At 36.4% G+C, this 72,089-nt stretch overlaps 4 protein-coding genes across 8 annotated transcripts in view; all 4 read right to left on the bottom strand.

Annotated features, from left to right (window-relative positions):
- Nucleotides 1-1,946, bottom strand: part of LOC132604018 (uncharacterized) — a 15,909-nt gene extending 13,963 nt beyond the window's left edge. Inside the window, exons 1-2 of the mRNA XM_060317328.1 lie at nt 1,689-1,946; nt 984-1,176 (exon numbers count right to left, since the gene is read on the bottom strand). Of these exons, the coding sequence (XP_060173311.1) occupies nt 984-1,176; nt 1,689-1,756 (261 nt within the window). The 5' untranslated portion in view covers nt 1,757-1,946. The remainder of the gene's footprint in view (nt 1-983; nt 1,177-1,688) is intronic.
- An 11,328-nt stretch (nt 1,947-13,274) lies between these two features.
- LOC132604019 (NADPH--cytochrome P450 reductase-like) lies at nt 13,275-34,373 on the bottom strand. Of its 5 annotated transcripts, XM_060317331.1 has the most exons (18): nt 34,079-34,373; nt 32,103-32,162; nt 31,975-32,031; nt 31,807-31,864; nt 31,655-31,738; nt 31,542-31,578; nt 31,083-31,152; nt 29,103-29,328; nt 28,801-29,011; nt 28,590-28,663; nt 21,696-21,834; nt 16,661-16,717; nt 15,424-15,507; nt 15,137-15,288; nt 14,911-15,007; nt 14,618-14,740; nt 14,427-14,540; nt 13,275-13,798 (listed from the first exon to the last, which is right to left on the bottom strand). In XM_060317331.1, exons 12-18 carry the CDS (start codon nt 16,706-16,708, stop codon nt 13,718-13,720), a joined length of 699 nt encoding a protein of 232 aa, XP_060173314.1. In that variant the 5' UTR covers nt 16,709-16,717; nt 21,696-21,834; nt 28,590-28,663; nt 28,801-29,011; nt 29,103-29,328; nt 31,083-31,152; nt 31,542-31,578; nt 31,655-31,738; nt 31,807-31,864; nt 31,975-32,031; nt 32,103-32,162; nt 34,079-34,373; the 3' UTR covers nt 13,275-13,717. The 5 variants fall into 5 exon arrangements, with proteins under 5 accessions (XP_060173314.1, XP_060173313.1, XP_060173316.1 ...); XM_060317330.1 differs by lacking the exon at nt 21,696-21,834 and having other exon boundaries at nt 34,079-34,372; XM_060317333.1 differs by lacking the exons at nt 15,424-15,507; nt 28,801-29,011; nt 29,103-29,328; ... (5 more) ...; nt 32,103-32,162; nt 34,079-34,373 and having other exon boundaries at nt 28,590-28,729.
- LOC132601839 (NADPH--cytochrome P450 reductase-like) lies at nt 28,670-34,290 on the bottom strand. Its single transcript, XM_060314899.1, has 12 exons — nt 34,186-34,290; nt 33,350-33,414; nt 32,500-32,539; nt 32,103-32,162; nt 32,006-32,031; nt 31,807-31,864; nt 31,655-31,738; nt 31,083-31,255; nt 30,884-30,944; nt 30,324-30,484; nt 29,103-29,328; nt 28,670-28,768 (listed from the first exon to the last, which is right to left on the bottom strand). Exons 1-12 carry the CDS (start codon nt 34,288-34,290, stop codon nt 28,670-28,672), a joined length of 1,158 nt encoding a protein of 385 aa, XP_060170882.1.
- Nucleotides 34,374-36,710: 2,337 nt separating the features above from the next.
- LOC132604020 (protein ECERIFERUM 2) lies at nt 36,711-43,136 on the bottom strand. Its single transcript, XM_060317334.1, has 2 exons — nt 42,620-43,136; nt 36,711-37,740 (listed from the first exon to the last, which is right to left on the bottom strand). Exons 1-2 carry the CDS (start codon nt 43,058-43,060, stop codon nt 36,865-36,867), a joined length of 1,317 nt encoding a protein of 438 aa, XP_060173317.1. The 5' UTR covers nt 43,061-43,136; the 3' UTR covers nt 36,711-36,864.
- Nucleotides 43,137-72,089: the final 28,953 nt, after the last annotated feature.

Raw genomic sequence — 72,089 nt, forward strand, 5'->3', positions numbered from 1 at the left:
AGTTTCATTCGAATTTGAATTAGTTTAACAGTAGAATCTAAGTCTCTGTGGGATCGATATCTGGACTTAACAGTCTATATTACTTGTACGACCACGTATACTTGTGTGTGCGTTTGGGAGCAACAGTATACCAATCGGAACAAAGGGTGAAGCTTCAAAATGAATACATCCATTAAACTTCATTCACACATACACAAAGATGCAAGCAGCATAAATTTCTAATAAGATACAAAACTTAGAAGCCACACAACTAAGAAAGGAATAGAAGGATAGATACCAAGCTGGGAATGCTCTATACAAGACATTTTCACCAGTTCTAAAGTTCGGCAAGGTACAAGCTAAAACGCAATTCTATACTATAGACTGAAAAACTAGCAACATATGATGAACGCATACTCCACTGAAACACACATGACATTTCCCAATTTTATCAAAATTAATTTAGACTACGCACAAGCACAACAATAACTCTCTCCCCAGACCCCACTTAAGGGATTAAACTGGGAACATTACTTAGTAAAGCTTAGTGCTTTTTATTTTTGCTTAACTTTTGGATCATCCACGAAGTCCCCTAGTAATAGATGATTGTCTTTTGTCAACAACAACAGCATACTCAGTGTAATCCCACAAGTGGGGTAAGGGGAGGGTAGGATGTACCAGACCTTCACCCTACTTTTGTGGGGTAGAGAGGTTGTTTCTGATAGACCTCGGCTCAAAAGAGATGATTGTCTTTTGACAAGAACCATATTTTCATGTAGGTTCTCTACTTTCAATATACTAATATATACGGGTTTTCCCCTACTATCTCAAAATTTTTACTATCACTGAAAAAGATTATTATACAAACCTACAACTGCTGAGCTAGTTCATCTCAAACAACCTAATTCAGCTATGTGAATCAGTTATATCCATCCTCTCTATTGAAACTTTTCATTCCACATATAATGTGTAGAAAAAGACTAACTTTTTGGCGATTGACTTACCAAAGGTTGAGCCCCATCATCTAATTTATCAAGCAAACCATGTCGATAAGCCAAATGCCGCCATAACATTTGATACTCTCTTGCATTGTTAATCCCAGTAGTAGACTTCCTCACCAATTCATCCCAATCTATTTTTTCATCTGCAACTTGTACCACCTCTTGCAACACTCCTAGCACTGTCGTTGCCGGATACCTTCAATAATCACCAAAAATATCCAAAATTTTCAATAACCTAATTCACCTACAATACTCTCAAAGCTTCCCAAAAAGGGGATATTTTCAAAAATATACAACTTTTGTAAATATTTACGCCACGTAGCCCAATATAAAAAAACATTATACTCCCCCTGTTTCAACTTGTTTGTCTTACTTTTCTTTTTAGTCAATTTCAAAAAGAATGCATCTTTCCTTTTTTGGCAACTCTTTGATTCCAACTCTCCACGGGGCATGTTTAAAACCACGAGATTAAACGGCATTTTGGTACATTGTACATATCTTTAATTCAAGAGCACATGATTCAAAAGTCTTTTTTACTTCCTTACACTCCGTGCCCAGACAAATAAATTGAAACGGAGAGAGTACAAAATCACACGTGGGGGAAAAGCATTATATCAAATATGTTGAAAATCAGGTGGTTATACACAAAGTATAAAATATTTTCAAAAATAGACAGAGCGTGTAAAACAAAAAACAAAACAAAGAGACCTTTGCAAGAGAATGGATATATCGTCTTCACTGACAAAACACTTCTGTTTCTTCGATTTCTCCAACATTCTGGATCCCTTTTCCTTAATACTTTCAACTTCTGTGGGTAAAATCACATGTTCGATAGAAAATACAAAAACGATGAACAACACGATGTCGTTTTTGAGGTTATTGTCTGACCGTTAGAGTGCGTTACTGCGTTGTTGGACTCTTTTTTCGCTAAAGAAACGGAGAGAGTGAGTCCCAGTCAAACGGAACTAATAGCTTCTTCTTCTTTATTTTATTAAAATGAAAATATTTTTGTTAGACATATTTCTTTTAAAAAAAAAATTGATTAAAAAGTAATCTCTCTGTTCATTTTCGCTTCTCGAGAGTCAAACTGTATAAACTTTAACCAAAAATTTTAAAAATATTTTCATCATATTATTTTAAGAAGAATTGTAACTTATTATTTTTTGATAAAATTTTAGTTTTAAAATATTGAATTAACCTAATTTAATTTAGCTTCAAAAATTAAATAAATTGTCTCGAGAAGCGAAACATGACAAGTAAAAGTTTTAGGTAACACAAGTCTTAAGCATGTGTAAGATGACAAATTCCAAAAATTTTATAGCCACATAAATTACATTCATATTTAAGATCATATGTTTCAAAAAAATTATCTCTTTCTTAAATTCAACGGAGAGAGTACTTAATTAATAACGTAATGTATAAACTCAAAATTACTATTTGCGTTGTAGGAAGATTGGTAGCATTCGAATAAAAATGAATGATTTGTGCAAATTGGATCATTTGGGGTCGTTATTTCACCTTTGACCCCTCTTATAAATTGTGCAAAAATAGTTTATGGGTCAGAAGTTAGAGTTCAATTCCTGGCAGATCGTCGGAAGACTTTTTTTGTCGCAATTCATGGCGCATCACCAAGAGTTTAGTATAAAATGTCCTAGTAGATTACTGAGAGTTTCTAATGGATGGGTTTGCCACAAGTTCTGGTGAGTCAACATAAGCTAAGTACAAATTGTATCACCAATTTTGGAACAAATTTTAGACAAAATTTAGCGATTCACCACGATTATTTGATGGAACAAATTCTAGCGAATCACCAAGATTTTAGTACAAATTGTATTGTAACTTTAGAATAAATTATTTACATTTTTGGCGGATCACTAGAAGTTGCTGAGAAATTTTATATCAATACGCTTTTGCTTCAAAATTGATTCAAACTGTTGAGTTCAAAATAATCAGGGCGTCATGCGGAAACTAACAATTACAAACCTTGAACTATAATAAATCAGATGACAAAGAAAGACATACTAAAAAGGTATAATATTCAAATAGGGTTCAGTCCATTGACCTACATATGAAAAACTAATATAAAAGAAAACATAAAAACTATGAAGAGAATAATCTCCCCCATAAACAAGACTTTTTAAACGACTACATTGTGGATGTTATTCTGTGCGTGTTATGTGAGAAAGAGACGAATCTTCAATTTATAGATGTACGAAACTTTTTTCCTCCAAAATGGATTATTCAAATATAGAAGAGATCTTTTCCACCAAGGAAACCTTTTTCATCAAGAAAATCTTTTTGAAAGAAAACACAATTATGGTAAAATAAGATAGGAAATTCAGGGCAAACCCTAACATAAACCAATTCCTAATTTGATATCCAACATTTTGAAACCAATTTCAATAATTTTCAATAGTTAGATTCAACTCAAACCCTCCAAATTCAAGAGACCCACTTTATCATCTTGAACAATTCTCAACAATTATGTTTTTCAAGTTTCTTCAAACAATCCAATCCTAAACAACCATAAATAAATAACGAGTCTTCAATTTTCTATACATATGAAGAAGATAGAGGAAAAAAAGGAGTACAAGTTATAACTAACATCTATTTATAAGACTTTTTCTGGCAGGACCTTAAGTTAAACACTAACTCTTGAGAAGGAAATCCAATGAATTTTCTTCAATTAATACACCAATAACACGAGGATTAGTCTCAATGTGGACACTATGCACAAAATGAGTTTTTATGATGTTAATAAACGTGATCGTAATAACTTTTGCACAAGTGTCAACTCCTATAACTAGCAAAATCCTCATTTTGAGAGGGCCTTAATAGCTAAAAATGCATACATTTAAAATTATATTTTCAGTTGGTTTTCGAATATTCTTAAACTTGTTTATTTACAGGTAGGACCTCAATCATGCATGGGAATATAACATCATGATTGAAAAATCATCATTAGGACACTGTTTGTCTGCACGTTTTTGTAATGTTGTTTAATTTATGGACATGGAAAAATAGTTTTCCTTAATTGCAGTTAGGTACGAGGAATTTCGCTTTTGCGACTTAAAAGTGGAACCTTTGCCTAAAAAGACACGGCCTCAATCAACACACATATGACAAAACCATTAGTTAATCCATACTATTTTAAAAGCATGAATATAATGTTGATTGACTAAAATATTCTTCAAATATTGAATAACTTTTATACCATTTTAATCTAATTCTGCCATATTTCTATTGTCTATTTTGGTAAATAAAAAACTTAATCCTATTACTACTAGAACGTTAGGAATATTCTTTAGTAATTCTATTACAACTACAACTTAACTCACGTAATAAGGCCCAATCTTATTACTTTAAGACTTTAAGTTTATTAACATACCAATTTATCATATTAATTTAAGTAAATTGATCTCCTTTTCTATCCTTGACTATTTAGAATTTTCTTAATCCTATTTCTTTTACTACAATTATGGACGAATTTAGAATCAATTACTGATTACAGAAGGCAGCGAGTAGGAACTTGTGAGCAATATGTATGGCGAGTAATTATATTCAAGCATTCCATTAGATTGTTTGAGCATGACGTGCAACTGCACGTTTATAGAGACTAATTATATTCAAGCATACCATCAAATTATCTGAGAATAATGTGCAACTGCATGTTTATAGAGACCATCTATTATTTTAAAAGTATGAATATAAATGTTAGTTGACTAAAATATACTTCAAATATTAAACGACTTTTATACCCTTAATGGGCTCTAATCCTATTTCTTTTCTATAATATTAATATACAAAAATGTAAAATACTTCATTAGTTGTATAGTCCAAATCAAATTGTGGTGTATTCATTACTATATTATATAAGAGCAAATGTGAGGACTTTTGTAGTCCTCACAATAATTTTCCAATTTTTTAAAAACTTTTTAATTAATTACTTTTATGTCCTAATCTTATTTATTTAAGTCAATTTTTTAGTTTTTTGTTTTTAAAGTCTACTTTTCAAAAGCTATCGAATCTGGGTACTTTTGTAGTCCTTACAATAATTTTCAAATTTTTTTTAATTAATTACTTTTAGGTCCTAATCTTATTTATTTAAGTCAATTTTTTTGTTTTTTGTTTTTAAAGTCTACTTTTCAAAAGCTATCGAACCTCCTACCTCATTTTCCACGTTCTTTGATTTTCTGATTGGTGCTCGATATCCGCATTTGAGCCCAATTAATCCAGATAATTCGCACTGTATCGCGCCTATTCGGGGGGAGCGCTTCCTCCAAAGATTTTTTTCCATATCCATGTTCGAACCCCTAATCCCTAATTAAGAGAGGAGCAGCTCCATCCGCTGCACAAGTTAAATTATGTATTTGTCTTAAAAGTTCATTAACTATGTATAGATTATTTATTTAGAACTAAATAACTTAGAAAATTAGGATACATAAGTTATAATGTCAAATTTTGGCTCCAAATTTGATTTGAATTAAATAATTTCATAAAAATGGAAGTTAAAATATTAAAGGAGTGGAATGAGAATTTTGCTTTCATATAACTACCCACTTGTGGGACTACAATGGGCATATGGTTGTTGTTGTTGTTGTTGTACACTTGTTGTTGACACCCAATTTTGTCCCGCCTCTCCTCCAAAATACCTATTTTGCACTTCTAATATTTTTGGAAAAAAAAAAAAAATTTACTATAATTATTAGCCTCTTATCAAAACCGTCATTGCATTATTCTATCAATTATTATTATTACTATTACCGCATTTATTATTATTATTATTATTATTAATATTCTTATTATTATTTATTACTATTATTATAATTCACAATTTTATCATTTCGGCATTTTACCAGCTTACGCACACGCATCGCATTTACCTTTGCATAATTAAATAATAGTATTCATTTTACTGTGGATTTTCAAAAAATATTATTGCATGGCTATTATAACAACATATAATTTTATTACCCGAGTCCTAATAATCACACATTTTGTATTAAACAATATTTTGTCACCCTCGGTATATCGTTAATTAAAATGGGTCTTTTATTTAAATTTAGAAGCCAAACTATTACTTGCACTCAGTCTGTATTTTGATTTATCGGATCCAAAATCAAAGTCCAGTCAACTCATAAATATTTTTTACCAGCCCATATTTTGATCCCAATTTTTAGTCCAGTCCATCTTAATTCAGCCCATTCATTTAATACCCAGTCCAAAAAATAAATTGACCCAGCCCACAAATTTTCGAATCCGGCCCATCCCGTTCAAAATAAGGGAAACCCTTTTTAGGGTTTCCCATCATTTTTTTCCTTTTCCCTTCTCACCTCCGCGCCACCGTCTCCCCATCCCCTTCTCTGCCACTCCCTTTCCCTTTACCCCTAAACCCTAGCCGTCGCACACACACACCCCACTGTTTTTCTCCATCCCACGCGTCTGACACCTCCACTACACCACATTCCCTTTCCCCCACTCCCTTCTCTTCTTCATCATCATCCTCACCCCCACACACGCTCCCCCGCTCCTCTTCCTCTTCCCCGCTCCTCTTCCTTTTTCCCCGCTCCACTCTCCTTTTTCTTCAACTCAAAAGAGCCAAAACCCTATAAATGGTGGCGCGTTGAATCATTTAAGGACAGGTTTGAGGACCCGAAGAACCCCCCCCCCCCCCCCCCCCCCCCGATTTTGTAGCCTTTTTTTTTAATCACAGAATCCCTTGAAAAATTAAGGTTCTAAAGAGAGGTTTTAGAACCCCCAAAATTGCCTTGCAAAAACAAGCTCTTGAATCGCCTCAAAATCTCCATAAAAACCAGTTTCTTTAGCAAATCGTAATTTTATTTAATCGGGTCGAAATACTAGATCTCAATTTATATTCGTTTGCCTTGTTGTTGCTGTGAATCTGAGTATATCGCGAATTCGAGTCTCGCAACATCAAATTTGGTAGTGTTCGAGTGTAGATCGAAGATTCGAAGCCCCACTTCGCTGCACCCGAAGAAGGTAACTTCTTCTCCTTAAGCCATTTTGTTTACAGTCAGGTCTCCATATATGCCTACTCTGTTTGGTGTTTTAGAGGAGCTCGTTTTAGTTTTGTTTGGGTACTGATTTTATTTGCTGTTTGTTATGTGTTTGTTAATATTTGGGATCGATGGTTAAAATTAATGGTTAGTTCAGTGTTGTTATGCAGTCTTAGCATCATAAGTCTGTTTCCGTTTAGTTTAATGTAATGTCGTTTGCTTAGCTGCTTACTGCATTATTATTTTAACATAGTCCAGTTTTCAGTTTTGGTGTTAGTTTTGTCGTTGTGATTAGTCCTTAAGTATGTTATTGACTCTTATGTAAGTTTGGATGCTGTCTAGTATCCTATTTGAATGGTGTTCATGTTTAATTCATCTTAGTCATGTATCCTTACTCCATAAATTTAAATCATGTGTAATGGTCATTTTAACCTGCAAAATAGTTTGATTAGTAGTGGCTTGAGTCATTGGCACCTATGTGAAACTCCTTTACTTTTAGCTATCCCCTGTATTTGTATGATTTCCCCCTTAGTTCAGTTAATCATGAGTCTGTTTAGCTGAATATTAATGCAAGCACATTCATCTGTTGGTATAGTTAAATGTTTTTTTTTTATGTTAATATAAGTATATATGGTTAGCTTTGCTGGTTTAGAATGATGTTTGCTTTAGTTCAAGGTCAGTAAACTTCATATTCTTTATCTTCCAGTCCTGATATGTAGTCTGTTTCCATGCTTAACTTGCTGTTTAGCTCAACATATCCCTAAGGTGTGTTTAAATGCGTGTAAAATGTAGTTTTCACTGTCCTGCTTAGTTGTTTGTTGTCGACTTGCCTGCATTATATGTTAGTTCAGTTTAAGACATGTTTGGATGCTCTTGATTAATGTGTAGTTTACTTTATGCTTATAGCCATCCTGTTGGTTTAAATATATACGAATGCATTGTGTAATTTGTCCCTGTTAAGCATATATCCTGTGTTATTGAATGATCTAAAGTAGAATTCAGATATATATTAATTTGGATCTGATTACCAGTATGTGGTGGTTTTAGTTTAAGCTATTGTTTGCTTGAGTAATGGTTCTGTTAGTCTATTATTATAGTGGATGTAATGCTGTGATTGGTGTGATGAAGTATAGAAGTTGATGTTTATTATGGTAATGTGTTCTTAATCCAAGATTGTCCTTTATGTTTCAAGCATATACTCATGTACCCCTCATCCCTCAAGTGGCTAAAATCGAGCAGATCTGGCCCATTCCCTTGTTATTTTGATTTTGGTTCTTATGCCATCGTGAGTAGTTTGTTCTGGATTAGCTACTTAGTTTGTTGCTTAACGTTGCAGGTGGTAAGAAACTTGTATTCAGTTATTTAGGTTGTTTTTGTTTAGTATGTCAGTTGGTAAAAGCTATACTTAGCCCTTTTAGTTTGTTTGCTTAGTATGGTAACTGGTATGAAGTCATGTTTATTTATTGAGTCTGTTCTGCTTAGTGTTGAATCAGTATAAAAAAATTACATGCAAAGTGGCCCAGTTTGTTGCTCAATTTGAAATTGTGATCATAGTTGAAGCAGAAAGACCCTCCCGGATTGCTAAGAGATTGAATTTCCTAGCCTGCTTAAAGTTAGCCCAATGAAGTTTTTTTTTGGGATGAGTTAGTTTTACAGTGAAGTATGGTTGAATGTTTGTTTAACTTAGCATAGTCAAAATATGTTTGTGTTATCCTAGCCTAAGTCTATCCATATTCAAATATATGAGAAGTATACCACTGGAAGGATGCCCTATGAATAGCTTTGAACTCTCTGTTAATGTGACATGATAGGCTGAGTCGTCAGTAAAGTATACATGGCAGTCGGTCTGATTGTAAGCGTGCAGGGGATATTGTCAAAATATACCAAATATATTCAGAGCTCTATATGCCACGCATATACACAAGCTTGTATATTTAGTATATATATGAAGTATATCTTTTTCATAGCAAATCTGTATCTAGTTAGTTTGGACAAGTATTTGGAAGAACTTAGTTTTAAAACCACGGAGTTAGATTCCTTAGTAATGGATGCTTACTTAACGTTGCTTATATGTTCTTCTGGGAAATTAAATCATGAATTTCTGCATGATAGCTTAGAGGGGATATTCAGATAAGTTGGTTTTCCTTTTAGTTAAAGTGTCATTGTAAATTTCCTTGAAATCTTGAGAATGTCATACGCATTACGATCATTTTATATTGGTGTGAGTTCCGATCAGTGGTGAATGTGTATGTGTGAGATATACATAAATTACACACAGCATATATACAATCTGTTTTTTTTTTAATTTATATTTTCACACGTTTTAACTTTATACATCGATTAGATGCTAATCCTTTTCCTTTTTTTTGTTTTATGCATGATCATCGTATACGAGTCCCTCGGACTCGTTTTCCTCCACATTTGGTTGGGCTAAAAGCCCAACACAACTCAGCTCTCGAGTCAACTCTCTGCCCAGCCCAATCTACAGCAAAAAAAAAATAGAAAACACAAATGCTGGGCCAAAGGCCCAACAAGCAGGAACAGTGCGCGACAATGTACAAATGGGCTGAGCCCAACTGCAGCTGTGGATCACAGTGGCCCAAAACGGGCAGGCCCATTTGATATTAGTTGGCCCTTTTTATATATTTTTTTATGCCTTTAACTTGTATTATGTGACTAACTTTATATTTTGTTTTATTTTCTTAATTTAGGTGAACCTTAGCAATTTTAGTGGATTAGTCTTAGTTATGGGTAGTTAACTTAAGAGATAACTAACAATTAATTTCATAAATTATTCTCTTCTCTTCATGCTTTTATTTGAAATAATCAATTTGCAAAAATGACATGACTATATATTTTAAGTAAAAGGAGTCACATTTTATCATAAAACGTTTCAAAACGCCACTAATACGCAATTATAAGTATAATTTATAGATAACCCTCCAAGTTCGAATCAATCATGCATTTAATTAAACATAGTCAATAAAAAATAATTAAAAGAAAACTCACTGTCCTTTTGCTTTTATATTTAAAGAATAGTCTAGATTTTCTACATAGTCATATTCATATCACACTATTTTATTCAAAGTTCCAATTTGCGAAATCTTCTATTAAAACTATTACTCATATGTAAATTATCTTTTACAAGTTTTATTTTTAAAATAGTATTAGTATTTAAAATTATATCAACATATTTTTAAGTATTACTCAGCATTTCAAACCTTCTTTGCTAAATGACATTTAAAATTTTCTTTCTATATAAATTATCATATTTTCTATTCGTCTTATGCTAGCTAATATTTCTCATTTAAAACATTAGTAATATCTATAAGCATTATTTTAAATAGCATTGTTATATTTGTATCCTTTTAAAAACCTTAGTAATAATTTACAAATTATTTCCTTAAATATTATTTTCGCATTTAATCTAAATTAATTAACCTAAGTTTGGTCGGATAACCGTAAGTTAACGGATTCTAAAGGATGCCTAACCCCTTCCCTTTAGGATAATATAGAGCCCTTACCTAGAATCACACTGGTTAAGCAGACTATTAATTGAGGTTTAGTTTTTAACTTTACCTTAGTTAACATTTAGGTGTCCTAATTCACCGTTAAATCAATTAGGTGGCGACTCCTTTAAAACAAATAAATAGGAATCATCAATACGTCGTGCTCCCTGATTTTGACTCCGGGTTAAAATGGGGTGTGACACTTGTACTAACACAAATTATATTTCTTTAGTTAAAATATCTACTTTTATATCTTGAAAGCACGGGCCTCACATAACTAGTATCTATATATATATATATAAAAAAAAAACATAAATATAACATTTCCTATCTATTCCCAATCAAATTCTTGAAAACGGTAGTTTTCAGAATCAAACACCAAAGTTGGAGATTATAATTATTTTAGATTTTAATTAAAGTTTAATTGTAGTCAAGTTTTCAGTAAAATTAATTACTAAGAGTTTTAAGATTTCATTATTAAAGTCTTTTTCGTGTTCCCTTTTTTTTCTCCTTTTGATTTTTCGTTCAAACTTAATTTCTTTTATTATAAAAGCACGAATATAAATGTTGGTTGATCAAAATATCCTTCAAATATTCTTGTTTCCAAGTTTTTCTCGGTTTCTTTTTTATCTTTAAAATTTAAGATAGGAATGCCAGAAATTGCTTTTACGTAACGAAAACTCGAAAAATTGGTTCTTTTAGATTTTAATTAAATTTATTGTAGTCAAATTTTCAATATAATTAATCAGTCATTAAGAGTTTTATTCTATATGAACTTATTCAGTTAAGTAATAAAGTTTAAATAAAGAGTTTGTTGCATCCTATGTCAACGTGGTGTAGTTACAACATCATTTAAGCCATATAAATATTTATTATAACAACAGGAAATTAAAGCAGTAAATATTGAACGTCAAAATATTCCTGAAATGTTGATGGGTTTTTATGCTTTAGAAGCTAAAATATTGTCTCAAAAAATATTTAATGTTTGATAAAATCGTAATACTTGAAGCAACTGAAAGTTTATATTTGATGTGCATTTCGTACCATTTGAAGCAAGATATATTCGTGCAAAGCACGAACATATCTTAACCATAGTTAATATAGGATAGATTTTAGCTGATGAGATATTTTTTTATCAAAGTTGGAGATTGCTCTCCTAAAATCTATCCTAAATTAACTATGGTTAAGATGTTTATTGATTAATTTAATTTAGGCCTTCAAATTTTTAAATATGACAAGTGTCACTCATCCAAATGTGTACTTGAAGAAATGGAGAAAATGTTTAATGGAGAGGAGCCAAATACATTTTTTTTCAATGTTTTATGTGAAAAAAGTCTTATAACTAAAATTGTACTTGTAGTAAATGGAGGTTTGAATATCAAAAGCCGTAGTAAATGGAATATGGCATCAGTGGGAAAATTATTATGGTAAATAGCAAATAAAAAGGATGTTGTATGGGTGAAATGGGTTAATACCATTTATATGAAAAGAACTGGGGATGTTTGGAATCATGTAGTCCCACAGGACTGTAGCTGGTATTGGAAGAAGTTGAATGCACTTAAAAGGGATAATGATGAACTCGTACTATAGAGGAAAATATAAACTGACACCTAAAGGAGAATACTCAATCAGCTGCAGCTATATGGCTATGTTAGGAACCTTGACAAAGTTGAATGAAGCTGATCTCATTTGGAGTACTGTGATGCTGCCAAGACAAAGAGTGGTAGTGTGGCTTGCCTATCAGGATAGGCTGTTAACCAAAGAAAGAATGAATAGATTGAACTTCCATGTTGATGACAGTTGTTGCTGTCTTTGTGATGACCAGGCTCAAGAGACACACAACCATCTGTTTAATGAATGCAAATGGATTACTGAGGTAAGAGAGGCACTGAATACCTGGAGTTGAGTGCAGATCAAAAAAGCAAAGGCAAAGCTAGTATTGCAATGGGTAAAAAGCAGGAAATGGAAACTATTCAAGAAGGAAGTGATAGCAAGCTTATGGGGTGCAATGATATATTACACATGGCAAGCCAGAAATTGGAAGGTGTTCGGGCATACAAATGTAAATACTGGGTTTGTAGTAGCTCAAATACAAAAAGAAATTAGAGAAAGGATTGAATGGTTAAGGAATTCTAAGAAGGCTAGGAGGAGCCAACTCTTGATAGATAAACTTTGTAATTAGCTAGGTTGTTGGCTTTTTTGTTTGTTCTTGAGATCTAGCAGTCTAGGCACTCAGGCTCTAGATGCTCTTTGCTTGTGTTATTTTTGTTGGTTAATGGCAATATTTCACAGTTTATTGCCAAATACAAAACAAAAACTCTCCTAATTGGTAGGCTCTGCCATCTGATGAATTATCCTAAAGACATCTCTGACGTGAAGTCTACGCAATACCCTTTTTTGTAAAGAGAAAGCTGTAGCATATTACAGAATCTGTCATCGTTTACATTAACCGTAAGCAAAAACCCCTTTTTTCCCATAAATAAAGCCATTAAGTTGGTTACAGATAGGAATCTTTCCAAGTCCAAAATTAACTTTCTAGGTTCCACTTTACTTTTCTAATATAGTACTTTTGTACGACTATAAAGTTTAAGTGAAAAAACATGGAGAAATGAGGAGAATTAAAGATATCCTGAATTAGCATCAAATGTGTAGTAGTAAAATATTAAGCTTTCTCTGGGCAAACAACACAATAAGAAGTGGAAAACGAAAATCTTCCTCGATGCTAATTTGTTGAGTAATCACAGCAAATATAAATTAACAAATGGAGATAATGAAGTGCACCAGAATTCCCTTGATTTTTTAAAGCAGCAGGAAGACGATGTGCACAAACACATTTATCATATCTGCTTTCTTTTGTGTAGCTATTCATTCAAAAAGCCTTCTATATAGGTTACAGTATGCTTTGGAGTTGTGTTACTTGTGTTAGCCAACTAATATAACAATTTCTATGTAGACTATGAATCTCTTACAAAGGACGGTACAAATGTAAAGTTAACTTGTGTCCACTCCACTAAAACAGGAAATAGCCGACGAGTGGACGGAAATTAGACGTTGCAAAGAATCCAGACCTTGTGTATTGGCCGTTTATAGCCATTGCCTGCTCGAACTAAATCAACTGAAGGGAACTCACCAAGCGTCTACAAGTTAAAGAATAAAAAAAATAAAAAAAGGAACAAAATTGGTTGGGTGTAGACAGAATGTGCCTTAATGATCACCAGACATCCCTCAGATATCTTCCATCCATCTGAAGTTTCTTAACAATGGCCTCTGCTTTGGTTGAGTCAACCATTTCCTGGATTAGATTTGACACAAATATTATCAATCAGAACGAATCACAAATGTAACAGGAAGAATAAGACTATTGACAAATTTAAGATTCTTTTTTGGATAACTGTGGTGTCCGGATCAGCTTGCGCACACTTCAACTAATTCGACGGATACCTGCCACCTCCCACCAGCAACAAGCATCAGGTAATTTTCACCCAAGATAGGACAGATGTGAAGAAATCACCTTGTGTTTTTATCTATGTTGGTGTTTAAACCTGAGAGCTCATGGTTCTGAACCCACTTCATTGACCACTAGGTCACACCCTTGGGTGCATTTAAGTATTTGGTACAATCAACAGCCTCAAATGCACACCAGATATTCGATTTTGTTGTGAGGTTGGTAGATAACATAGACAAGTTGAGAAAGCTTGTGTTTTTGTCACCATAAAATGGACAATTGCCAACTAAGAACTACAAGAACTATACAGTAAATAGGCGCTAATTCAAGTCAAATCATCAACTATTAAATATAGATTAAAATCCTCTGCATGAGGACCAAAATATAGTGCAGATACTTGATTTACAGGTAAAGCTTCAAAAAATAACATCACGCATGCACGCACCCCAAATAAGAGAGTGAGGGGTCATAATACCTGCTCCTGGACTATGGTATGTAGTGTACGATGTACATCTCTGGCCATCCCTTTTGCATCTCCACATACATATAGATATCCTTCCTGGGAGATTAAACTCCATAACTGGGAGGCCTGCAAAAAGTTAAGAATTGCATTAACTGTACATTGAATTTGACGTATGCAGAACAAGTTATTAACAACATGCTTACTTTTTCCGTCATCTTATGTTGAACATACACCTTCTGTGACCCTTCCCTTGAAAATGCAACTATCAGCTCTGAAATTATACCTTGATCCACAAAAGTGTTAAGCTCCTCCTCATAAATGAAATCCTAAAATCAAATATCAACGTAAGGATGTCTTGTAGGCGGGATCAGACATATTGACTAGATAAATTCATAGTAAATCAGAATGTACCAATAGTACTTAGAACTGCAATCTGCTGGAAATATGCTTATGAATGGGATAAATATCGGTTGCATGCATAGGATTTGTTTAATACCTTCATCCAGGTTGAACATACTCCTTTGTGAATTCGACCAGTGGGACTTGGACCATAAACTAGAGCACAGGTCACATGAACTCTATCAGGAGCAAATCTACACAGATGACAAAGAAAAGAGGGTCATCCATCATACATCAACAAAGTTCGGTCAAGTAGTACATGCTATTGTTTTCTGGGGACGTGATAAATTCCATTTGCCAAAGTGTTGGGATGAGATATCCACCTGGGAGATGATGAGATAGAATAATAACGTGGGGGTAAACGAGGGGCGACTGCTGCAAAAAATAAACCAATAGGTGGTCTGGCCGAAGGAAATTCAGCCATCACTTCAAGAAGACTTCGTTGACTAGCAAGAACCCATTGAGAGTACTCACCCTGAATGAAAGAAAATAGAACACATATTAATGTACCGACTTATGTGTATGGATTTTTATCCAAAACCACGAAAAAGTTTCAAATAAATGGGTGGTGACTAATATGACGTGAAGAGCATTTTCAAAAAGTAGTCACCTTGCCCTGTGGAGATGCCAAGAATCTAAGCCTTTCTGCTTCTCTAGGTTCGGTCGCATGAGCAGCTAATGCAATCAAAGAAGCCTGAAAGCACATATTTAGAGTTCCCATTAAGAGGAGTAGTATGTTATGTCTGTGTCATTCTCCTTTAAAATCTCTCTTCTCTCTCATCCTAAGCGATGGCCTGGATCTCATTTCCTAATTTATTGCCTACCTATTTTGTTAAGGAATCTCTGTTCACTCTTGCATCAGCAGTGGGAATCCCTATACACCTGGATGCTGCCGCTATCAATAAAACCAGACCTAGTTGTGCTAGGGTAAAGGTGTTAGTGGATTTATTAGCAGATTTACCAAAGTCTATAAGGATGGACATTGAAAATGAAACTTCAGGGGCTGTTAGGACTGTTGATGTGCAAATTCATTATGACTATCTTCCTAAGTATTGCACTGAATGTAAACTACAGGGCCATAATGAAGATGACTGTAGAGTTATAAATCCTGAATTAGCACAATATGGGGCTGAAGAAGAGAATGGGGAAGGAGAACAATACAATGCTGGATCAACTGATACCAAAGAAACAAAGGAAAACAGTAAAGGAAAAGCTAGTAAAGGCAAGGAGAAAGTAGTTACTCAACAAAGTCAACAACATCAGAATCAGGCCAATAACAGTGACAAGCAGATGCAACAAAATAGCAAAAGAGATGGCAATCGCAAGAACAAGGAGAAAGAGAAACAAAGAAATAAGGGATTCAACAATCAGTATAATCAATATAATCACTCAGCCAGGATGTTATCTAGTGGGAAAATTTTGAGGAACCCAGGAAATTGGAATGCAGTGAAAGACAATAGAGAGTTCAACAACAAAAAAGGGGAAAAGGCTGGTCAGAAGAATGAAGCAGTTACTAGCACAAGTAATAAATATGAAACTTTAATAGATCTAAATGAGGAACATGAGGACAATGATAGATCCAACAAGCAAGTCAAATGGAAACCAGCAAATACAGGAAAGAATAGAGGAAAAGGATAAGCAGGAAGGCAGTACAGCAGCCACTCAAGATGCAGCCACTCAAGATTCAGAAAGAGCAATCACAGAGATAGGGGTTGATGTAATGAAAGAGCAAGTGCAGACAAATAAGCAACAAGTTTTAGAGGAACATGAAGTAATCCAACCAGCGCATGATAGCATATCTGTGGAAGGGGAACAAAAAGTTGCTGATGAACATGAAGATAAATTACCTGAAGAATCTCATGTTGAGGATGAGACTGAGCAGCAGCCTGTAACATCTGAAAAACCTGCAAATTCAATAGATACAGAAATATCAGCAGTTGCAGATAGTCAAGAGGGGTATAAGGATACAGCTTGTAGCAAATCAGAGCCAGCAGATGATGAAAAAAGAGATTATCAAAATGGGAACCAGCTGGGGCAGGAAACAGGTGAAGTCCATGATACTAACATTCAAGGGGAGAGTTTAAAACAAGATGTAACAGTTGAGAGGGAGGTGGATATTGGAGATGATAATGAGGTAGAAAATACTTCACTCATATTGGAGGGCTATGTTGCTCGGACTCTGGTGCGGGTGTCGGATACGGGTATGGATCTAGAGGTCGGACTCGGCATGATCTAAATTTTAAGATTCGTGGGTACGGATCCGGGTACGGATACGGGTGCGGGGATTCGGCAAAAATAATTCAAAATTCTAATAATATATCTACAAGAATATGCCTAGATTATGAGAGCTTTTTGTGGAAGCACCTACATGTAGTTTGTACCAGACATGTGATTCAATCTTCCATTCTACTAGGTGCTAGACTGCGTGCTCCGAGAAACTAGTTAAATTTTCTACATAATATTGAAGGTATGCCATCTCATGTCTTCAAATCTCTACTTTTTGTTATCTTGAGAAATCATAATCTCAAAATTTTTCTTTAATTTGGTCATGAATTTCGGTCAAAGTATCCGATCTCTATTGACCGGATCCGACACGAATTCCGTACCCAAACCCGTGTCGTGTCGTGTCGGACACGGGTACGGCGGCAAAAGTGAAGGGTCCGAGCAACATAGTTGGAGGGGCACAATAAAGGGGATATCTCTCCTAAGCAGACGAACAAGACAAGAAAGGAGGGAAAACAGAATAAAGTTAGGGATAAAAGTGTGCCTCCTAAAACAGGTGGAGGTGTACTGACAAGGAAAGCCTATGCCAAGACTAATTCTCAATGAATAGCTCACTTATTTGGAATATAAGGTCGGCTTTTTTTTGGTAAAGTAAACAAATTCCATTAGTAAAGGCATCAAGTAGATGCAAAGTTACAGAGACAAATCTAAGCTTCAAACATAGAGCTGCATGAAGCTAGATTGATGAGCAAAAACCTGTGCAAACAGTCTAAACCTGTGCTACCTTCGAAACTCTGCTAAATAAGGGTCAAGGAGCCAACAAAATCCAAAAAGTTATCAACACTGTTTACAGGAGTATGGAAATGTCAACTAAACAAACTAACTAAGCAGATTCCTTTCAAAGAACTGGTGGGAGTTGATTTTCCATCAAAGCATCTATTGTTTCTTTCTTTCCAAACACACCAGAAGATGGCTGCTGGGATCATTCTCCAGATCCTTTTGATGGATTTTTCAACTCTCCATAATATCCAGCTTTCAAAAGCATCTTTAATAGAAGAAGGCATAACCCAACTAAGACCAAACAATGAGAAAAAGAAGTGCCAGACAGCAGCAGTCACTGGGCAGTGCAAAAATAGGTGATTCACAGTCTCATTGGTCTGATAGCATAGATGGCATCTGTTGATAAGAATGATGCCTCTCCTTCTGAGGTTGTCTCGGGTCAGGCAAGCCCCTTTTAAAGCTGTCCAGGTGAAACAACTGACTTTCAGAGGCTGCCTAGTCCTCCAAACATGCTTCCAAGACCAATTTTCAAGCAAACAATTCTCAGAACACCCAATCTCGTAGCACTGTTTCACAGTGTATTCCCCCTTCTTTGAATTGCCCCATATGATCCTGTCAGGTGCCTCAGCTAATATGTAGTTTTCGAGAGCACCCAAGAGCTGTAGGAGGTCATTGATTTCCCAGTCTTGGAGATTTCTTCTAAAAATAGGGCTCGCCTTCCCTATATTGTGCAATGGAGGCATCTCTATTGCTTGCTATCCGGTATAACCTTGGAAAGGCAATTTTAAGAGTAGATTCACCTAGCCATAAATCTTCCCAGAATTTAATGTTGAAGATTTTTAGCAAGAAGAAAGGGCTTCTTGTATTTCTAAATGAATATACAATCCATAAGAATGGGTACTTATACATGAGTTCTAAGACTAAATAAGGAAAGACAATATTACACAATTAATTCCTAATCATTTACATCAATACAATATATTCCTAAAATTAAGCTATCAATCTTAATCATCAATATCAAATCAACATCTCAATCTTAATCATTAATACCAAATCAACACTCCCCCTCAAGTTGGTGCAAAGATGTCGCACATGCCCAACTTGCAAACCAGTGTATGAAAAGTCCGTTTGTTGAGGCCTTTAGTAAACACATCAGCTAGTTGTTTTTCTGATGACACGTGGAATAAACTCAAGACACCACCCGTGACTTTTTCTTTGATGAAGTGTCGATCAATTTCAACGTGCTTTGTTCGGTCATGCTGGACTGGATTTCGAGCTATACTGATTGCAGCCTTGTTGTCACAATACAAGGAAAGTTTCCTTTTTTCAGACAATCTCAATTCTTCTAGTAACTTTTGTAACCACAAAAGTTCGCAAACACCCTGGGCCATAGCTCTATATTCTGCCTCCGCACTTGATCTAGCAACTATACTTTGCTTCTTGCTTCTCCAAGTGACCAAGTTTCCTCCTACGAGTGTACAGTAACCGGATGTAGACCTTCTGTCATCTAAAGATCCAGCCCAATCTGCATCGGTAAAGGCTTCTATTTGGAGGTGACCATGTCTGGAGTAAAGTAGACCTTTTCCTGGAGCAGACTTCAGATACCGCAAAATGTGAAAGACAGCTTGCATATGAGGATCTCGAGGATCATGCATAAACTGACTCACTAGGCTGACTGAATAGGCTATGTCTGGTCTGGTGTGAGAGAGATAAATGAGTCTTCCAACCAGCCTCTGATATCTCTCTTTATCAACTGACTTTCCAACTCCGCTTTGTAGTTTGTGATTGCTTTCAATGGGTGATTCTGCTGGTTTGCAACCTGTCATACCTGTTTCTTTCAAGAGATCCAGAATATACTTTCTTTGAGAAATAAAGATTCCTCTTTTTGATCTAGCAACTTCAATTCCTAAGAAGTACTGCAATTTTCCTAGATCCTTGATCTCAAATTCCTGTGCCAACAACCTCTTCAATCGGGTCATCTCCTCTTTGTCATCTCCTGTCATTACTATGTCATCAACATAAACTATGAGAAGAGTGAGTTTACCCTTTAAATGTCGTATAAAGAGGGTGTGATCCGCATTGCTTTGTTGGTAACCAAAGGAGATCATTGCTTTATAGAATCTGTCAAACCAAGCTCTAGGAGATTGCTTCAATCCGTACAAGGCTTTCTTCAGTCTGCATACCTTTCCTTGACTTTGTTCAGTACCAAAACCAGGAGGAATCTCCATGTACACCCCTTCTTCTAAGTCTCCATGAAGAAATGCATTCTTCACATCAAACTGTTGCAAGTCCCAGTCAAGATTAGCTGCACAAGATAGAAGAATTCTAATAGTATTCATTTTTGCAACAGGAGCAAATGTCTCTTGATAATCCACTCCAAAAGTCTGAGTGAATCCTTTAGCCACCAATCTTGCTTTGAACCTTTCAATGGAACCATCAGCTTTATGTTTTACAGTGAAGACCCATTTGCAACCAACCAACTTCTTGTCTGGTGGTGATGCGACAAGTTCCCAAGTCTCATTCTTTGATAAAGCCTTCATTTCTTCCATCATAGCTTGCTTCCACTTAGAATCTGCAAAAGCTTCCCTCCAATTCTGGGGAATAGACACAGAAGAAATAGACAAGACAAAGGCTCTATAGGAGGGAGATAAAGAATTATAGGAAACGAAGTTGGATAAAGGGTGTTTAGTGCAAGATCTGACTCCTTTCCTGTGAGCAATAGGCAAATCTAACTCATTAGGAAGTATAGATAACTCACCAGAAGAAGAAGGTTCGGCTTCGGCAGGTTGCATGATGACTTCTTCTACTCTATTTCTCCTTGAGTAAGTTATCAAATCAGGCCTATCCAAACGCCCAACAGTCTCCCCCTGAATTCTTTCTCCAATTTCACTTTCTCTTATGGCAGTAGTTTCAATAGTCTCCCCCTGAATTCTTTCTCCAATTTCACTTTCCTTTGTGGCAGTAGTTTCAACAATAGAACTAGGAAAAACCATCTCTTCTTCCTTATAATTTTCCCCCTGAAGAGGTGATGGTGTAATACTGAAATAGGGCTCAGATTCCCGAAAGGTAACATCCATACTGACAAAGAATCTCCTAGAGGGAGGGTGATAACATTTGTACCCTTTCTGTGTTGGAGAATACCCAATAAAGACACATTTAAAAGCTCTAGGTTCAAGTTTTCCAGAGTTCCTAGCGTGAACAAAGCAAACACACCCAAATATCTTTGGAGGAACAGTATAGTCATTTTTACCCTTTAAAGCTTCTAAAGGACTCCGAAAATTAAGAGTTTTAAGTGGCATTCTATTGATGAGGTAGACAGCTACTAGAATGGCATCCCCCCAGTAAGGCTTTGGCAGATTCATGGTAAACAAAAGGGATCTTGCTACTTCTAACAAATGCCTATTTTTTCTTTCAGGAACCCCATTTTGTGCACTAGTATAAGGACAACTAGTTTGATGGATTATCCCAAAAGACTCCAAGTAAGCTCCAAAAGTTTTATCCATGTATTCTGTGCCATTGTCAGTTCGAAATATCTTTATCTTAGCCTCAAACTGAGTACAAATCATCTTATGAAATGACTTAAAACAGGAGAAAACTTCACTTTTGGCTTTTAACAGATATACCCATGTCATTCTAGTGCAACAATCGATAAAAGTAACAAAACATCGACTACCAGATAAAGAAAGTGTTTGAGTAGGACCCCAGACATCAGAATGAATAGTCGAAAAGGGAATTGTGCTTTTATTGTCACTCAGAGGATAAGAGTTTTTAGTGTGCTTGGCATATTTACATGCATCACAAGACAAAGATTCAAACTCAGTTCTAGAAAATAAACCAGGGTATAATTTTTTTAAAGCAAAAAAAGATGGGTGTCCCAACCGTCTATGTCACTGTATTATTTCTCGGTTGACATCCTTATTTCCAACAAAAAAGGCCTGACCAGAGTCTCGAGTTCCATCGATCAAATATAAGCCATCATGCAATCTACCACTGCCAATCTTTTTCCTTGTATGAAGGTCTTCAAAAACACAATAATCAGGAAAGAATCTGACACTACAGTTTAGTTCTTTGGTGATAGCGCTAACAGATAATAAATTAATAGGAAAATCAGGCACATGAAGAATGGATGATAAGGTAATATCAGGAGTACAAAACATTGAACCTGTTCCAGAGACAGGGGCTAGGGAGCCATTGGCTATTCTGACATAATACAATAATTCAACAATTAAGCTGAGCATTAAAAGCAATACCTGACTGCACATAATTGGGGCTAGCAACACTAGAAGAGTCAGGTTTGTTCAGAAGACGGTGAAGATGTTGAACTTCATCTTGAGACAAAGTCTCTCCAGAAGTAGTGTCACCCATATTATCTAGATGGGAAGGGTTAGAATAGGCCTACGACCCGAGAACTGAAAAAACAAAATCCAGAAAAAAATCGCCGGAATCCTAATTCCGGTGATCGGAAAAAAACAAAACTGATAGGGATAGGCTCAGAATGTTCCAACAACCCCAACAGAGAAAAATAATCCAGAAACGAACTGAACGGGAGGAGTTTTTTGCGCGGACAGCCACAAAGAGAGAAAAACTCGACCTCTTTGATAAAACACGGAACCCTAGTGCTGCGAGGGAGAAAACTCACCTCAAAAAGGCAGCAATGGCTCTGATACCATGAAGATTTTTAGCAAGAAGAAAGGGCTTCTTGTATTTCTAAATGAATATACAATCCATAAGAATGGGTACTTATACATGAGTTCTAAGACTAAATAAGGAAAGACAATATTACACAATCAATTCCTAATCATTTACATCAATACAATATATTCCTAAAATTAAGCTATCAATCTTAATTATCAATATCAAATCAACATCTCAATCTTAATCATTAATACCAAATCAACAAATGTGGAGACCATTGCCCGCCTTGAAGGAGATTTTTTGAAAAAAAATCCTCTTGAAAGTTGTTGATGTGCTTCCAAACCCCTACACCATGTGGTTCTCTGTTTCTGTTAGCGCTCCAGTGATTTTGGGCACCATACTTGGCTAATATGATGTCTTTCCAGTAACCAGCCTCAGGTTGCCCATATCTCCATAGCCACTTCATTAACAATCCCTTATTGTGCAGCTTCAAATCTCTGATCCCTAACCCTCCTATGGCCGTTGGAACAGTCACTTTTTGCCATTCGACTAGAGAGATTTTGTGGGTTTGACTGTTTCCTTCCCATAGGAACTTTCTTCTAAGTCTGTCAATTTGCTTAGTGACTGAACTAGGCATAGGGAAGAGGGACATAACGTAAGTAGGAATGCTGTCCAATACACTATTAATAAGAGTGACTCTACCTCCGAGAGAAAGGTATTGCATCTGCCATGTAGCAAGCCTCTTCTCCATTCTTTCAATAACTCCATTCCAGATTTCAATAGACTTGAACTTGGCCCCAAGAGGTAATCCCAGATAAGTGGTAGGTAGAGAATCAGTATTGCAACTTAAGATTTCTGCCAGAGCTTCTAGGTTGGGAACTTCATTGACTGGAAAGATTTTGCTTTTTAGCATGTTAATGTGCAGTCCAGAGATTGATTCAAATACCATCAGAGTGATGTCGAGGTACTTCACTTGCTGACTGTCTGCTCCACAAAAGATCAAAGTATCATCTGCATAAAGTAGATAGATACTGTGAGAGAGGTGATGGGATCTCTGCCCACATGAAATCCCTGGATCCATTGGAGTTCCTTGGCCCTTTCCAGCAACTGAGTTAGCCCCTCCATAGCCAAAATAAACAAGAAAGGGGAGAGTGGGTCTCCCTGCCTGAGACCCTTTTGTGGAGAGAAAAAACCAACTGGACTTCTGTTTACTAGGACTGAGTATTTTACAGTAGAGATACAAAAAAATATCCACCTATTCCCAAAGCCCATCTTCTTTAAAAGTTCAATTAAATAGGTCCAATTTAATTGATCAAAAGCCTTCTCTATATCCAACTTGCAAAGAATGCCAGTTTCCCCACTTTTCAGTTTCCAATCAAGAACCTCATTTGCAATCAGAGAAGCATCAGTGATTTGCCTATTCTTCATGAAAGCACTTTGTTGCCCTGAAACCAACTTGCACATCACCTTTTTCAACCTTTCAGCTAGAACTTTGGCCACCAGCTTGTAGACACTACCTATCAGGCTGATTGGTCTGAAATCCCTAAGTTCTATTGCACCTTTCTTCTTTGGTATGAGAGCAATGAAGGATGCATTGCAGGACTTCACCATTTGACAGTTTTGGTGGGAAAAATTGAAAGCTCCCATAATATCAGCTTTGATAAAGCTCCAGGATTTCTGAAAGAAAGCCATGGTGAAGCCATCAGGGCCTGGTGCTTTATCTGGGGCACAGGATTTTAGGGTTGTAAGGACCTCAAGTTCACTAAAGGGGGTTTCCATCTCCACCATTTCCTCCGGACTGATGGTGGAAAGGTTCTCAAAGTTGATTGAGGGTCTCCATGGTTCTGCTTCCTTGTAAAGATTCTGATAAAAGTCAAGGATGCCATCCTTGATCAGTCCCTTGTCATCAGTGACTTCATGGTAAGTAAGGCATTGTCCAAGTGGAGCACGGAAACTTATGGTGACATCTTCAGGCAAATTGCTACCTTAGAGGAGGTAGTGCAGGTGCATGAACAGGAATTTGAACAGCAACCTTCCAGCATGAATAGAGAGACTTCAGAAAGTGCAAGCTGAACTTATAAGGTTCTATGCAATTGAAGAAAAATTCTGGAAACAAAAAGCAGGTATGCAATGGTTTGCTGATGGAGATAGAAACACCAAATTTTTCCATGCCCATGTTAATGGAAAAAGAGGAAGGCTGAAGCTACAAAGGATTCAAGATCCTATGGGTGTCTGGCTGGAATCAGAGGAAGATATTGCTAAAGAAGCAATCAGATTTTATGCTGATCAATTCGGAGAAGAAAATATTCCTACTGATTTTGCTAGTTTGAAACACATACCAAAGATGATTACAGATGACCAGAATGTCAAAATCCATGAATTCCCAGAAGAAGAGGAGGTTAAAAAGGCAGTTTTTAGCCTTAATGCAGACAATAGTGGAGGACCTGATGGGTACACTGGAAAGTTTTATCAGGCTTGCTGGGATATTATTGGTAAGGACTTGACAAAAATGGTGATATCCTTTTTCTGTCGTCATGAGCTTCCCAGATACATTACAAGTACTAACTTGGTGTTGATCCCTAAGAAGAAAGAAATCACTACTTTTTCAGACATGAGGCCATGTCTATTAGCCTGAGTAATTTCACCAGTAAGGTGTTCTCCAGGATCATTCATGATAGATTGGTGGATTAACTACCAACCCTGATTTCTCCACAACAATCTGGTTTTGTGAAAGGAAGAAGCATAGTGGAGAACATCTTGCTAGTACAGGAAATAGTCCATGATATCAGAATTAGGGGAAAGCCAGCCAATGTTGTTATAAAGCTTGATATGGCTAAGGCTTATGATCAGTGTTATCAAAAGCGAAAAGTGCAAAAAAACTCTAAAGTCGGCTGGGGCTTTAAGCGCAAAGCGCAAATAAAGCGTGGGCTTTAATGAAAAAAGGCGCAATGTGCAAAATAATATATATATGTGTGTGTGTGTGTGTGTGTGTGTGCTTATCCCAAGACAAATAATAAGAAGCTTGGATAACACATATATGGACAAACAAATTGTAAAAACATAACGATAGAGTGAAATATCAATTATCTGGTGTCATCTCTTCAAGAGAGGCTAATTGGCAAGGAAAAGTATGTCTTAGAGCCTTGATGATGACACTGAAGCGCACATAAAGCGAGGCGAAGCGCTCAACATGTTTTGAGCCTCGCTTCAGGGCTTAAGCGCGCCTTTGATAACACTGCTTATGATAGAGTTTCATGGCTTTTTTTGACAAAAGTATTGAGGAAGATGGGATTTGGAGAATTGCTGATTGATATGGTGTACAGAATAGTCTCAAATAACTGGTACTTTGTACTAGTTAATGGGCAACCTCAAGGTTTTTTCAAGTCTAGTAGAGGGGTGAAACAGGGAGATCCTTTATCACCCACCCTATTTATTTTGACTGCAGAATCTCTTTCTAGATCATTAAATGCACTTCATCAGGTGAATGGATACAAAGAATATGGAATGCCAAAGTGGAGCCCATATGTAAATCATTTAGCCTATGCTGATGACACTATTATCTTTACCTCTGTAGATAGAGTCTCATTAAAACTGGTGATGGATACTTTGACAACATATGAGGAAATGAGTGGTCAGAAGATTAACAAGTCCAAAAGTGCTGTGCATCACCAGATTTCTCAAGGACTGGTAGAGCAGGTTTTCTCAAATCACCAATATTCCTAAAAAGGATTTTCCCTTTACTTCTGTGGGTGTTCCAGTGTATTATAGTAGGAGGCAAAATATCTTTTATAAGGAATTATTGGATAAGGTACAGAAGAGATTAAGTTCATGGACTGGTAAGTTATTATCTTTTGGAGGAAGAACAACTCTGATTAAACATGTATTACAAAGTATGCCTGTACATCTGTTATCAGCATGTGATCCTCCTGCTGGAGTTTTAGCTTAGTTACATAGAATGTTTGCTAAATTCTTTTGGAGTAACTCAGTAGGCAATTCTAGTAGACATTGGGCCACTTGGACTGTATTGTGTCACCCACATGAAGAAGGGGGAATGGGGTTTAGAAGTCTACAAGATATTTCTAAGGGTCTTTTTGCTAAACTCTGGTGGAACTTGAGAACCAAACAATCACTGTGGAGGAGTTACATGACCAATAAATACCTGAAGAAAGATCATGCTGTGATTGTTCAAACTAAGACCAGTACTTATGTTTGGAAGAAGATGCTCAGGTGCAGAGATGAAATTGAGCATGATATTTGGTGGCTGCTTAAGAAAGGTAATTCCTATTTTTGGTGGGATAACTGGACAGGATTGGGAGCACTATATCATATCATCCCACCAAATTTAGATTGTGATTTGACAGTAATTTTAGTCAAAGAAGTAGCAGAAAATGGGCATTGGAATGAAGAAGCTTTAAGAGATCTACTTTCTCAAGATCTGGTGGAATATATTATGTAGAGTGTATTGCCACCAAAAGAAACAGAGGAATTGGATAGACCAATTTGGAGGAATGAAGCTAGGGGAAAATTCACAGTTGGCTCTGCTTTTCAGATGCTGAGACAGAAAAAGGAAACCAACAATGCATATAAATTTATGTGGATTAAAGGTATGCCTATTAAAATCTCTTTTTTTATATGAAGATTATGGAAAGCTAAGTTGCCATTGGATGATACTTTAAAGAAATGGGGAATGCAATTCCCATCTAGATGTTACTGTTGTGATTATCCTAAAGTAGAAGATTTATCTCATGTATTCTTACATGCCCCTGTAGCTCAACAGGTGTGGAAATACTTTTGTGGGCCAGTAGGAATTAATATTGAGAACTTACATCTAACTCAATTGATTAATTCTTGGTGGGAAATTCCAGCAAATAATCATGTAAAGTATGTGTTTCAAGTTGTACCTTCTATTATTGTATGGGAGCTGTGGAAGAGGAGGAACACATTGAGACATGGGGGAAAGGTGACCATTGCAAAATTAATCTATCAGATTATGCACACATTGGTTCTATTCATGAAGGTGAGGAGAAACAACTTCAAATATGCTCCATATAAGTGGAACATGGTGGTAGAAACCTTATAATGATATAAGCCAGCAGTCAGGGTTACTAGAGTCATATGGAAACCACCTGATAATGGATGGGTTAAGGCAAATACTGATGGGGCATCAAGAGGTAATCCAGGAAGGAGTTCTTGGGGTTTTTGTGTGAGGAATTCTAATGGGGAATTCTAATGGGGAGTTCTTGGGGTTTTTGTGTGAGGAATTCTAGGACCAATACTCAAGCTGAAGCAATGGCAATTCTACAGGCCTTTAAGTATATAGAGACTTTGCAAGTGGACAAGGTTCTTATTGAAACAGACTCTCTTTTGCTTAAAAATGTTGTGGAAAGGATATGGGAAGTGCCCTGGCAGATTATAAGTGTAGTACAAGAGATATGGGGATTGATGAGAGGAAAGACTGATTATATCCCATATTTTCAGAGAAGGCAACAAAGTAGCTGATTATCTTGCTAACTTAGCATTGGATGAAGGGTCAATATCAATTAGCAGCTTCCAAGCACTAAATATTCAAGGCAGGAGAATTGTGAATAGTGATAAACTGGAGGAACCGTACTTAAGAATTAGACCATGCAGAAGAGGAAGATATGAGGAAAAGGAGATATAGGAAGTCCTCATGTTCAAATCCATTGGAGGAGAACAGTGAGGAATTTTTTATCTAACAATATGCTCTTTTTTGCAGGTACATACAAACAGGACTATGCACAAGGGAGAACACAAAGAGAGGACATACATAAGCATGAAGAAAAACAAGTTTATCAAAAAGAAAATGCTTTCTTGAATCACAAATTCAGTGCACATCAAGGCTATCATTGCAGGCAAACAAGTAAAATTGTTCTTCAGTATACGTTGAATCAATTGAGGGTTGGACTTTGTGTGGTATTAGTGTCAATAGATGCTCAATCTACTGTCCAATTCTCAATTGAAGTCAAAGTAAGCTCAAAACAAGGAAAGGACAAGCTGTTGAATGAACATGAAGAGGAAAATCTAACAAATACAAGCAGCAAATCAAGCGAGAGAACTTTCAACACATCCGGAGGAACAAGTTTATGCAGAAGCAAGAAGGAAGAGAGCAAAAATTACCAGATTGAAAATCAGATGTGGGGATCTGGAAGCAGCTCAGGCAATGGAGGAATAGAGAGGTGAAATAATCAACACTCAGTTCAGCAACGAGAAGGGGAATAGACAGCAACAAAGTTGGCACAAAACAAGAAATTTGGATCAGTACCAGCAAAATGGGGCTCAAAAATTACTAAATAAAGCTGAAATATACAATCAAGAGTTGGATACTTACTGATCTCAGTCGTTTCAGCTACAAGCAGCAACCAATTTGGACCTTGGACATGGATGAACAAGAAGATGAAGAAGTTTCTAGGGTTTCTAAATTGGGAGTGTTGTTTCCATTTTCATGTTCTTTGCATTTTGTTTTGTTGTTTTTCCCGGGTTGGGCTTAGCCCCATACTGGGCTGTTAACTTTTAATGAAATAAAATGCCCAATGTGCGACCTTAATTAAAAAAAAAAAAAAAAAAAGAGTTCCCATTAATGGCATGCATATTAACTGCTAAAATAAATATTGACAAGTACCAAAGAAACACCTTTCGAGGAGGACTTAGAAGATCTGCATAATGAGCAAGCGCAGCGTGCATAGTGCAAGGACCAGGAAAAGGCGGCAGCAATGAGCCTCCCAAAGCTGTACCATCCTCTTTGTCATTCTGAATGGAGAATAATAAGTCTAAAGGCTGATCCAATAATCTCGCAGCTTCCTCAACAGTTTCTTCACGATTTTCAGCATAAACACCCACGTGATCTCCAGTTTCATATCTGAGAAAGAAGACAACAATTAACATGAAAAACAAACAAAGCTAATATATGATTATTATTCTTTTTGATGGGTAAAGCTAATATATGATCATTTTTATAGCAGCTTGGGCACAGATATGCAATTAAAGGAGCATGCACACAATAAACCTACATGCAGCATGACAAACAGTACATCACTTCTCCATCTAAGGGAGAAAGAGGACGAAAACTAGAAGAACTGTTGAGCTGAGTTAGGCTTGAAGCTCACTTGTTCCCCCTTCAACAAGAGGGCACAAATTGAGCCAAGAGTGAGCCTATGATGTTTTCAGGCCAAGCATGGGCCATAGGAAGATCGGCTCGAACTCAACCCAGTTAGCCCAAGAATAACAAAATATCTTGCAATAGTACATGATATAATCGTTTAGTACTTCACTACTTCCTCTATTTTATTTTATGTGACACTATTTCCTTATTAGTCTGTTCCGAAAAGAATGACACATTTCCATATTTGGAAACAATTTAACTTTAACTTCCCATTTTACCAAAGCTAGTTGTAAGAATAGTGAATAATCAAGTAAAGTCACTTGAATTGTATCATCGGAAGACTTGACAAAATTAACTGGAATCACACCAGTAAAGTAGCTGAAAATTGGCTGGAAACTAGCTGAAAAGAGGCAGTACTACCAGAATGGTCAACCAAAACAGGAAAGGCCTCTAAGATAGGCACAGTGTCGCAACTTATCCAAAAAAAAATGAAGAAGAAAGAAAGATAGGCACAGTGTAACTGGAATATTCAGCGAAAATGGGAGTGGTACCATCAGAATGAGGCAAGAATAATACAACTATGAGAATTAAGAAGAACTTTGGGCAGGTGGTCAACTTCAGGTATAAGCTACTTAAGTCTGTCACGAGTCACGAGATCATAGAATTTGACAACAAGTGCGTTGGGGCAACGTCTAACTTGATGACTCTTCTAACTAACAAAGTAACTTCTAACAAACACCCAACTTTCTAACAGATCTAATTTATAGGCTTGACATACTCCAGCAAAGGCCTGTCTACCCGAATTTGAACTCGCAATACATGAAAACTGTTGCAGATGACAATAAAAAGCCAAGAGCAGTTCAGTTGGAACTAAACAAGTGAAGAATTTTTCTGCTACTCGTATATTCAACACCTAAATAAAATATTCCAAAAAAAGAAAAAGAACTTTGACAGTAACAGATGAATATGACAGTGACCAAATAAACAGAGAAAAACAAAATGAACTTACGAAATCCCAGTACCAGATATGTTAAATTCCAAGCGTATACAAGAACGATCAGACCCGGGTCTGTAAAGCTCTCTTTGATCAGCAACATTTACTCTAGAAGTAAAAGAAAATGAGAAAGCCGTAGCCAAATTCCAAATCAAAGCAATTAGAATCACATTCGCACACCTACTTGCATGGATGGTGAATATCATATGAGATGTTTCCATTAGCCATACTTGCATGCTTATCCTCGGAAGTTGTAGTAGTGTAATCATGAATAACTAAACGATACTCAGGAATTGTAACTGTCTATGGAGTAGCTACAGGCTTTGCATCATTCTCATCTTTAAGTATTGGATTCAATTCTGGCCACAATCGTTCTCGCCTCAATAAAACAAATCAAGGTAAATAATCAAAAAGACAGACTGCCTAATAGCAACACCTCATAGATACACAAAAAGGAACTAAAGAATGTACTGCAACAAACTAATCAAGTGGGATGTCAGTAAGAAATTTAATTTACCAAGCGCCAAAATCGTCTTCAATGCACTGATCATCATCCCCAAGGCCAAGCGCCACAAGACGTTTTGCACCTGTCATGCTAAACATGTAAGTCAAACTGTGGAATAACCTTATCCAAATTAAAACAATATTATCACAGGCTGATAGATACAAGAGTTGGAAATTGTGCATCAGCTGAGAACAGCTTTTTAACAGAAATTCAGGAAACATGTTATGCACATGAAAGCACCTAAAGATGGAAAAAAACTTCACGGGGCAGTTCAAAATAATCACAATTTGAGCAAATTCCCTCTTTATACTTTTTCTATGTTGCAGACATCAGGTTATACTTATTTGCAAATATCATCAAAGAAATACAATGCAGTGTGTAAACTTGTTAGATGGAAATGATTCTGCTAAGGTGGAATTTCAACAAAGACATAAGATCATAAAGCAGGTGGTAAATGTCGCACATACACACCTCGTTGACTTAGATTTTCATCTATCACCTCCCCAATCTGTTCCAAAGATTTCCGTCAGACGACAAAACAGGAACAAAGAAAAGAAAATTATTAAGAACAGCTAATATATTACCTTGTTAAAATGTTCATATTGCCGATTGCCCAACCCAAAAACACCATAAGAAAGCTGCTGAAGCCACAAGCCCCATTCTTGTCCCTTGAAATTTAGAATACACAAATAAAGTTTCACAAAGGGAAAAAAGGTAAATGATTCCCATTGCTTACCTCAGTAAACCATTTGTAAAATCTCGCGGCATTGTCAGTAGGCTCCCCTTCCCCATATCTAAATGTCAGTGCAAGAAAGAACAATTCAACCATACATAAGAAATACATGCTTCTTTAAGTCAAACAAAAAGTCAAACTTTGCCAAAGTCCAAATGAACATATCCTTACGTCGCCACCATGAAAAATGCTTTCTTCATACTGATCATCATCAGCAGCATAATCCTCCTACAGTGAAGCGAATACAGTAGTTTCACCAATAACATGATTAAGAAGAAAAACCCTACTGTTCAACTTACCATGTCGACAATTTTCACAACGGCTTTCTTGTATCTTGCCTTTACCTCCTCAGCTAAATCCTGCCAGGTAAAGAAAAGTTTACATTATAGCAAATCAAGGACTTACACACCACCCTTTTAGGAACATTTATCACAGAAGTCTTTGAAACCAGTTCAGATTATTTGCAGGTTGCAGAAAAAGGCAAAGATCATTGAAAAGACGCATCAAAGTGGACAACAGCAACAAGCTATAGCTTACTTTTAATCAAACTGCTGGTTGTGAGTTAAATCATGACCTGTGCCTTAGGGATGACAATTGAAGTCTTAGAGATCAGTAACTTTAAGTTAAATTTTCTTAGGTCATTGAAAAATGATTTGACTTCTCATCTATTGATTGGCAAGAAATGGTGGAAAATGCCTTGTCAAGAATCAGCAATACACATGCAGGACCATCAAATCTGAAAGCAAGAACAAAATGTGACATGAAGCGCAGTTGCAAGAGGTTTCAACATAAATCTAATCTTCCGGAACACCAATTGGTCTTTGGTTCCACCATTGTGTTTTATGTTTTTCATCAAACTCATCCCCAATTCTCAAATCAGGATATATCTAAACTATATGTTTTTCATATATAGAAAATGATCCAACGCAAAAGCATCAACCTGCTATGAATAGTCTCGCCCTGAGCCCATATACATCAACAACTAAAAGTGTGATAGTTCAAATATATGTATATGTACTCCTACTAATGTGTCCTGAATGTAAGAGCATTTTCAAAAATTCAGATTCATGTTAGGGCGGTGTATGGGGCAGGGGTATCAATCCCCATCTCGACCCCAAAATTAATGGGAACAAAATATCTCTACCCTGCACCATTCCTATTACACCCCTACTTCCTCTGCATCAATTGTCATTCCTAGAAACAATTATCTCTCTCTATTTCAATTTGTTTGTCTTACTTTCTTTTTTAGACCAGGGTCTACAGGAAACAGCCTCCCTACCTCCCAAGGAAGGATTAAGGTCTGCGTAAACTCTACCCTCGCCATACCCCACTTTGTGGGATTTCACCAGTATGTTGTTGTTGTTCTGCGTAAACTCTACCCTCGCCATACCCCACTTTGTGGGATTTCACCGGTATGTTGTTGTTGTTATACTTCCTTTTTCAGTCAATTTCAAAAAGAATGTTTCTTTCCTTTTTTGGCAACTCTTAAATTCCAGCTTTCCACGTGACATGTTTAAGACCACAAGATTAAAAGACATTTTGATACATTCTTCGTATCTTTAATTTAAGATCACAAGGTTCAAAAGTCTTTTTAACTTTCTTAAACTCTCCCTGCCAAGTCAAAACCAGACAAACAAAATAAAACAGAGGGAGTACATCGTTTAAATTTTTTATGAATGTATACAGTCAAACCTCTCTATAACAACATTTCATTACAGCGGGTCAACTTCTCTTAAGAACCAATATTTCATGTTATGTTATTTTATTACTACTCCTTCCGTCCCAATTTATAGGACATTCTTACCTTTTTAGTCTGTCCCAAAGAGAATGATACATTTTTATATTTAATAAACAACTTAACTTTATAATATCCATTTTATAGCCACACAAATATCTATAGCTCATCTCAGAACACAAGTTTCAAAAGTCTTCTTTCAAACTCCGTGTCAAGTCAAATACCTCACATAAGTTGGGACGGAGAGTAGTATATGTTTTCTATAACAACATTCGCTACAACAATAACAACATACCTAGTGTGATCCCACAAGTGGGGTATGGAGAGGGTAAAATGTACGTAGACCGTACTCTTACTTTTGTGGGGGTAGAGAGGCTGTTTCAGGAAGACTTCGGAAAAGATAAGTAAAGAAGAGAAAAGAAAGTGAAAGGAACAGAAAAGCACTTTGAAGCTCTCGCTATAGCAACAAAAAAGTATCTGGAACAAACAACACCGTTATAGAGAGATTTGACCCTTTGATTGTATCCATATACTAGATACCTTAGCAAAGCCTTGAGCAGTAGCAGTTTGAGCAGCAAAAAACAGCGTAACTTTAACCTTTCCAGGTTCCACCTCTATCTCCTCATTCGAAACCACCACTACATTACTCGGATGATCTCTTCTTCACAAACAACACCACCAATCCAACTACTACTGCAAACGACCACCACCAGTCCCATATCGCTCCCCAATGCTGATTCTGCCGACTCCATAATTGACCAACACGCGTCGACTAAGCTGGTGGAGCAGGCCGAGTAGTGTGGAATTTGGGTTGACCAAAAAGACAAAGGGAAAGAAAACACTACTTTAACCACATTTTTTCACCTAAAAGCTACTTTAACCACTTATACTTAAAAGCCATTTTTTTTCCACCTAATCCACATTAGCTAAGTGCTTAAACTAGTTTTTAAGTGCTAAAAATTATTTTATAAATAAATAATTACATGATTGGATAAAAGTGCTTGAAGAGTTTTAAGAAGTAAGGATAGTATTAGAATTAACAGAAAATATAAAAGATAAAAGTGTAAAGTTATTGGTCAAATCAAAATGGCTTTTAGATTAAAAAAAAATAAAAAGTTGGGTTGAGCAACTTATGATTTTGGCTTATTTTAAGCACTTTTTAACTTAATTTAAGTTGTTTTTGTAAAATTGTTGGTCAAACCAAAATGATCTTTAAGCCAAAAAAATAAGTTGGGGTTGAGCAACTTATATTTTAGCTTATTTTAAGCACTTTTTAACTTAATTTAAGAGCCCATTTGGATTGACTTATAAATTGCTTATAAGCTATTTTCAGGGTTTATAAGTGTTTGGCTGGCCAGCCTAAAGTCATTTTGTGCATAAAATAAGCCCAAAAAAATAATTGGGCTCATTTGGCTTAGCTTATCTAGAGCAGCTGAAAACAACTTATAAGCTGCTTATTTTAAGCCCATCCAAACAGGCTCTAAGCTGTTTTCTATTTTACCAAACACCCAACTAAGTTGAAAATGACTTATAAGCTGGTTTGACCAACTTATAAGCCAATCCAAACGGGCTCTTTGTATGACGAGATAAGGGAATTGCGATTTACAATTATATACTCTCAATAAAAAAGTTGCTCATATATACCCTCGTCATCTAACAACTAGACCACATTTGTCATTTTCGTTTACATACTCTCATTTTTCAAATTAAAAAATCATTTACCTTGTTTCTTAATTAGAAAATTGTCCCGTCGCTTTAAAAAAAGGGAAAGGGTCAAAAATGCTCATCTACTTTGGGAAAAAGGCTAAAAATATCATCTGTTACAAATTTGGGTAAAAAATACCCCTCTCGTCATTAAAGTTTTCAAATATACCTTTGTCTTAACGGAAATTCTCAAATTCCCCAAAATAAAACGATTTTATTTTTAAACCTGCTACATCTAAATCCGACCCAACTAAATAAAAACTCCATATGAGTTACCCGCTCATGTGTCTCGCTCATGTGCCTAGTGGCTCAAGATGTAGGATTCGGGGACAAGTTGATCGCGTATGAATTTTTTATTTAGTTGGGTCGGGTTTAAAAATAAAATCGGGTCATCTGAATTAACATGAAGATGATGAACCATTTTTTTGTTTTTTTAAAGCCACGTGATAATTTTTAAAGTAGCACCATCGATCTCACTAACTCCAAACTCGACTCCATATTGTCCAACACGCGCCACCACACGCGCCGACAAAGATGGTGGAGCAGACGGAGGAGCAGTGGTGTAGTGAGCTATTAGGGTAGGGGTTGACTCTAGGATTTTGGGGGTCAATATTTAAGGATCTGTTTGGGTGGACCTAGAATTGAAAGGGAAACAAAACGAGTCTTTGTATATTGCTGTAATAAAATTACTGTATATATCATATATGTACGTACTTTTGGTGAAAACTTGAAAGAGCGGAAAATGGGAAGATAGAAAAGTAAAAAGAATTGCAAAATTTGTGGTGAATTCTCTGAACATGGAAGAAGTTGTAACCTTTGTGGTGGGGGTGGGGGTGGGGGTGGAGGGGTGGGTTGGTGTGGGGGATTTGGTTCATGGACTAAATTATTACGGGATCATAGTTCAGCTGAGATTATAATTCTTAGACTAAGCTTTATCCTATTTGGGAGGTGTTGTAAAATAATTCCAAATTTGATTGGAAAAGGTGTGATATTCAGAACTAAGTTTGGAATTAAATTTATAACATTTTCGTTTGGCGTTACAAATTTATCGCGGGACATATTCTGATCGTATATGAAAACTCATCTTTATCTTTTCACATGATTGTATATGTTCCGGTAAAATGTACGTAACATTTCAGAACAAGTGCAATCTTAAATCTATTTCAATTGTATGTGCAATCTTAAATCTATTTCAATTGTTTGTTCTCTATCAATAAAGATTTTTTATTTATTCCATATCGGTCACTTTTAGTTCGACTAATAACATACTTGTTGTATATCAAAGAAGCTTTGTTTACAAACTCCTAGATAGCAATTATCACTCTTTTGTGATAGTAATCGCATCGCATCAAGCCTTCTTTTCTTCTTTAATCTATTTTGTATTTCTTTCTCTTTCCCTTTTTTATCCATCAAAATTTTCAATTATTTCACAATCTAATAATTAAGTAATACTGTCCAAACACACTCATCATATGAAGTTTTGCTTTTATAAATCGTCACGATAATCAAATAAACATTGACTCTTCAACTTTAAACACTGAAACTACAAAAGCCAAGAACCTTAATTATCATATGGCCATGCAAATAGAAAGTAAATCGTCTCTTTAATTTCGAAAAACACTTTATGCCTCTCTCATCTCATTTTTCAACCCTTCAATTTGATCTTCAGGCAAAATCACATTCACTATCCTTCCACCTTCTTTTCCATTCAAATTTTTAGGCCCTGGCAATACCAAAACAACACCTTCATCACCAACCCCACTTATGTTATAACTTGCAAAAATTGGTTTTTTACCCCTAACTTCCAAATCATAAATCTTTGCCTCTTCAAGATTCACAAATGTGAGATTTGCCCCATACACAACAAAGTCCGAAGTGCCATTTTCTTTTTTCATTAAATCTTCGACAACTCTAGTCTCGTTCACAACCTTTTCAGCAATCAACTTCGCCAATTTTGAAGTATCAGCCTCAGAAACTATGACGTTATTTGCTTCAATTATGCTAATCACTTGACCGTTGCTTGACACTTCAGTTGTTTTTCTGTCACAAGATTTGTCGTCCCTACGTATAATTGTCACAATATTGGGCTCTGATGAATATTTCCCCCTTACCTTAGCCAAAATTTTCCACACTGTAGCACAAATTGCATCAAAAGGCTTCACTTTAGTTCCACAACCCTTGAAAATTAGTTGGTTTAGTTGCTTTTGTGTGATATGGAAAGAATGTGATTGCATTTTGCAAGTGTTGGTGAGTTTCCAATGATCACCGACTGGATCAACTCTCTTTATAAAAAATGGTAACCTCTCAACTGGAGATAATAATAATGGACTATTGATGAATTTGTTGGTTATTGTTGGCTTCTTCAGAAATTGAGGTGGGAGTTGACCAGCCATGATTTGTGCCCAAATGTTGAGGAAATTTGAAGCTGAAAATGCATCTCCAAGGACATGAGCCCAACTTAGCCCAATTGACATCCCTCCACATTTGAACCAAGTGAACTGGACACAAAAAGAGATCCAAAGTAGACAAAAATTAACAACTTTAAGTAATTGGAATTTTCCAATGTACAAACTATTTGGAGAACTACTAGAAAAGAGAAGCTCCTAATTTTATATGGGTCATTTGCACGATCGCCCTTCAAAGGCACCGATCTTTAATTATTGTCCTTCGCCTAATACCCCGAGGTTCTGAGTTCGAACCTCGGCTCAATAAAAATAAAAAAAGAATTTCACAAGGCAGAGATTTGTAGCAAAATTAGGCCTACTCGGGCTAAATTAGACTTATTTAGGCAGAGGTTTGCCTTAAGGCAAACTTTTGTTCTGCCCGAATAGGCCTAACTTTGTCCGAACAGACCTAATTTTGCCCAAATAGGCCTAATTTCGTTACAAACTTCTACCTTGTGATTTTTTTTTAAAAATATTTGAATGAGCGGGGGTTCGAACCCGGAACCCATGGGTTTTTAGGCGAAGGGAAAAAAATTAAAGATTTCAAATTTGAGGGACAATAATTAAAGACCAGTGCCTTTGAAGGGCATTCCACACAAAAAAATAATTTTATATTGACGATATACTCGTTCGGCCCATTTTATGTGGCAGTATCTAGGTGAGCACGGAGTTCAGAAAAAAAGAAAATACTTTTAAAACTTCTAGTCTAAAACAAGTCATAGATATTTTTGTAGCTATAAATCATTTTATTAAAGGTAAAATGTGATTTTAAAGTTAAATTATTTCTAGATATATAAATTTGTCATTCTTTTTTTAACAGACTAAACGGAAAGTTTCCACATAAATCAAGACAAAGAGATTATGTACAAGAGTTTAAGACTGAACAATACAATAAGTATTTACACAATCGGGTCACTTATAAGGTAATTAGGTAAATTTTTATTATCATTAATTAGTAATATATTAAAAATGATAACTACCTTGCATTAAACATTTAAATAATTTTATACTGTCAGTAAATGTAACTTAAATAGTTCTATGTACAAAATTAGAAATTTTAATTTGCAATTAACAATAACAAGAAGAAGAAGGTGGTTATAACTCATAATTTTGCATAAGATTAATTACAAGGAAAGGGACTGAAATTATTATTTTTGGCAGGAAAAGATATTTCCTTGGAATATTCAGGAGAGGTAGATATTTCCAAGTACGATAAGTTAGGTAAATATTTGGTAACTTGTAAGAATAAACCCTAGTAAAAGGTGTCATAAAAGAATCATGGGATAAAGCATACAAAATTCGAGCTTGAAAAGATAAGGCTCCAGTCCAACTTAACTTTTTGTAACAAATCGAAACTGAGGGTCATATTTCAATGTGGGGTTGGTCATATAGTAATGACCTACTTACCAAAAAAAAAAAAAAAAAGTGAAATTCTTGATTTTCATATGAGGAAAAAAAAGAGTAGGTGTTATTTTTTTTTTTTTGGATGACATGGGAACCTGCAATCGCTATTTTTCGAGTGCGCACAAGGTAAACCCAGCTCCTGTGCAAAGAGTAGGTGTTATTTTTGCTACTACAAAAGATGGTCCATGGTTTATTTAGAACCCACAAAGAGTCAATTCTTGATCTTAATATGAGATTAAAAAAGTAAGCTATATACACTGTTAGTGTATGAAAATAATACTCTCAAATCATTCAAATGATATTTTACATGTAAGTTTATAACATGCATATAAAGGTAATATAATAATGTAAAAATTTCTTAGATCATGTCGAAGCCATTTTTTTTTCCCGGTAAATTAGGGAAACCGCAATCGCTATTCTTTGGGTGCGCTCTAGGGTAAATGCAAACCACACTAGAGAGGTAAACCCCACTAGCGAGGTAAGCCCCGTGGGATGAGCTCGACCAATAAAGCATGTACGTAGTGTCGAACCTGTAACCTCCTATTTGGCATATCTCCTGCTCAATCAACTCGGCCGCCCTTACCGATCAAAGACGTAACCTTGTTACGAACTCTAGACCTTCAAATCATGTTCAATCATGGTTAGCCAATTTTGCACCCACCAAACTTCAAGATGGTTGCCAAGGGTGAAGACCGATAACAAAATAAATTTGAATTTCATTGTCACTGATAAGTACACGAAATTAATACCGTCCAATCTATAGGATACCTACCTAGTACTTTTTAGAATAGGAAATTATCTACATATCATAATACCATCAACATCAATAAATGTTGTAGTAATCCAATATTAATCCACGTTTTTCATAATTTAATTATGATATTGCTCGCACATTATTTAATTTCATATAATTTAATCATGATGAGTCTGGTCTCTCTTTTAGTAGACTCAATTATGAATATTTATGACAAAACGAACGACGAGATATTTCTTTCATTTTCTATAATCATAAGTTTTAACATGCTGAAAAGGGGGAGTCCACCACTAATTAGTCAATGACAGAAAAGCTTATATATACTGACCTACTTTATTTCCTTAAAAAGTGCTTTAATTTGACTAGTATCTTTTAATAGGGCTTCATTTTAGGGTGAAAGAAAAGGAAAGAAAATCTTTGGGGTCGTTTGGTAGAAAGTATAAGCTGGGATATTCCAGCACTAATTTTTATATCATATTTGATAGAAGGTATAAATTAGTGCTGGGATAAATTTATACCTTATACCAAACATGGTACAAAAATTAGTGCTGAGATATCTCAGCTTATACCTTCTTATCCACTTATACTGGGATTATTTTATACCATCTTTTAGATGGTATAAAATAATCCCAATAGATGGGATAAATTAGTCCTGGAATTATAATCCCCAGATAATTTCGACTATCTACCAAACGACCCCTTATAGTACTATATACTGACCCACTTTATTTCCTTAATAGGTGCTTTAAGTTGACTACTACTATCTTTTAATAGTGCTTCATTTTAGGGTGGAAGAACAGCTTATTATAGCAATAGATAATTGTAAATAGGAAATAAAATCTACCAGCGCAGCCTAGCAAGAGTCATTGCATATTATAAAGTTGGTGTACACAAAGAATAGATCTTGAGTTTAACTCAATCTCAAAAGTTAGCTCATGAGGGGATGATTTTCTAAGTCCATATAAGAAGATCATGCACCCTTTAACCTACCGATGTGAGACTCTTAACACCACACTTCACGCCTAGTGCTGGACATCTAGTGCGTGGACAATTTTAATATGGGAGCCAACATCGGAAACAATGAATTGGGTGGGTCTGTCTCTGATATCATGCAACAGATGGATCTTGAGTCTAACTCAAACCCAAAAGCTAGCTCATGAGGGGGAGGATCTATATAAAGAGACCATGTACTCTTTAACCCACCGATGTGCGACTCTTAACACTGAGTTCGTGCATGTTGTATGGATAGCAAGAAATTCCAAAGTCTTTGAGAAAATTTTTGCAGGGATTTTTTTTCTATTTAAATTGCAATGGTCTCTATTCACCCATTTCGTTGGGGAAAGAGTGTTTCGCTGCACATTTCTGTTAGAAAAAGTAGTATTTCTTCCTAAAGGTATACGAGTACCTTAGTATTTTTTTTCTTTTCTCAATCAAACTCTTTCAACTAGGTCAGAAACTAGATTATTCGTATTTAATGATCAACATGTAATGTTGACAGACAACTATAATATAGTCCAGCCGTTCAAGAAAATAAATTCGACAGTACGTGACCTCCTGTCCATACAGGCACCCACCACGGGGCCTTAATATAACGTGCACAAATTCATGTATATATCATTAATACTTCCATGCAACTTTCCCTTGTTTTTCTTTATTATATGGGGTTGCGTGCACCTCGACTAATTTCACGGGATACATGCCATCTCCCACCGGTGGCGGTCCCAGGATTTTCACTAAGGAGGTTCAAAATATGAAAAATTTAACACACGAAGAATTCAAAGGGGATTCATCGCCTACTATATATACATAAAAATAATTTTAACCATGTATGCACAGTGTAATTTTTCGCTGAAGGGGGCCCTTCCTCCCTCCGCCCCTAGCTCCCACCAGCAACAGATACCAGGTAACTTTATCCACCAGAGCTAACACTGATGGAAAGAAATCACCTAATATTTTTGCTTAAACTTCTTCTTATATGAATTTATTACCGAGTTCAAGATTATTTTTATATCTATAATTACTTTCTTACAAGTACTATGGGTAAAACTCTAGCAATAACCAGTTAGACTACTTGAACCAGTAAATTCAGTCAGTAGACGTGACTATGTGAAAAACCCATGTAAACAAAAAGAGAATTACAAAATAAATCTAATGTTATATAACGAGTTTAACTTCTAGCGCCAATATTGCAATTTATTTTTACATTATCAGATCATTTTTTATACTATTATTAAAGACAATTACTCATAATAAGTGAAATCAAATAAGTAATCTTTTATAGCAGATTAACTGCACTTTCAGTGCAACATTTTCATTATGCTATCCATACATCTAAGCTAAATCCTATACAACATTAAGTATGTTCATGAATCATTGATAATTCAGGTAAGAAACTTATTAGCACGCGTTTGGACATTATTTAGTTGAAATTTTTAAAGAATACGTTCAAAATTAAAATTGATCATAAAAGGTAGACGTCTGGTACCAGACCAGTTGATACAGGTTTTTATACACACAGAGAGATAGTATATATACAGATAGAGAGAAAATTATTTAGGTTAAAATTTTGAATACTTTCTTACCACCTTAGCATCTTAATTCAAAAACCTTATATTATTATCAATCTAAGCTATATAAACCGTTAGTCTATGCAATTTTTATATAGCACAGGCCATCTTTATCTGTTATAGCAAGTAACCTGTCTTATTTTTATAGATTAAGAAGACTTACCTCTAGATATAATTTAAGTGACATGATAGTATAAAAAATTCTTACCTGTATGAACAGAAGAGGTGCAAATCCCAAATCAGGACCAAGAACTTGATCATAAACAAGCTCCTCATTAACAGATGCATCATTCATAAACATAGCCAACCATTCATCAATTGTTTTATTTCTACACTTTGCTTCTACAATCCTAACACCACTGTCATTACACTTTATGAACGGCCTGCCACCGTCATCGCCGCCACCGGACCGCCTAATCCTGCCGGAAGCATGATAATAAAGCTCAAGAAGTTGAAACATGGGCTTTTTTAGGTCATGAATATCCAAACCTTCAACTACATCATTTTTGAAAAAATAAAGACACTTAATGTAATGAAGCTTCATGATTAAGTCCGTGTTGGTAAATTCATGGACTTTATCGTCTCCCGTGATAGTCGCCGGCACGACGGACGATAACCTCACGTCGGAGATTAATTTCTCGACGCCCATGGAATGAAAGGCAATTTTTTTTTTTTTGTGTGTGTGTGTGTGTGTGTGGAAGCTAAGCGAGAATTAAGGTGCCAAAAAAGAGATGAAATGGGAGTGAATTTATAGATTGAATAAGGTAGCAAAATTAGCTAAGAAATTGCACGTCCTGCCCTTCAAAATAGAAATTATACCTAGCGAGACATAAGTTCTTTAAGATTCGAAACATAACTTGTGGGATATTATAATGGAAAATATAAATTTATGCCCCACGAAAGAGTTGTTTGTATTGAGGGACAAAAATTAAAGACCACCACAAAATAAGGGCAAAAGTACAAATGACCCAAAATTAACCCCCGAAGACATGATTCGTCCAACCAGTTTAAGTTTGAGTGAATTATTAACCCGTTTATTTATTAATTTACTCATTATGATCACGCCAATTTAGTTTCATCTAAAAGTTGGACTGATATGTAATCCAAATTGACATATGAAAAATCTTGTCAAAATATTTTTAAAAAGACATCTTGTTTGATACATTATATTGTGATAACAAAGAAAATAATTATAAGGTTCTTAACAAATTATAAAAAAACAAGTAAGGAAATTAAAACTTAGTAAGAATTGAGAGTGAGTTATGACCGACTTTTAACTCATTTCAACCCAAATAACTTTTAGACGGATCGATCAACACACCTATTTGACAGCCCTAGATACGAAGAGATAATTAAATAATGCTTGTGAAAAAAGAAATAAAATAGTACACGTTATAATTAAAAGGTACATTGGGAGATATGACTGATAAATGAACTAGGGGCCAATTGACTTTAATTTTCAAGGTTTACCTATAGGCTATATCTATAGGAGTACCAAACGCTTAGGGGCGGCTCAATATATAAGAACGGGGCATAAAGCTAAATTTTTATAACAGGCATTGTATTATTATTATTATTATTATTATTATTATTATTAAAATGATTATTATAATTTTTACTTAAAGTCTACTTTTCTAGCTTTTTATATGCAAAGTCATTAATATTTTTTTTAATTGATAATATAACTAATCCATTTAAATATGTCTCTTGAGACATTGTTAATCAATACGAGCCAACTGTCACAAGAATTGTTCGCATTATTCTATAAGCAATATTAAGTATTTGAAAAAGAATCAAGTTTTTTTTTTATCTAATTGAGTATACCGATTAATTAGAGTATCATCTCTACTTGTTCTATTTCTCTTAACACTTTTCGATCAAAAAATAAGTCTAAATAATCAATATCAATCCATTATGTTTGACAGACCATTCAAGGTTGATGAAATATCGTGCATGCCAAGTTGTCATGCCCAAACAAACTCAAAATTATCTTCTTCTTCTATTTTTTTTTTTTTTTGAAGTCAAAATTATCAAGCTCCTATATATGTTGTGAAATAAATAGCCTCCCTTTTAGTTTTTGGATTATCATTAACTTCTACTATATTCAATAAAGCATTTCTCATTTGTGAATCGGAGCTTGAAATATTATTACTTTTATACTTTTGATGATTTTCCCAACTTGTTTGTGACAATAATTTAAAAGTTAGATTTGGTGCATGCACTATCTTTTAAAATCTTCCCCTGCTTATCAGAAGAAGAAAACAATGAATATATATGTTGTACCAATCCAAGAAAATTATATATTGTTCACACAAAAACTAGTCATGTCACGAAGAACCAAATTTGAATTATGACAATATTTAAAAGAATTATTATATATATAAATTCGAAAAAATTGGGGCCTAAAGCACTTGCTCGAGTTGCTTTATGCTTCAGCCGCCCATGCAAACTGTTCACCAGTCATGCGGTTGATATTTGATGAGGCTTCTATTAGATCGTTAGATTACAAAAAGTTGGCGCATGCAGCCCATTTAAACATGGTAGGTTTGCAGTTGGGGTTCTCCAATTAATAAATGAGAAAGATTACGTGACGAAGCAATATTGTTAAAATCAGTGTTTTAAAAGGCGGGGGCGTAAGGCGTAAGTCTCGAGGCACGGGGCGTAAGCCCCATGAATATTTAATTTTTAGTATTTTTAAAAATAATATAATTACAATAAATATTTTTAAATAGGTAAAATTACATAAAAAAATAAAAGAAAACTGTAAATAAATGATATATATATATATATATATATATATATATATGTGTGTGTGTGTGTGTGTGTGTGTGTGTGGATGTATGTATATGTGTGTGTGTGTGTGAGCGCACGCGCGCGCTTGATCCTCACAAAAAAAATGATCAAAGCTCATTATACACCGCTTATAACTTATAATTATATATAACATAATTTTACAAGTATAAACAATACAATGAAATAAAAGTTATTATGAAATGCAAAACAATTCTAACATTTTAACTTTCAAACACGGAAAAAAACACAGTTTCTTAAAACACTATTACTATCATACTATTCATTTTATCTCCCTATAAGAAAATAGTCAATAAAATTTATCAATATAACAATTAAAACATAACTTCTTCATGAACAAAAAATAAAATTATATGATAATTCTGATACATAGGACTTATGACCAATGACAAGTGAAAATGTACAATTCCGCTATGTGTTTTTTTTTTTTTTAAAATAAGTGATATTCACCCTCACGACGTTCTCAAATAGTAAATATCCAATACTACGACTTGTTATATGAGTTACACCCAATCTTCTATTTCTATAGATAAAAAACTATTAAGTATCATTATTTTGTTAAACAATTATGAGGGTGAATGATTTTAATTAAGGAATTTAAAATATAATTTGTGTAAGAACTGTTAGGCGAGCCCTGGGCGTTGGGCGTTAGGCGTGTTTAAGGCATACGGTTGGGCGCCTAGGGCGTAAGCCTCATAGGAACTAAGCCCCGCACGTTAGCCCCAGGGCGTTTTGCCACTGCCCTGCCCCGAGGCGAGCCCCGGGGCGAGTCCTGACACTGCCTTTTAAAACAATGGTTAAAACATACATCGTAGATTTAAAATGAGTATTAATTGTAATCAATTATACATAGTATAAAAACTGAACCCCTACTATGAGGGGCGAATTTAGCTATTAAATTTGGATCACGTGAACACGTGATCACTCGGCTAAACTCGATACATTATGTGTATAATTCTGAATATATATTTAATATTAACTAAAGGAACACATGATCAAATCAGACTGAGTGAAACACTGGTTAGGGGTTGTGTTTATTTCCTCAAAGTCACAGGATCAAACTTGAGCTCCTGCAAATTTTATGTATTTTTTTTTTCTAAAGCAGTCTTTTAATTTTCCTTTTTATATTATTCTAAATCCGTTTTCTTCTATAATTTTAACAATTATTTTTATATTACATCTTATGACTTTTTTCCCCTTTATTTCTAATTATCCAAGTCCCAAAAGCAAAAGAAATCAAAAACCTCCATAGGCACTAAGCTGCAACGAACCAAAGGCAAAAGAAATGATCAAAAACCCGTAGCTAATGGTGAACCCATCCTCTTGAAATCCTGAATTCGCCTCTGCATACTATGACTAAAATCTCGCCTAACTCGAACTAGGAACCTAGTCATTTATTACGTAATTATCACACTAGAACAATGAATCCCAAACAAAATAGATTCCTTCAGTGGTTTTTTTATACAAGAAACAAGTAAAGATCACAATTAAACTAAAATTTCTCTTCCAAAAACAATACAAAATCGCAGAAGGTCAACAAGATACACAATTCAGCATTTAAGCAGCTTTATTAAACACTGAGGGAAGACGAGCTGATTTCCTGGAGCAATTATGTTTTCCAATCTGATTTTTGTATTATTTTATGGAGATTAATATAGTAGGTTTCCATAAAGATTATCCGTAACAAAAATCATGTCCAGAAGGATTCCTCTCAACCTTCATTTAGAAATACACAAAAATATAAGGTATATTATACATATGTAATCCAGGAAAACCTACCCTTTAATCAAGTAAATTGAGAGAAATAAGAAAACAATTAGATGTATTTCGATAATATATTTTACATGTATAGATAGTAAAATATGTAAAGAATGGATCTTGAGCCTAACTCAACCCCAAAAGCTAGCTCATGAGGGGAGGATTGCTCAAGTCCATATACGAAGACCACTCATCTCATTGACCATGCCGATGTGATACTTTTTTCATTCTTCAACAAAATATTTATATTAATCATGACAAGGAAAATGGAATAGAGGGAGTAATTATAATTTTATCTTGAACTTCTAAAATAACAAATATATTAACATAATTATTTTTAGAAATCACGATAGATAATTTGAGACGGAGGGAATACTACTTAAGTGTAGTTCTGTAGGGTATAAATTTCACAAATAATGTTTTCCTATCTTTTCCCTTTCCTTGTCCTATTTATTGGTCAAGCCTTTCATAGAAACAATAAACGAATTAAAAGAAACTAAAAGGGGTTGCCTTTTTCACGATATACCAAAAGGAGTTTATCGTGGATGGGCAACGTTATACCCCAACTTTTTTTCAACCTATCTGACGAATTAAACAAAAAACAAAAAAAAATGTACCAACGTTTTACAAAAATATGACTACACTCATTAATACTTCTTTGGACTAAGCTTCCAACTTGTTATAATCATATCCTTGCAGGTGTTAATAATCTTTGTTTTACATGCATAATATCTATATATAGTTGACGATGATGTGTTTTACTTAGGATTTGCCTTTTAGTTGATTACTTCCTCCGTTTCATATTATTTGCCTATATTATTAAAAATATATGTCTCAGATTACTTGTTCATTTACAAAATTAAGATAAAATTAGTTAAATCTTTCCCATCATACCCTTAATACTAAATATTCTTGAAAATAATCAATATTGATTAGAGAACATTTTTAGAGAGATATAAGGGTAAGATAGTAAGTAGACGTTTATCGTGATTTCAAATTAGCATTTGTTTATGAAAAATCTTGACGACCACAAGGGGCCGTCGATGAGTTTGGGCCTGTTCTTAATCATAGATCTCGGATTAAAGCTTTGAGAATGAAGTCATCTAGCTTTGTAGGGAGCGTTCACTCCTACCAAAAGTCGGGCTTCCTAGTACGAACTTGAATAAGTCAAGCTTCAAAATGAGTACTGAACAACAAGTGAGACATAAAAAAAAATTAATGTTTATTCTGCAAAGGATTTTGTTCGAGCGACATCCCCCCCCCCCCCCCCCCCCCCCCCCCACACACACACACAATTGTCTGGGAGAATACTCGATCTATATACTCAGAGACGGAACCATGATTTAACAATTTAAGGTTCATTGTTTTAAGTTATGAATTCATATATATTATTTATAATAATATTATTGAATTTTTATACACAAATTTATACTTCGCGCTGAACCGATACAACACTGGTGGATCCCCCCTATATACAATCATATATTTAAGAGGATATTTGATACCAATATATACAACGTTATTCATATTTTAGGAAAAATCTCAACTACCCTTATTTTCCAAGAACTATCATTTTTGTCTTTTAGCTGGATCTTGGTTAAAGTAAGTCTTATACTTGATCGTAAATCTCAAAAAATTAAGATGGACCAAAATTTGGCAAAATCCAAAAAATTAAGAAGAATGGAGGTTTACCACTATACTGGAAGAAGAAGCAATTTTCTATATTATTTACTATTACTAATATTTAATTAATTAGTTCAAATTGTCTATAATCAGGAGATTGAGATAGAAACATTTCCATTCAGTGTATATTACTGTTTGAAGATAGCCCCATTGGATGCTAAGTTTATGTAGAGCTTAAAGACCATTAAATACTCATCTGCATATTTATTTGGTCCATAATAGCAATGTGAGTCCGCAACTTAAATGATCCAAAAAGTGACTACAGGTATCAAAATAACTCAGTTAAAAAAAAGTGACCGAAGTACCCTTTGAGCACTAAATTAGTACGCAATAGGACCAAACTGCAATTTTGCAGTTTAGCCCTATTGCGCACTAAATTAGTGCGCAATAGGACCAAACTGCAATTTTGCAGTTTAGCTCTATTGCGCACTGCGCAAAGGGTAGTATTTTTTTCCACATAATTTCAAAGCTCTCAAATTCACGTTTGTTTTAATACTTTGACCCAAGATTAGTCATGTTTCAAAACTCCGAAATATTAATATTTTATATAGAACTTGATATCTTTTTTTTGCAGACAATAATGTCGGCTCATTACATCAAGTTTACCTAAATGTTTGGATCACCGTTTTAGGGGTTGTAAAATGGCCCGAAGTAAGTTTTGTTTGTTTGAATCTTGTTATCGCTGTTATACCCCATTTTAACCGGGGTTAGAGCGGAGTACAACATATTGGAGATTCCTAAATTGCTTTGTTTTAAGGAGTCGCCACCTAATTGATTTTTACGGTGAATTAGGACACCTAATTTATTAACTAAGGTAAAACTAATTAAACCTCCGTTAATAGCCTGCTTAACCAATGTGATTCTAGGTAAGGGTTCTACATTATCCTAAAGGGAAGGGGTTAGGCATCCTTTAGAATCCGTTAACTTACGGTTATCCGGCCAAACTTAAGTTAATTAATTAAAGCTAAAGATGCAAATGTAGGGTTTAAATTTTAAGAAAAACGGCTAAGAGATATGGTTAAAATTTCTAAAGGAGAATGTAATAATATTGTTTAAAAAATAAGATTTACAGAAAATAATGACTTGCGTAAAATATGATTTTAAATGCTATTTAAAATAATGCTTATGTTATTAAGATTTAAACATTTGTATATGATAATGCTATATATAAAATAAGGCTTGTGATTACTTGTATATAAAAAGAGGAAGCTTTAAAATGTGATTAAAATAAAGCTTATAAGTGTTGCTATTGCTTCAAATGAAAGTGTAATAATCCTATTCAAAAATAAGATTTGTGAGATATGATAATATGCATATAAGCAAAAGAAAAAATGCGAATTTATGCCGTGTTTTTGATAAATATTTAAAACGACCAAATGAGGAGGTACTAATTGACTTTGTATTTTTTAGAATAAACAAAATTATGTTTTATTAACTACATTCGACTAAAAGTATGCATAATTTGGATAACCTTAAAAGATGTTTACAAAATATTCTTTAGTTCTTTTCTTAAGATAACTACCCATTCCTAAACTAAACCTACTAATTCATCAGGTTTTATCTATACTAAAAAAGGGTTAGTCAAATAATACAAATTAATGTGCGCAAAAATAAAATGAAAGGGGCAATATTATCAAATGGGCCAGCCCACTTTTGAGGGACTGCTGCTGCTGTTGGGCTTCGGCCCAGCAGAAATTTCACAAACTGCTACGGATGGGGCTGGACACGGAGGAGATTTTGTTGGGCTTTTAGCCCAACACTGAATGTGGAAGAAGGAAGAGTCCCTCGGTCCCGTATGCGATGGTCATGCATAAAAACGAGAGAAAAGGAATCAGTATATAATAAAGGACTAAAGCATAAGGAAAGGAACTACGCTCGTAAATTGAATTGGCACATAACACAACAGTAGGATAATTAGAGAGAATATCCAAACCCAAATAAGACAATGATAAAGAAACGACAGAAACCCATGTGGTTTATTTCATATCGCTGAATAGTTTAGACCTAGATACCAAACAAAATCGTAGCAGCTGTTTAGGAAAAGACAACTTAAGACAAGTAGTGTCTAAGCAAGAAATGTAGCAGCAATAGGCTACCCAAAGCAATAGCTACTGCTTCAAGAATCACCAAACAATGCACTAACGGGGCCTCAACTTGCAACTCAAAGATAGTAACAACTGGCCAAACGCATGGTGGCGAAGTAATTTCAGACAAGCGTAAATGTAAAACACCACACAAACATAAAGGTTCGTGCAAAATCCCAGGATTCCAAATAGAGGCAAAGACACAGCTGAAACTAATGATACCTTCCTACCAGTCCTCCGATACACTTTCATACATGAATGTAATCAACAGTTAAACTTGACAATTGCTCAACTCTTAATAAACTAAACGGACTGATGTGATACCCTTTACAAAGGGCTGGTTATGTTTTTTTTTTTTTTTTTCTTTTTTTTTTTTAAAAGAATTCTTGCATAGAGGAGATCATACCAAGGACCAGTTTGGTTATATCATATTTAGCATATTCACGGAATGCTCTAGTGTCACGACCCAGCCCCGTGGGCCGCGACTGGCACCCTACCTGGGTACCCAGACCAAATCACATATTCATTTGCCAAATCCGAACGTATTTCATAATTTCATAAAAGTCATACCAACATAGGTTACATCAAAATATGTCTTAAGCGGTCGCACAAATCAAAATGTCGTATCGAATCCAAACAGAGCGGCGGAATAGACATCGCCGGTCATAAGTGCAAATATAAGCATAAGGGCCATTTAGGGCCATCATAACAAACTGACCGCTGTAAGACCAGAAAACAAAATCAAACAAACATACATAGGACCCTCGCCCCACATATATGACTACAGGCCTCTACGAATTCAAAACAAAGACATATGGCGAGACAGGGCCCCGCCGTACCCAAATGGTCAAATGTACAGAATATATATACAAAGCAAAAGGAGTCTGTACCAAAAGTGGACTCCGGATCAAAGGGGAGTACTCCGGAATAGCAAAGAGTGAAGCCTACTGCGGAGGGTCACCAATGTCTGTACCTGCGGGCATAAAACGCAGCCCCCGAAGAAAGGGGGTCAGTACGAAATATGTACTGAGTATGTAAAGCACGGAGTACAGAAATATGGATCAAAACTGAAAGCAAATCAGATAACAAAATGGAATACAAATCGGTATGTCAAAATCCGTATCAAAATCATATACGTATCTACAATGCAAACGCTTAGGAACGTGGTCGCCACTCCGACGCTGGCGCCACACACAGCATAACACCAGAAGGTTTCAAATCTCCGTACATCCCCGAACACAAACATAATCAGAGGTGAGCGTATCGCATCACGAGCCATATCACAGCATAACTCCAAACGGAACCCGGCCCTATGGCGAAGCCTCGGGAACCGTAACACAGCATACGACCGAATTATTATAAGGCGCACGAATCATAACCGGCCCGGGACCGGTGAACGAAGTCATAATAAGGCACGAGCGGAGTCGTGAGCAAACAAATGCAAATCATACTTCAAAATAGTCTTTCAAAACATAATAGTTTTACAAATCGTTCCATAGCACAAAATAAGCGAATACTTAGTCGATACAAAGATCCGTTTCACAAAAGTTTCCAAAATGGTACGTATGGCTCAAACGTAACTTAGCACATCATAATATTCAAAATATATCTCATAGGAGGGAGTTCCAGAATCGAAAGTATCATATCAAACTTTATTCACAAAGATAGCCCAATAAGGCAAATAGGGCGTATCGGGGTTAGCGGGCCCACCTCGAGTCAAATTGAGGTGACGAACATATTTTCTGAACATTCATAGGCCAAAGGGTCATACATAATCATTTCTAAGTTACCCGACCACATTTCGATAGGTTTCGGACGAGTGGTGGCATTCTAGCCAAAATAGAGCCCTTAGGCTTCAATTGAATTGAATGAATAGTAACTTTTCTGTGGATCGGGTTTCGAGGAGCGGGAATGCTCCGGAAGTTCTCATATTCGCCTACCATACTAAGATATGCCAAACGAAGGAGTGGGAAGCTTTACATACCTTACAGACGTCGTATGCTCTCCCAAAAGTCAAGTCCCGTTCCGTCTAAAATCTGCAAATGGTCAAAGTTACCAATTGAGATTCTTCGGCTTAAAAATGCCTTTAACTTCATTTTTGCCTGCCGAAATTTCGGCAGCATTTCCCCTATAAATCTAAGATCCCCGAGGCTTAGCCCGGCTCAAAATACATCGATAACAACAGCCCACACATCACCAAACAACACAAGCAATAATCAAACCACTCTAGCTTCAAAGTTCTACTTTATTATCTAAGTTGGCAACTTTCATTCAAACTTCCAAAACTCCAATTCCATATCTACATAATTGCATTCATTTCCTCATTCAAACTTATACAATCACATCCTAACTACAATCCAAGCCATACACGAAATTACCCCAAAATCCATTACTTTCCATAATTCTTCAAAACATCGAAAATTCACGACGAACATTCTAACTCACGTCGTTTCATTCCGAATTCATTAATATCAACTACAAATCATATTTAAAGTCTTTAGCACCCTAAATATACAATGATATACACAATTATACCAAAGGTATACACTTTCCGATAACGTCCAAAATCATTTTCCAACGCCAATTTAATTCATCAATCAATCATTTACGACATAAATGTTATAACGACGCCACAAACCAACTAAACAAGATAAAATTCCCATACCTTTGCACTACATATAACTCACGGCCAACACACCATATACACACACACCCACGGTTTTCTATATACATCAAAGTTACAGGATTCCCGTCTATTCTCAATCCTTAACACATTCATAACAATTCTATAACATTAAAGGGGCAAAATTCTTACCTTTTCTTGAAAACCCGACTTGTCGCAAACGAGGTTCTTGTGCCAAACTAATTATACCCCGTTGAAGAGGGCCTTGAGTACTTCACAACTATGTAGAAATTAGGATTTTTGGATCACAAACAAGACTTGGAGAATTTCTTTCTCTCCTTTTCTCACTCGGCCGAATGCCCCTTTTTAGGTGTTCTTTGATTTTGATTTTTGATCTTGGAAAATACTAAGTGTTGTTGATATATATCCTTTTAAGAGTCATGTGCTATGCACATGACATCAACATAATGGGTTTGGGCCTAGCTAAGGCCGGCCACCCTAATCCCTTGGGCCTAAACTTTGTGTCATATTTTCCTTGGCCCAATTCTCGAAAAGTCCCGTTTTGTAATTCCCGAAACTAATTTCCGAAATTCCAAATTTACCCTCGGCCTTCCCCGATGTCTTAACATTTAAGATTCCATAACCAACATAGTCATATTCACCAAAATAAAAAAATATTTCCTTATAACACATAAATCGTAATTATTTCTCGCTTTCCAATTATACGAAAACACGAGACATAACATCTAGCAAACAAACACCCATATCTAACTTGAAGCAGGTTTATCATATTAGCTCATAATCAAATCTGAGCATCTTTACCCAAATATCATAATAAACAACCTTAAAGACATCCGACCTAATCTAAATGACTCAGATTTTGCCCTTTAATTAGTACTTTAAACATACAGTATCACGCTACAGTTTGACATATCACTGATCATTTTTTAGCTGACAAACTTCCAGTTCGAACTTAAATTAGGCCGAGATGTGGCGTATCTCGTAAAATCAACTAGTCCATTAGCAAGCAGCCCTTACGCTAGATACATGATGGCTCACAATTTTTCCACAATCACAAATACAAACTACACTCCACAATTTAAACACAAACTTGAAAACGAGTGAACTAAACAATCCTGGACAGGTTTAAATTGAATCAAACCACACTGAGAATGTAAAACTGTTTAAACACACGACAGAAAATCTCAAAGCAAGGTTGAAACTAAATTGGAAAATAACATAACACTAATCTGATGATTGAGTCGAGCAATGAATCAAACATGTTGGAAGGCAAGTTAATATCGAATATACTAGCAAGCTGGGCATGATACATGGTTAGATACAACTAATTTAATCTAAATATACTAATCTAATAAAATAGCATGCCAGACTTTATGCATTGTGTCAAGCCCTTTCATATATGTGGGGTTCCCTCGACAAGCTTAACAGATACGATTAACAGGTCACCCAATCTAAACCAATGTATGATTAATCCAGTGATATTCCAGCAGATGCAAACTCAAAGCACGAGGTTAATCTAGACTTTCATATGAAGCCAATATGATCCCAAAAAAAGGGCTAAACTAAACAGGATCAAACATGCTTTATAACACTAACATAACTACAGACGGGATGACACACAACTAAACAGGCGAATCACCTAGACAATTCAGGGCACTTAAACAAACGCTAAAATAAATCGAAGGTAGGAAATTTACCTGCTTCGGGTGCAATGAAGTGAGGCGCGGGGTTTCGATATCTACCTCGAATGCTTCAAATCTACCTAGAAAACACTATGAATTCTGAATTTGCACATCCGCGAATACAAAACGATGCCAAGGGCAAAAACACAGAACACAAAAATGGTGTGGTTTTCAACTCGATGTCAAACAAATACTGCTAAAGAACTAATATTTTCTATGGGGGATTGCTGGAACAGTTAAAGGGCTTATGTTTTCCAGAAATAAAAAATGGCAATTCAAGAACTTTTCTTTTAAGGAATTTCTGCGGCTAACAACTCTTTCTTTTATGGGATTTTCGTCAATCAAAAAGAAGACCACTTTTCATTCTAGGAACGATTATTTATAGCTAGATTTTTTAGGATTTGGGGCTAGGGTTTTCGTGTTGAGGAAGAGAGAGAGGAGCGGGGGGACAGGAGAAAGTGGAAGGGACAGAGGAGCGTGGGGGACAGGGCATGGTGGAGAGGGGATGACGATGACGATGAAAGAGAGGAGTGGATCGGGTGAGCGGCGGAGGGGGGGGGGGGGAAAGAAATGAAGGGAAACCCTAGGGTTTCCCTTATCTTGAAACGGGAATGGGTTGGACCCGGTCCTTTGTGGACTGGGTCAATTTCTTTTGGACTGGGTATTAAATGAATGGGCTAGTGCAATAAAACATGGACTGGTCTAAAAATTGAGATCAAAATATGGGCTGATCAAAAATGTTTATGAGTTGATTGGGCTACTACATTTAAACAAAAGACCAATTTAAATTACTTAATATAAAATTTGCAATTACTAATACTCGGATAATAAATTATATGCCGTCATAATAACAGTGCAATAATATTTGAAATTCAACAGTAAGTAAATGCTGTTATCTAATTATGCGAAGATAAATGCGATGCGTGTGCGTAAGATGGTAAAAAGTGCTGAAATGATAATTATGATAATACTAGTAATAATAATAATAGTAACAAAATAATAATAATAATAATAATAATAATAATAATAATAATAATAATAATAATAATGGTAGTAATGACGGTAGTAAAAGATAATGACAGGATAATGAAATGCCAGTATTAATAAAGCTAATTATAGTAAAAATGCAAATAATTATTTTTTAAAGTTGCCAAAATATTAGAAGTGAAAAATAGGTATTTTGGAGAAAAGGTGGGACAAAATTGGGTGTCAACAACTTGTCCCTCTTTGCCCGGTAGTGATGAAAGAGTTGTCGGGCAAAGACGTTGACTTAGTAGCCTATTTTGTCCCGGCTAAAGGATTATGGAGGACTAAGGGTAAAGAAAATTACGGCCGAACTCTGGTCTCTGAATCGCCTACATATCTCGGGCTGCACGAGAATCAGGCCGTGTGTAGTTCTGGGAAGACTACGACACCTATGACTAGCAACTCACGATTTGATGCGAATCTTCGCAAAAACATTGTCCCAGTGTCGAATTATGATGACACTGGGTATTGTGATAGAACCCTGAAAATTGATTGTGCTGGAATGTGAACGGGAAATTTGAATTTGGAGCCGAGTGTTCAAGGTAGATCTTTGACCCTTGTCGAGAAGTCTGCTCGTCCTTCCCGACGTATTGCCCCAGTTCGCTGCCGAAGAGATAGCTCCACGTTGCGCTAAAGCTCCTCCGAAACTAAAAACTAGATAAAAATAGTCAGTAAGAATAAATATTGAAATACAGCGATGCAAGTGCGGTGCAATGCGGCTGCGAGCATATGCGGGGCATTAATAAAATAATAATAATAAAACAAGGCAGGTGCGGTGCAATGTCTTTATGCGGAAATTTAAAAGGGCGGTGTATGGCCCATGTAACACATGAAAGCGATGCAAAGGGCGGTGCACAGCCCATGCATCAGATGAAAAGTGGTGCTCAGCCTTAAGTAGAAATTTAAAAGGGCGGTGCATGACCCAGGCAATTTATGAAAGCGATGCAAAGGGCGGTGCACAGCCCATGCATCATATGAAAGGCAGTGCTCATCCTTAAGCAGAAAATTTCAAAGGGCGGTGCGCAGCCCATGCAACATATGAAAGGCGGTGCTTTTGCGAACAATGATGTTGTGCCTTTGCAGGGCATTTGAAATTGATAATGTAATGCAGGTGCAGGTGCTTTTGCAGTGCGGGGCATTTGAAAACAGTAGTGCATATGCAGTGCTTTGATTCGCGTTGACTTTGAAGATCTGGCTCTCGACGCTTCATGCTTCCAATTTCGTCTGGACTTGTAAACTCCGCCCATTTCCGAGTCTTGGCTAACTGGGACTGTGACACACTATGAAACAAAGCGAGCGTCCATATACTTTTTGCCTGATGACTCTGTTGGCTGATGACTCTGTTGGCCATATACTTTTCATGTTTCTCGATGTCGCTTGCGATGATGCCCTTAAAAATTGTCCCAGTTTCTGGTATAGGAGGATATTGAGCTTTTGCGGCGATGCCCTTAAAATTTGTCCCAGTTCCTGGTATAGGAGGAATAGTGATCCATGGAGAAGGCAACAATTCTCTCTACCCGGAATGTTCAATTCCTCCTATTGGAAGTGTGGAAAGGCTAGACGGATCTGTTTTCCATATCAAGGAGAATGTGTGCGCTGCTCAAGCGAGGAAGATGGAATTGCCACAGGTACTTACGATGGTGGCGTGGGAGATGCTGAAGAATGGCTTCCGACCCGGTCAAGGCCTCGGTTTGAACTCGAATGGGATTGTGGAACCAATCCAGCTGCCCGGACACAAATATACTTTCGGTCTCGGATATGAGCCCACCCCTGAAGAGATTGCTTTAGTTAGTCTCAAAAGAAGAAGTGACGGTCCCTTGCCAAAGCCTGTTCCTTTCCTGAATCAGTCATTTCTCAAGGCTTCCGCTGCCCAAGCATCAGAGGAAAAACTTGAAGACAACCTCCTAGAAAGTTTTAAAAACTTATTCATCATCGAAGAAGAAGCTGGGTGCAGCATGATTTCGAGTGGGTGTTCTGAAGACCCGACTATCCGGGATGCAGAGCCGGGATGCCGTTTGAACAATTAGACTTGTACCCCGCCCCCGTCTCTTCGGGAGTCTTGGTAGACAAATTGTATTCAGTATTTAATGAAACAGACACGATTCGAAATTGAGGCCTGAATCGTGTCTATGCTTTTGTTGTTTTGCCTCCCAACTTTTGAAGCTCCAATGCAATTTTCAAGCCATGCTTTTATTTATGTTTTCCCTCTTTGATTAATTAATTTCTCTTTTAATTTTCAGCAATCAAATTAATAAATCTGCGGATACTACGAATGTGACACATAATGAAACAAGCGAGCCCGTAGGAAATGCCGAGCAAGACTCTGAAGAATATGAAGGAGATATGCAACCTGAAGGATTAACTAAGGATTTTGAATATTTTGAAAATAAGCCAAAACCAAATTTGGATGAAACGGAAATTATAAATTTGGGTAATTCAAAAATCATGATGGAAGTGAGAATCAGTGTCCACTTGACCCCGTCGTAGAGGGAAGAATTGATCAAACTTTTGAAAGAATACATAGATGTGTTCGCTTGGTCTTACGATGATATGCCTGGATTAAGCACTAACATTGTTTCGCATAAGTTGTCTCTTGATCCATCCTGTCCTCCGATAAAGCAAAAGAAGAGAAACATTAAATCGGACTTGAGCTTAAAAATCAAGGAAGAGATCTCCAAACAGTTTGATGCCAAGGTCATTCGAACTACGATGTACCCCACTTGGCTAGCCAATATCGTTCCCGTGCCAAAGAAGGATGGCAAGGTTAGGGTATACGTAGATTATCGGGATCTCAACAGAGCCAGTCCGAAAGATGACTTTCCCCTTCCGAATATCCATATGCTCATTGATAATTGTGCAAAGCATGAGTTGCAGTCTTTCGTTGACTGCTACGTGGGATATCACCAAATCCTGATGGACGAGGAAGATGCAGAGAAAACAGCATTCATCACACCTTGGGGGGTGTACTATTATCGGGTGATGCCTTTCGGGCTCAAAAACGCAGGGGCTACCTACATGAGAGCCATGACCACCATTTTCCATGATATGATCCATAAAGAGATTGAAGTCTATGTGTATGATATTATCATCAAATCACGAAAGAGCTCAGATCATCTGACGGATTTGAGAAAGTTCTTCGACAGGTTGAGGCGATACAATCTGAAGTTGAATCCCGCAAAGTGTGAATTCGGTGTTCCTGCAGGGAAGTTGTTGGGCTTTATTGTGAGCAGGAGAGGCATAGAGTTGGACCCCTCGAAGATAAAGGCCATTCAGGAATTGCCTGCCCCAAAGAGTCGGAAAGACGTGATGAGTTTCCTCGGTCGTCTGAACTACATCAGTCGGTTTATAGCACGATCGACGGTGATATGCGAACCAATAATCAAGTTATTGAGGAAGGATGCTCCTACCAAATGGACTGAAGATTGCCAGAGAGCCTTTGACAAAATCAAAGAGTATTTGTCTAGCCCGCCTGTTTTGGTGCCTCCAGAAGCTGGAAGACCTTTGCTATTGTATCTGTCCGTATCGGAGAACGCGTTTGGATGTGTATTAGGACAACATGACGAAACAGGAAGGAAAGAGCGAGCAATATACTACTTGAGCAAAAAGTTCACGCCTTACGAGGCACGATATACATTATTGGAACGCACATGTTGTGCTTTGACTTGGGTTGCGCAGAAGTTGAGACATTATTTATCTGCATATACTACTTACCTCATCTCGAGGATGGACCCACTCAAGTACATCTTCCAGAAGCCTATGCCTACGAGGAAGCTAGCTAAGTGGCAAATGTTGTTGAGCGAGTTTGATATTGTGTATGTTACTCAAAAGGCTGTCAAAGGGCAGGCGATAGCTGATCATCTTGCAGAAAATCCTGTGGGCGAGGAGTACATACCCCTTAAAACCTATTTCCCGGATGAAGAAGTGCTGTTCATCGGGGAAGATATCGCAGAAGAGTACCCAGGGTGGAGACTGTTTTTCGATGGGGCGGCAAATTCTAAAGGGGTCGGCATTGGAGCAGTTTTGATTTCAGAGTCAGGCCAGCACTATCCCATTTCAGCCAAAATCAAGTTCCCGTGTACCAATAATATGGCAGAATATGAGGCTTGTATTCTTGGCCTCAGAGTGGCCGCTGATATGCATATACAAGAACTTTTGGTTATAGGCGATTCAGACTTACTGATTCATCAAGTGCGAGGCGAATGGACCACTAAGAACGGGAAGATACTGCCATACTTGCATTGCGTGAAAGACCTATGTAAGAGATTCGTCAGGGTGGAATTCAAACACGTTTCAAGGACGCAAAACGAGTTCGCTGATGCTTTGGCCACTTTGTCTTCTATGATTCAGCACCCGGACATGAATCGCATAGATCCTATCAAGATAAATGTGCACGATCAACATGCACATTGCTTCTATGTGGACGAAGAGCCTGATGAAAAACCTTGGTACTACGACATTAACAAATATCTTAAGACAGGAGACTATCCGAAAGGCATAACCAGTGTTCAGAAGAAAACACTTCGGAGATTAGCAAACCATTTCTTCCTAAGTGGAGAAATCCTGTATAGGAGGACTCCGGATTTAGGATTATTAAGATGTGTTGATGCTAAAGAAGCGGCCCGGTTGATTGAAGAAGTGCACGGCGGTACATGTGGGCCTCATATGAATGGCTTTACTCTTGCCAAGAAAATCCTTCGCGCAGGCTATTTCTGGATGACTATGGAATCAGATTGTATCCATTTTGTGCAAAAATGTCACCGATGTCAGATTCATGGTGATTTGATTCGAGTTCCGCCAAATGAATTAAATGTGACGAGTTCTCCGTGGCCTTTCGCAGCTTGGGGTATGGATGTCGTTGGTCCGATCGAGCCAGCCGCATCGAATGGGCACATGTTCCTTTTGGTAGCCATTGATTATTTCACAAAATGGGTGGAAGCATCTTCGCATAAGTCGGTAACAAAGAAGGTGGTGGCAGATTTTGTTCGGAGCAACATTATTTGCCGATTCGGAATTCCGGAATCAATTATAACAGATAATGGAGCTAATCTCAACAGTGATCTAATGCGGGAGATTTGTGAGACATTCAAGATCACTCATCGCAATTCCACTCCTTATCGTCCTCAGATGAATGGAGCAGTTGAAGCAGCCAACAAAAACATCAAAAGAATATTGAGGAAGATGATCGATAATTACAGGCATTGGCACGAAAAACTACCGTTAGCTCTCCTCGGTTATCGCACTACTGTGAGAACTTCAACGGGGGCAACACCTTATCTTTTGGTCTATGGGACAGAGGCGGTGTTACCTGCTGAGGTAGAAATACCATCTTTGAGAATCATCCAAGAAGCTGAGTTAAGTGACGCTAAGTGGATGCAGAATCGATACGAACAATTGATGCTCGTTGACGGAAAGAGATTGAATGCCGTTTGTCATGGACAACTTTATCAAAACAGAATGGCCAAAGGTTTCAACAAGAAGGTAAGACCGAGGCAATTCAAAACAGGGCAATTGGTATTGAAACGCATATTCCCATGTCAAGATGAAGCTAAAGGAAAATTTGCACGTAACTGGTAGGGACCTTATATGGTTCATCGGGTATTGACTGGAGGAGCGTTAATCCTAGCAGAAATGGATGGCGAAATTTGGCCGAAAGCTATCAACGTAGATGCCGTCAAAAGATATTATATTTAGAAACCTTCTCTTATTTGTATGTAATATTCTGCAACACTTTTCCATGTAATGGCACTACTCTCCCGTGGCGGGATGCATAACAAACCTATATCGGGTTAGGTCTTTAAGATAGAATTCCAATTTTTATTTCTGCATTGTATATGAACTACGCTTGACCTGATTCCCATGGGGGATACGTAGGCGGCCCGCATAGGCCTCGGTCACATCACTTTAATCCTTCAATATCATTTCTGCTTGTAATTATGAACTACGCCTGACCTGATTCCCATGGGGGATACGTAGGCGGCCCGCATAGGCCTCGGTCACATCATTTTATTCTCCCAATTTTATTTCTGCTTGTAATTATGAACTACGCCTGACCTGATTCCCATGGGGGATACGTAGGCGGCCCACATAGGCCTCGGTCACATCACTTCAAAATTCCAATTTTATTTCCGCTTGTAATATGAACTACGCTCGACCTGATTCCCGTGGGGGATACGTAGGCAGCCTATATAGGCTCGGTCTCACCATTTTAAAAGCTCAACATCCTTTGCGCCAGAAACTGGGACAATTGTTTTTAAAGGCATCACCGCAAGGTGACAACGAGAGACTTAGAAGGATACTGTTTCAACAGAGTCATCGGGCAGAAGAAAACTTCGGAAAAGGGGCATTCGCTTTTGTTTCACAATGTGTCACAGTTCCGAGTTCAGCAGAAATTATTTATCACCATACATATATTTTACTATGGCTATTTTTTTCGAAATAATGTGATCCTAATCAGACTGTTTACTAGTCGGCCAAGACTTAAAATGAGCGGGGTTACAAGTTCATACGAAGCTGGAGGCATGAAGCGCAAAGAGCCAGATTCTCAAAGTCAACGCGAATCAACCCCCTCCCCAAACTTACAAAATTTTCTTTGGATGCAGGTTTCCAAGTTGCAGAAGCTAAAGTATGTACGACCTTGTAAGGATGGCGCGTCGAACGGTTTGAGCATTTCTTCTATCAATTGTGCCTTCAAATATCAATAACTTTCGGCAATCACAATAAGCTAATCTCGCAAATTATTTTCAAATATATATCAACGCACTAACATTTTCTATTGCCTTCGAATACATTTCTTTGTTTATTTTTAAATGCCACTGCATATGCTCGTGGCCGCATTGCACTGCACCTGCATTACTCACCGTTTTCATATGATGCATGGGCTGCGCACAGCCCTTTGCATCGCTTTCATAAATTGTCTGGGCCATACACCGCCCTTTTTAAATTTCTGCATAAGGCTGAGCACCGCCTTTCATATATTCCATGGGCCATGCACCGCCCTTTTAAATTTCCGCATAAGGCTGTGCACCGCCTTTCATATGATGCATGGGCTGCACACCGCCTTTTGCATCGCTTTCATATATTACATGGGCCATGCACCGCCCTTTGTAAATTTATGCATGGGCTGCGCACCGCCCTTTGCATCGCTTTCATATATTGCCTGGGCCATGCACCGCCCTTTTAAATTACCGTATAAGGCTGTGCACCGCCTTTCATATGATGCATGGGCTGCGCACCGCCCTTTGCATCGCTTTCATATATTGCCTGGGCCATGCACCGCCCTTTTAAATTTTCGCATAAGGCTGTGCACCGCCTTTCATATGATGCATGGGCTGCGCACCGCCTTTTGCATCGCTTTCATATATTACATGGGCCATGCACCGCCCTTTGTAAATTTATGCATGGGCTGCGCACCGCCCTTTGCATCGCTTTCATATATTACATGGGCCATGCACCGCCCTTTGTAAATTTTTGCATAAGGCTGAGCACCGCCTTTCATATGATGCATGGGCTGCGCACCGCCCTTTGCATCGCTTTCATATATTGCATGGGCCATGCACCACCCTTTTAAATTTCTGCATAAGGCTGAGCACCGCCTTTCATATATTACATGGGCCATGCACCGCCCTTTTAAATTTCCGCATAAGGCTGAGCACCGCCTTTCATATGATGCATGGGCTGCGCACCGCCTTTCATATGATGCATGGGCTGCGCACCGCCCTTTGCATCGCTTTCATATATTGCCTGGGCCATGCACCGCCCTTTTAAATTTCCGCATAAGGCTGTGCACCGCCTTTCATATGATGCATGCGCTGCGCACCGCCCTTTGCATCGCTTTCATATATTTCATGGGCCATGCACCGCCCTTTTAAATTTCTGCATAAGGCTGAGCACCGCCTTTCATATATTACATGGGCCATGCACTGCCCTTTGTAAATTTCTGCATAAGGCTGAGCACCGCCTTTCATACATTACATGGGCCATGCACCGCCCTTTTAAATTTCTGCATGGGCTACGCACCGCCCTTTGCATCGCTTTCATATATTACATGGGCCATGCACCGCCCTTTGTAAATTTCTGCATAAGGCTGAGCACCGCCTTTCATACATTACATGGGCCATGCACCGCCTTTCATACATTACATGGGCCATGCACCGCCCTTTTAAATTTCTGCATGGGCTACGCACTGCCCTTTACATCGCTTTCATATATTACATGGGCCATGCACCGCCCTTTGTAAATTTCTGCATAAGGCTGAGCACCGCCTTTCATACATTACATGGGCCATGCACCGCCCTTTTAAACTTCTGCATGGGCTGCGCACCGCCCTTTGCATCGCTTTCATATATTACATGGGCCATGCACCGCCCTTTGTAAATTTCTGCATAAGGCTGAGCACCGCCTTTCATACATTACATGGGCCATGCACCGCCCTTTTAAATTTCTGCATGGGCTGCGCACCGCCCTTTGCATCGCTTTCATATATTACATGGGCCATGCACCGCCTTTTTAAATTTCTGCATAAGGCTGAGCACCGCCTTTCACCTGATGCATGGGCTGCTCACCGCCCTTTGCATCGCTTTCATATGTTACATGGGCCATGCAGCGCCCTTTTAAATTTCCGCATAAGGCTGAGCACCGCCTTTCATGTTGCACGGACTGCACACCGCCCTTAGAAAATTTGCCGCATAGGACATCGCACCGCATTTGCTTTGCTTATTATTACTTTTTAATGCCCTGCGTGTGCTCGTAGCCGCTTTGCACCGCACTTGTATCGCTGTATTTCAATATTTATTCTTACTGACTATTTTTATCTAGTTTAATGTTTCGCAGGAGCTTTAGCGCAACGTGGAACTATTCCTTCGGCAGCGAACTGGGGCAATACGTCGGGAAGGATGAGCAGACTTCCCGACAAGGGTCAAAGATCTACCTCGAACACTCGACTCCAAATCCAAATATCCCGTTCGCGTTCCAACACACTCAATTTTCAGGGTTCTATCACAATACCCAGTGTCATCATAATTCGACAATGGGACAATATTTTGCGAAGATTCGCATCAAATCGTGAGTTGCCAGTCATAGGTGTCGTAGTCTTCCCAGAACTACACACGGCCTGATTCTCGTGCAACCCGAGATATGTAGGCGATTCAGAGACCAGAGTTCGGCCGTAATTTTCTTTACCCTTAGTCCTCCACAATCCTCTAGCCGGGACCAAATAGGCTACTAAGTCAACGTCTTTGCCCGAAAATTCTTTCATCATTATCAGGCAAAGAGGGACAAGTTGTTGACACCCAATTTTGTCCCGCCTCTCCTCCGAAATACCTATTTATACTTCTGGTATTTTGAGAAATTTAAAAAAAACTGCATTTAAATTTTACTATAATTATTAGTCTCTTATTAACACCCACGTTTTATTATTCTACTGCAGTTATTATTATTATTATTATTATTATTATTATTATTATTATTATTATTATTATTATTATTATTATTATTATTATTCTTAAAATTATCATTTATTACTAATTGTCATTAATTATTATTATTCTTGTTATTTCCATTATCATTATTATTATTATTATTATTATTATTATTGATTGCTAATCATTGTTATCAGCGTTATCTTTGTTATTAATTATTAATCATCATTATCATCGTTATGATTAATTATTATCATTGTTTTATCAATAATTGTTATTTATTATTATTATTATTATTATTATTATCATCATTATTATTTCTTATTCTTATTATCATTATTATTTTATTATTACCACTATTATTGTTATTATTATTAATTTATTATTATCAATAATTGTTATTTATTATTATTATTTTTATTTATTTATTATTATTAATTATTATCATCTTTATTATTATTATTAATTATTATCATTATTCTTATTGTTTTTTTTTGTTATTAATTATCAATATTTGTTATCTACTATTATTATTATATCTATTATTATTTTTATCACCATTATCATCAGCATTATCATTATTACCATTATCATTATTGTTATCATTATTAGCAGTATTACTACCGCTATTTATTTGCTGCTATTATTTAGTATTATTGAAACTTGCATTTCTCAACGTTCTACCAACTTCCGCATACACATCGCATTTATTTCGCACATTTAAATGATAGCGTTTGTTATTAAATATTATTGCACGGTCATTGCAACATCATATAATTTTATTATTCGGATCTTTTATAATTACATATTTCCGTATTAGGTGATATTCTGGCACCCTTAATACATCGTTAATTAAAATGGGTCTCTTATTTCAAATTTAGAAGCCAAACTATTTCTTGCACTCGGTCCGTATTTTGATTTATCGGACCCCAAATCAAAGTCCAATTAACTCCTAAATATTTTGGGCTAGCCCATATTTTTTATCTCAATTTTTAGACCAGTCCATGTTTTTAATTCCCTAGCCCATTCTCTTAATACCCGGTCCAAAAAATCAACCCAGTCCATAAATGAACCGGGTCCAACCCGCATCAGCTTCAACAAAAGGGAAACCCTAGGGTTTCCCTTTATTCTTTTTTACTCCCTCCGCCGCTTCCTCCTTCTCCCTTTCCCGCCCCCTATCCGCCGCTCCTCTCTCTCCTTCCCTTTCTTCCTTCTTCTCCGCTCCCCACCATGCCCTGTTCCCCACTCAGCTTTGTCTCCCCGCTTCTCCTTCACTCTATCTTCAGCACAAAAAAAAAACCTATAAATGGGGGAGCGAAAATCAGATCGGGGGGAGAGGAAAAAGAGTACGAGGAGATTTGGAATCTATGAAATTACCCCAAAAACAAAAGGGATCTTTGATTCATAAAGTCTCCCCAAGCACAACTTTTTTTTTAGCCGCAGAAATTCCCTAAAAAACTAAAGTTCTTGAATCGCCATTTTTTTCCCGAAAATATAAACCTTTAAATGTTCCAGCTCTCCTCTAGGACATTAGTTTCTTAATTTTGTGGATATCGTCTCAAAATACTAAGTTCCTTTCTGTTTCGCCTTCGGTATTTGTTCGGGTCCGAGTGTGCGCGAATTCGGGATTTGTGGTGTTACGAGTATAGATCCGAGAATCCTTGCACCTCAGATTCGCTGCCTCCGAAAAAAGGTGATCTTCTTACCCCATCTTAGTGTTCTGTTTGCTTGTGAATGCACTGTTTTTTTCCATGTCTTTTTATTTCCGCATGTTTTAATTTAGCAAGATTTAATTTTGTGTGCCAAGTATGTTTAGTCACTTATTCTCAACATTTTGGGCTACTTCATGTTTTCTGTTGTTATAAGTAGTTGATGGTTTTATTTTTTTTTACAATTTTTCCCTGTTTTCAATCATTTTGTGCTTTGAAAGATATAATGTACCTTTTCCCGACACGTTTGTTTAGATTCAATATGGTTTAAACTTTAAAGGTTTATTTGGGGCTTACTTGCTTCATTATGAATAGATTAGTTATTTTCCTCCATGTTTTTGGTGTCTCCTTATTTTCCAGTTCTATATGTTTTTTTTTTTTTCATTTGTTGTGTGATCACAGCAGGAGGCTAACTTATATTATGCTCTCTCTCTCTCTCTTTGTGTTTTTACTTAGTCTATGAGAATACCCATGCTAATACGAGTTGCAGTTCAGTTTGAGCGCCTTGTTTATAGTTCTAAGAAGTCAAAATCTGATTACTTGCCTTTTTAAATAAGAATATGCCTAGATTTATTCAATATGTCGCGTTCTAGTTTTGGAGTCTGATCAAATTTTAAAAATCATATAATTTTAAAATCTTGAAGGGCTGCTGGTTTGCCTCTAAGAAAAGTACCTGTCTTTTAAAAAATGCACAGCTTTAAGAATAAATCACCTTCCTCGAGTCGCATGTATGGCCTTATTAAAACCCTGTATAGGTTCTATTCAGTCTGCTTCAGTAGAACTAATTTGGACTATGTGAATCAGGTTTAAAACTATTTTAGTTCAAAGGAGGATGTATTCTTTGTTTACATAACTGAGTTTCACTTCTTTTAAAACTAAAATAGATATTGGTCCTAGAGATCAAGTTTCTTCTTGTTAGAAACAAGTTGATTGATTCCCTGTTAATAGGCCATTGCTTTGGTTTTGAATATTAAGAGACTAATCACTGTTTGTTGCCTGATGGAGTTGATCCTTTAAAAGTAAACTGATTCCATGTTGTTTTGAGCTAATGTTTGTGTTTTTTCAGGTATAGGTCCTGTTAGTGAACATTAAAGTCACCATGCATTTTATTTGGTAAAGAGAAAAAGAATGACATTTTAAAAGAAAAAAAACTTTCATTATGAATGTGTCACAACAGAATTGGTTTACACTCCATGACCATCATGTGATAAACTTAGAATTATCACCGAACACTTAAGTTCATTTGCATTCCTTCTCGCTGGTGTTGTATTTGTCTCCCTAAATTCCAAGCTTTACCCTTTTTTGCACCCCATTTGTTTGACATAGTAAATCTTTTCCCTTAGCTATTTTGCTGTTTAAATTATTGTTTCGTACTGTTCAAGAATGTTATTTAGTTTTGTTAAGTTTTCACATATCAATTTGTGTTTGCTTGTTGGGAAACTGCTGATATATTAATCGGAGGCAGTCCATTGTGTTAATTAAAAGTCATTAAGTTGCTCATAGATTCCTATACTTAGCAAAGTATAAAATCAGATCTATGGCACATGTTTGGGTTTGCTGTTTGCTTTGATTCCTTTCGTTGTGATTTATATTGCAAGCATGTTTGGTTGGTTATGCATGTATGAGATATACAGTAATTAGACGCGGCATATACATAATCTGTTTTGAGTTTATATTTCCACATGTTTAATCTTATTCGTTGATTGCATACTAATCCTTCTTCTTTCATTTTCACGCATGACCATCGCATACGAATCCGAGGGATTCGTCATCTTCCGCTTTCGATGTTGGGCAAAAGCCCAATGAAGCACTTTTATCGAGTCAGCCCCATCAACTACAGCAAAAAATAAAAACCAATATTCTGTGCCAAGCCCAATTCCAACAGCAGCAGCAGCAGCCCCAGTAATAAAATTGCTGGGCCGAAGCCCAGATCCAAAGAGACTGCTGGGCCGAAGCCCAACAGCAAACAACAATCTCAAAATGGGCCGAGCCCACTTAATTTTATTTATGCCTTTGCTTTATTTTGTGCCTTTAACTTGTATGTATTATTTGACTAACACTTTCATATTTTCTGCTCTTCCTTAGCTTAGTTGAACTATTGAGGATTAGTATAGATAGCTTAGTAATGGGTAGTTAGCTTAAAGAAGACTAATAATCAAATCCTACGAGTTTATTTCTCTTCTTTTATGTTAAAATTATTATGATGTCTAATATTATTTCATTCGGAATAACAGATTTGCAAAGGCGCAACTATATATCAATCAATATCCCGACACTTCAGTATCTTTTTTACTCCTAAAATCAATCAATATCCCGGCATTTCAGTTTATTTATTAAAGGAAACTGCACAAACCTACTTTTTCTTTTACTTATGTGTCTTATTTTAATAGCATCATTATTTTAAAATCTTTGCAACATTTATATGTTTATTTCTAAACGACATTTAAAGTTTCCTTTTATGCGAATCATTATATCTTCTACAAATTTCGTTCTAAATAGCACTTTTATTTAAAACTTTAAACAATATTTATAAATCTCATGGCATTTGAAATCTCCTTTTATATAAATTATTATATTCTTTTCTATAGGTTTATTAGCATCTTATTTCGGAGCCCTAACAACATTCATAAATTTTTATTTCAAATAGCATTCTAAAATCCCCCCTTATACAAATTACTAGTCTCGTTTTTTTAGAAAACAGTATTATTATTTGAAGTCTTTTTTTTTTTCTCCTTAAAATAACATTTAAAATCCTCTTTTGCATAAATTGTTATATTTTTACAAGTCTTATTTGCACAAGCTGTTTTCTTAAAATTTAAATACTATATCCAACATTGATTAATCAACCTAAGTTTGGCCGGATAACCGTATTCAACGGATTCTAAAGGATGCCTAACCCCTTCCCTTTAGGATGATATAGAACCCTTACCTAGAATCATATTGGTTAAGCAGACTATTAACGGAGGTTTAGTTTTAACTTTGCCTTAGTTAAACTCTAGGTGTCCTAATTCACCGTTAAATTAATTAGGTGGCGACTCCTTAAAACAAAACAAATAGGAATCACCAAGATGTTGTACTTCTACTTTAACTCCGGTTAAAAAGGAGTATAACACATTGTGTCAAGCCCTTTCATATATGTGGGGTTCCCTCGACAAGCTTAACAGATACGATTAACAGGTCACCCAATCTAAACCAATGTATGATTAATCCAGTGATATTCCAGCAGATGCAAACTCAAAGCACGAGGTTAATCTAGACTTTCATATGAAGCCAATATGATCCCAAAAAAAGGGCTAAACTAAACAGGATCAAACATGCTTTATAACACTAACATAACTACAGACGGGATGACACACAACTAAACAGGCGAATCACCTAGACAATTCAGGGCACTCAAACAAACGCTAAAATAAATCGAAGGTAGGAAATTTACCTGCTTCGGGTGCAATGAAGTGAGGCGCGGGGTTTAGATATCTACCTCGAATGCTTCAAATCTACCTAGAAAACACTATGAATTCTGAATTTGCACATCCGCGAATACAAAACGATGCCAAGGGCAAAAACAAAACACAAAATTGGTGTGGTTTTCAACTCGATGTCAAACAAATACTGCTAAAGAACTAATATTTTCTATGGGGGATTGCTGGAACAGTTAAAGGGCTTATGTTTTCCAGAAAAAAAAAATGGCAATTCAAGAACTTTTCTTTTAAGGAATTTCTGCGGCTAACAACTCTTTCTTTTATGGGATTTTCGTCAATCAAAAAGAAGACCACTTTTCATTTTAGGAACGATTATTTATAGCTAGATTTTTTAGGATTTGGGGCTAGGGTTTTCGTGTTGAGGAAGAGAGAGAGGAGCGGGGGGACAGGAGAAAGTGGAAGGGACAGAGGAGCGTGGGGGGACAGGGCATGGTGGAGAGGGGATGACGATGACGATGAAAGAGAGGAGTGGATCGGGTGAGCGGCGGAGGGGGGGGGGGGAAGAAATGAAGGGAAACCCTAGGGTTTCCTTTATCTTGAAACGGGAATGGGCTGGACCCGGTCCTTTGTGGACTGGGTCAATTTATTTTGGACTGGGTATTAAATGAATGGGCTAGTGCAATAAAACATGGACTGGTCTAAAAATTGAGATCAAAATATGGGCTGATCAAAAATGTTTATGAGTTGATTGGGCTACTACATTTAAACAAAAGACCAATTTAAATTACTTAATATAAAATGTGCAATTACTAATACTCGGATAATAAATTATATGCCGTCATAATAACAGTGCAATAATATTTGAAATTCAACAGTAAGTAAATGCTGTTATCTAATTATGCGAAGATAAATGCGATGCGTGTGCGTAAGATGGAAAAAAGTGTTGAAATGATAATTATGATAATACTAGTAATAATAATAATAGTAACAAAATAATAATAATAATAATAATAATAATAATAATAATAATAATAATGGTAGTAATGACGGTAGTAAAAGATAATGACAGGATAATGAAATGCCAGTATTAATAAAGCTAATTATAGTAAAAATGCAAATAATTATTGTTTAAAGTTGCCAAAATATTAGAAGTGAAAAATAGGTATTTTGGAGAAAAGGTGGGACAAAATTGGGTGTCAACAATCTTTAGGTTTAAGTCTTTTATTTTATAAGGTTTTGTTTTAAGTGTTTTACTTTTTTTCGAACGTACAAATAAAAATATTATATTAAAAAATAATTCATTCAATATGAGAGGTTTAAAATAATTCATTGCAATAACCAAATAATACATCGTTATTTACAATAACAAAATATTTAAAACAAGACATCAAGTATGAGAGGCTTTTCTACTACGAGACGTACTTGCTCCACCACGGCCTCGTAGGC

This window comes from Lycium barbarum, chromosome 7 (assembly GCF_019175385.1).
Source record: "Lycium barbarum isolate Lr01 chromosome 7, ASM1917538v2, whole genome shotgun sequence".
In the NCBI taxonomy this organism is placed as follows: Eukaryota; Viridiplantae; Streptophyta; class Magnoliopsida; order Solanales; family Solanaceae; genus Lycium; species Lycium barbarum.

Bases quoted from the DNA above. Each gene is read 5' to 3' on its own strand.
- LOC132604019 (XM_060317331.1), bottom strand. From the start codon at position 16,708: ATGTTACAGGCTGCTGCTCAGTCTCATCCTCAACATGAGATTCTTCAG. The intron at 14,741-14,910 runs GTATTAAACAAA...ATTTGATTTTAG, and splicing joins TATGTTCAACCTGGATGAAG to GATTTCATTTATGAGGAGGA. The intron at 13,799-14,426 runs GTATTATGACCC...AATCTAATCCAG, and splicing joins ATACCATAGTCCAGGAGCAG to GAAATGGTTGACTCAACCAA.
- LOC132604020 (XM_060317334.1), bottom strand. From the start codon at position 43,060: ATGGGCGTCGAGAAATTAATCTCCGACGTGAGGTTATCGTCCGTCGTG. The intron at 37,741-42,619 runs GTAAGAATTTTT...TTTTGTGTCCAG, and splicing joins CACCTCTTCTGTTCATACAG to TTCACTTGGTTCAAATGTGG.
- LOC132601839 (XM_060314899.1), bottom strand. From the start codon at position 34,290: ATGGAGTCGGCAGAATCAGCATTGGGGAGCGATATGGGACTGGTGGTG. The intron at 32,540-33,349 runs GTATCAAAATGT...TCTTGCTTTCAG, and splicing joins AAATTAAAGATACGAAGAAT to ATTTGATGGTCCTGCATGTG. The intron at 30,945-31,082 runs GTAAATTAAATT...TGTTTTATTGAG, and splicing joins GAAGACGATTTTGGCGCTTG to GCGAGAACGATTGTGGCCAG.